Source organism: Pelodiscus sinensis, chromosome 30 (assembly GCF_049634645.1).
Source record: "Pelodiscus sinensis isolate JC-2024 chromosome 30, ASM4963464v1, whole genome shotgun sequence".
NCBI classification, from domain to species: Eukaryota; Metazoa; Chordata; order Testudines; family Trionychidae; genus Pelodiscus; species Pelodiscus sinensis.
In genome coordinates, this window is record NC_134740.1 from 7,154,909 (window position 1) to 7,224,569 (window position 69,661).

General features: G+C 55.1%; 2 protein-coding genes across 2 annotated transcripts; both read right to left on the bottom strand.

Moving 5' to 3' along the window:
- Positions 1-11,116: 11,116 nt before the first annotated feature.
- LOC142821256 (sialoadhesin-like) lies at positions 11,117-27,054 on the bottom strand. The gene is made up of 10 exons (XM_075912095.1): positions 26,775-27,054; positions 26,626-26,664; positions 23,755-24,051; positions 22,496-22,798; positions 20,284-20,705; positions 17,769-18,102; positions 14,794-15,123; positions 14,178-14,285; positions 12,532-12,653; positions 11,117-11,795 (listed from the first exon to the last, which is right to left on the bottom strand). The coding sequence occupies exons 1-10, from the start codon at positions 26,803-26,805 to the stop codon at positions 11,646-11,648; spliced, it is 2,136 nt and encodes a 711-aa protein (XP_075768210.1). The 5' UTR covers positions 26,806-27,054; the 3' UTR covers positions 11,117-11,645.
- A 5,040-nt stretch (positions 27,055-32,094) lies between these two features.
- Positions 32,095-50,292, bottom strand: LOC142821257 (alpha-1B-glycoprotein-like). The gene is made up of 6 exons (XM_075912096.1): positions 50,262-50,292; positions 48,235-48,531; positions 46,980-47,282; positions 39,232-39,537; positions 33,402-33,743; positions 32,095-33,066 (listed from the first exon to the last, which is right to left on the bottom strand). Exons 1-6 carry the CDS (start codon positions 50,290-50,292, stop codon positions 32,972-32,974), a joined length of 1,374 nt encoding a protein of 457 aa, XP_075768211.1. The 3' UTR covers positions 32,095-32,971.
- Between the last annotated feature and the right edge of the window lie 19,369 nt (positions 50,293-69,661).

The following is a 69,661-nucleotide window of genomic DNA, read 5'->3' on the forward strand; positions in this document are numbered from 1 at the left end:
CCCCCGCGTGTGACCAATGACCCAGTCCCCAGTGTCTCCTCACTGTGGAAAACCCCCTTCCCCCTGTTAGCGCAGGCGCGGCTCTGCCCTGTCACTGTGTCTCCGGCGCAGCACTAGGGGGCGCTGTTTGCAGCTGTCAGCGCGCGGAGCTGCAGCGAGACCTGGGTCCTGGCGGTGTCTGCAGAGACCGTGACTCCGACCTGTAGCACGTGCGCCCCGCCCGTTCCAGCCCCTTCCCCGCGGGCTGCCGGACCCAGTCCCAGGCGGCGCTGGCGTGGAACCGAGTCTCCGGAGATGCTGCAAGTGAGTGTCAGGGACTCTCCGGGCTTCGCCCCTCCCGGGCCCGTTTCCCGCAGTTGCACGTGGGAGAGGGCACCTGGGAGGAAACACGGAAATGACGGGGGGAGTCAGGCCCTGTCCTCTGGGATCAGGGGACATGTGAAAATGAAACACCCTAAAACGGGCCAAAGGGACTGAGGCACCCAACTGCCACTGAATTGCATTGGGATAGGAGCACCTCATGCCCTTAGGCTATCTGGGACATCTCCTCTTCTACAGGCAGTGCAACAGGGATCCCTCCAGTCACATCCCCAATAGCCACGTACTGAAGGGGCCTCCAGCACGAAGAGGAAAATCAGCAGCAGGTTCATCTTCAGTGAAGGTGCAAACTGTGCCCAGCAGCCAGGCCCGGGCAGATCTGTGCCAGGGGGGAAACTGAGGCTCCTACAACCAGGGTCTGGTATTAAAAGGGGAACCCGTCGGGCGGGGATTTTCACATGGGTTTCCCAGAATGAATGGGAAAGGGGCCAGGGTGTGAGCTGAGTCTGCACAAGGGGATCCCAGCCTGGGTGTAGCCAGACAGACCGCCCCCTCATCTCATCCATCTTATTTGCCTCTCTGAGGTTCCTGAAGCATACAGGGCAGAGAAGGAGCAGTAAAATCAGCATAGTCTATGCTGGCTCATCTGATCCTGAGAAGCTGAAAACATAGATATGAGGAGAGAGAGAGCGATTAAGGCAATCAGCATAGCCTTTGTGTCTCAGCAGTTGAAGACTTGGGTGTAACACACGCACACACTGCCCTGACCATCGGCTGACACTGGGACGCGACCTCCCCGACAGGGGAGGAGAATGGGAATCCCCTCAAAGATCCGCAGCCTTAGTAGTCTCCGGGCGCTGGGAAATCCCCCTCCTGTGGGTGCTTCGGCTCTGCCCCGTGTCACTGCCCGCAAAGCCCCTGAGACATTTAGTGCCTCGCATGTCTGCATGGGAACCGTTTCCCCTTTTCAGGCCAGGCCCTGCGTTGCTCCGTGTCACTGTGGGACTCTTTGGCGCAGTAATAGGTGGCGGTGTCTGCAGCTGTCAGGGAGCGGAGCTGCAGCAAGACCTGGTTCCTGGCTGTGTTCTCAGAGATGGTGACCCGGCCCTGGAGAGACTGGGCGTTGCTTGTGCTCCTGTCATATGGATGCACCCGCTCCAGCCCTGTCCCGGGGAGTTTCCAGATTCAGTGCCAGTGGCATATCCAGCACTGATGGAGAACCCGGTGTGACGTAGTGGGGGGGAACTTGCTAACCCCCACTGGCTGCCATGGGTACTGCCATGGGTACTCATGTCATTATGCAAAGAGGGGCTCTCAACCGGTTTGACCAGCCACCCCCAAGGGAGAGGAACAAAGGAAGGTGGGATGCTGCCCCTGGCTGGGGGGCAGGGCTGGAAGAGAGAGAGAGAGTTAGTTCCTGGCTGGAAAGCAGGGGAGAAGGAACTGGGGAGGGGGGCCCTGAGGCCTCTTAGCCCCCAGTTCCTGTAACCAGATTACATCTGTGCTGTGCTGTATCCTGGAGAAGCAATAAACCACCCTCAATTCCACTGGCTGGTGCAGTCTGTTTGTGCCATTTCGGGGTGCAGGAGACGGGGGAACCCCAACGCGCTGTCACACCCGGACACAGCGCAGCTCAGGGTGAGGGTCTCTCCGGACTTCACCACGCCAGGGCCAGACTGGACCAACCGCACCTGAGCGAGAGCTCCTGGGGAAGGTGAAACAAAGCGACAAAAGATTTAGCCACCGAACGTCTCTCTGTGTGTCCCTGACTCCCCCGCTGCCCGCCGACACTCCCAGCTGAGGGCAGAGAGCAAGGAAAGGAGAAGCAGCAGAAAATCCTTTTTCATTTCCCATTGAGAGACTCTCTCCAGCAGGGAGGGCCGGGCCGGGCTGTGTCTGGGCGGAGACTGAGGCTCCTAGAACCGGGGTCTGGTACTTAACCAGGAACCTCCAGGCAGGAATCTGCATGCGGCTGCCGCAGGGAGGGGATGAGAGAGGCCGGGGCTGAGCGCTCAGTACGGGGCGATGCCCCCTCGGGGTCACGTCTCCCCTGTACACCCCAGACAGGCCGGGCGCTCAGCGCAGCGCACACGTAGGAGGGAACATTTCTCCTCTGGGCAGATTCGGTGGGAATTGTAGCTCCAGGCCTGGGGGTTCAAAGAGGCTCCTGGATCCCGCGGACGGTCAATTCGATCCTGGCTTGGAAAGTCCTGGACGATGCAAAGGGTCCCGGGTCGTCTGGACGGTGCCGCAGTAGCGGGACTGTGAGACCAGGGCTCTCTCATACGGCCCGGGGGAGGCTGCCGGCTCCTAGGCGCCCCCTGCCGAGTCCCAGCGCCCGCCGCAGGCTGCAGAGCGGCTCTGCCTGGCTCTGGTGCACCCGCTGGTCAGTGCCGGGGCAGGAAGGGCCCTGAGCGGCCAGAGGGCGAGTGGGGAGAGCAGCCCCCATGCACGCTGGGAAGGCAGAACCGGGGGGGGGGGGAGCCGATCTGTGGGGGGTAAAGCCGGGCACTGGGCTGCAGGGAGCTCTGGCAGAGGGGGCGGAGGAACCAGGCAGGGAAGAGAAAAGAGCGGCGGGCTAAAGGTAGGGGAAGGCAGGGACACTGGGAGAAAGGAGCCGAGTTGGGCCCAGAACCCCTGGGGGCAGAGCGGGGCTCTGTAGCTGGAGCCAGACATGGGAAGGAGCCGAGCTGGTCACAGGGTTGCTGGGGTGGGGGAGGGGGCAGAGAAGAGAAGGAGGGTGGGACGGGCACCTCAGGCAGGTGGGGGTGGGGCTGTGAGCGACCAGACACCAGAGTCTCCTCTCACAGAGGGGTGACGCTCGGGGTTTCTCTGGGTAGGGGGAGGAGAAGCTTGTGGCTTCCCCCAGGGCCCACTGATGTGTTGCCCGGGGGGGGGGGGCGGAATACCTGTGGGGGTATCAGGTGAGCATCTGTGTTCGTAGGGCGGCACCAGGAGTTGGGAACCTGACGCGCGGTTAGACTCACAGTGACACCAGGGCTGGGGGAGTTTTGAAGGATGGTCCAGAGCGTCAGTGCCCGGTGCCCAGCTAGAAAGTGTTTAACCTCCAGCGGCCCGGGCGGCTCCATTGCTTTTCCTGTTTCTCCCCTCACCCTGCAGCTGAGGGGGACGTGGGGATGTCGGGTCCCCGCTAGGAGGCACTTCGGGAAATCCAGAGTCTAGTTACTGCACCTCGAGCAACCGATCCGCACGTCTGGCTCTTCCGAGCTGCGCGTTTTTACCTCCGAGTCTGAGCCTGGCCGCACCGAAACGTGAATAGTCGGGAAGCCCCGGGGTTCATGGACACAGGGTCATGGATGGATCATGGATGTAGAGACCTGGGGCCTAGTGAGAGGGATTCTGTTTACACTGCGGTCATAGATCCCGTTGCTGCGCCTGGCGCGGGATTCCCTGTGGAAGTGCTGCCCCCGCGCGGCGCAGGGGAGCGATTCTGCCGCTTGAGTTTTTGTATCAGCCTGTCGGGATTCCCCTCGCTGTGTGTCTCGCACAGTAATAGCGGGCGGTGTCCTCGGGCTTCAGGCCGGTCATTTGCAGGTGCAGCAGGTTGTTGGAGTTATCTGTGGAGATGGTGAATCGCCCTTTGACCGCGTCGCTGTAGTATATGTTCGAGCTGTAAATATAGGCGACCCAATCCAGCCCCTTCCCGGGAGCCTGCCGGACCCAGCCCATGTAGTAGCTGCTGATGGTGAAGCCGGAGGCTTTGCAGGAGAGGCGCAGAGAGTCTCCGGGCTTCTTCACATCCCCTCCGGACTCCACCAAGGTGATCTGGGACCGGGCACCTGGGAACACAGACAAGTTATCAATATTGGTCTCCACGCAAGAGGAATTTAATATTCTTCTGCCGTCAGTCAGAGGAAGAAGATACCTTCCCAAGCCGCTACAGCGACACAGAGAAGGAGCAAAAATTTCATGTTTCCTGGCTCTGGAGCGGAAAGTTCTCCGGGCACTTCGAATTGTCCCTGCGGGTGCAGCCTGGGCAGAGCGAGGGGCAGATTTAAACAGGACGCTGACTCCCTCATTTGCATACCCCGCTGCTTATAAGAGCCCCGCCCTGCTCCTGCCAAGGATGAGCTTGTCTCGCCCTAGGGCTCCGGATGCAGGAGTCAGAACGACCGGGCCCAGGTGTCTGTGTAGCGCCGGTCACAGGGCGCTGGGACCCTCCTGACACTTTCGGAACCTGGGGGGGATGAACCCGCCAGTGGCTGTGTTTCCTCACACAGGGATTGAGAGACTGGCCATTGTCATGTGTCATGGGAGCCAATGGCCTGGCTCCCAAAGCCCTTTTGGGAGAGCATCGATCTATGTACGGGCAGGGGGTTCCTCTCTGGGCTGGTCCGTCCCTTTGGAGCAACAGGGCCGCCTGCCGATAAACACGCGGCACTTTCCCTACAGGAGATTTTACTAGATACAGGGGAGTGATTCCCGTGGCTTGTGCACCTGCCTCTGACCTGCCCGGGGGCAGGGAGCTGAAGAGCTGTGGGGCTCTCCCGGGGACTGCGCTGCACTTGCTAGAGAGCCCCGCAACTCTGCCCATGGGCTCTGGAGGCTTCTCTCCTACAGGGAGTACCGGGTACTCAGGACTCAGCCCTGCCACTCCCAGCTTGGGCCGCAGCGTTCATGGCTTGGAGGGGGTGGGGGGAACCAGGGAGCCTTCAGCAGGATGTATATGTTCTGGCGATTCAGGGTACCACCACAGATAAGGGATGCTAGGACTTCAGGGGCGCTGTGGATGGATTACGGCTACAGCCTGGAGAGGTGCTGGAAACTCAGGGGGTTGCAGCGGGTTCGGGGCTTCAAGCTGGGGGCCGCTGGGAATTCAGCCAGGGATCAATTTTCAGGCTCGGAGCTGGTGTCAGGATTTGGGGCACCGCTGTCTGAAAGAACTGAAATCTCTCCCGGTTGAGGAACCCTGCTTTAAGGTGCACGTGGGGTGGGGTGACACAAACCTCTAACTCACCCCCGCACCCTAACCCGTCTATCACACACAGGCTGCCTCTTCTGCTAGTGGCTAGCTGCCTGAGCGCGCCCCCTGCTGGCACCACCTGCAGCATTCCCCTGAATTTATCCCTCCCCGTCTCTCACACAGTAGCAGCGGGCTCTAAGTTCCCCCGATCCCTTTCCTACTGCGCTCAGTGAGTTTGATGCGGTGAGTGGCGGAGGCCGCTGACCCGTGTCTGGCCGCTCACCCAGACCGGGATGCTTCCCAGCTGTTCCCCTAACTCCATTGTGCCCCTCACTCTTGAGCCGCAAGAGGCCGTTACAGGGGGAACCCTTGGACCCGATAGATTTTCTAAGGTACAAACTGGGAGACTTTTGATCTCTCCTGACTGGCTGCGGACAGACTGGAGCGGGGCTCTTGGCTTTAGCGGCCTCCCAGCCCGGCTACTCTGTTGTAAATTCCCTGCCCTAAGGAAGCGACCAAGGTTCCCACCTGAGCTCAAGCCCAATCCCTGAGACTAAGAGCCCCACACTCGGGAGGATCCGTGTTTGCTGCACTTCTCCCTCCCCCGGAACCTGCCAAACCCCTGGCAAGGCAGAATCACTCCTGGGGAACCAGCCAGAACTACCTAGCCAGATGCCCTGAACTGCAGATTCCTAAGCACGTGTTCTTGCAGTGAGAGGGGGACATGGAAATGAGGTGACCTCTCCACACAGGAAGCAAAGGCGGTGCCGGAGCGGGATTTGAACCCAAGGCCACACAGATACATAGTAGAAAAGAGGGGACCACAGAGAAAAAGAAACGAGGGTTTCACACGCACACGTGTTGACATGTGAGCTCTTGCCACACAGAAAGAGAGCAGCCTCCGTTTACTTTAAATCTTCTCAGCTCTCCCCTTCTTGTGGAGGCAAGAGCTGGGATCCCCTTTTCCCCAGCATCGAATTACCTCATTTCTCTGGACTGTGTTTGGACTTGAGGAAATGACCTGGCTCCTGGCTGCCCCTGTTGCTCAGCCAAAGGCCCTGGCTCAAGAGCAAGGCCTCAGGCTGTCAATGACCCATCAGCCTTCTATGACTCTCCCTCCAAATGGAGCCCGGCTCATTGCAAAGTGTAAGGGCTCCCATTGTCCACAGTCCTGCTTTAGCGTCCCCTGGGGATGGGGGCGGGCACAGAGTCACACATATTCCCCTCCCCCTTCCCCTGCCAAAGGCTCCTGCCTCCAGCCCTCTGACCCCAAGGCCACGGAGAACAGTGGGAGACAGTTTCTCGGAATGAGCCCCCAACACCCGCTCCCTTGAGCCATGGGATGCTCCTCAGGGACATGCGGTCACTTCATCCCTTTATAACAGGCGACCATGCAAATGGGGAGAAGGGATCTGATTTAAATCTCTCCCTCTGCTTGCCCAGACTGCAGCCGCAGGGACAATCCGCAGCCCTCTGTGTCTGCACAGTGACCAGCCGGTCCCCGGAGAACATTGCCCGCCCGCACCAGGGACAATGGGACTTTGGCTCTGTTTGGTGTTTATTCCAGGCGCTTTGAAAGGTATCTGCATCTTTTAAATGCACTGTCTACGTGTGTGTGTGTGGGGGGGGGGGGGGGGGGGGGGTTGGGAAGGGGGGTTTATTGTGTCATTGCTCTCAATGACATTTTTAAATGCGTTTTAACTCCCAGGTGCCCGGTCCCAGGAGCTGGTGGAATTCGGAGGGGCTGAGAAAAAGGCCGGAGACTTTCTGCGCCTCTTCTGCAAAGCCTCCGGGTTCAACTTCGGGTCCTCTGGAATGAGCTGGATGCGGCAGGCTCCCGGGAAGGGGCTGGAGTGGGTGGCGCACCTCTACTGGGATAGATGGGACAGAGCTATTTACGCGGACCGAGTGAAGGGCCGATTCACCACCTCCAGGGAGCCTTCCGCGAGCCTGCTGTACCTGCCAATGACCGGCCTGGAGCCGGAAGACACTGGCCGGTATCACTGCGCGCGAGGCAGACAGTCACCACGGTGCGGGGAAGCCGGGCTGAGCTCGGACAAAAACCTGCCGGCGCTGACTCAGAAACGCTCCGCTAGGGGGCGCTGCGGTTCTACAGCTCGCAGTGGGGAGACAGGGAGCCTGAAATCTCCGGGCCTCGTCACAATCGCCAGGTTCCTTCTTTCCCGCATTAGGCACCCGGGCAGGTGCCGCGGGCCGGCCGGGCTGGTGAGGGAACCGGGCTCTGCCTGGCCCTGCCTGGGCAGCTCTGCCCCAGCCTCCCTGATGAGCGGGCAGCCGGGAGCTCATTAGTGACCCCGGGGCTGAGCTAGGAGCTGGGACTCTGGGGGCAGCGAGCGCTCGTGCAGCAGGGCGGGGCGGGGGGCTCAGAAACAGGAGGCAATGTCGGAGTCTCTGTGAAGCGAGTGGCCATAGGGGGCAGCGAGGGGAGGTGTAAAGCGGATTGTGTGAGTGGAGAGGGCGTGTTGGGGTTTCCCTGTCTCCTGCACCCCCGTAATGGCAGGGACAGACTGCACCAGCCGGTGGAATAGAGGAAGTTTATTGCCTCTCCGGGATACAGCACAGATGTAATCTGATTACAGGATAGGCCTAGGATGCCTCAGCCCCCCTTGAGATTGCGGAGCCTGGGCCCCTAAATCCCAGCTGGTTGCTGTGACGTAGTGGGGGTACTTGCTGGGCTGTGGTGACCTCTGCTGTCTGGAGCAAGACCCAGCAGGGAAAACCTCACTATGCACAGGTGACGCCAAACCTGTTGAACCAGACACCCCCATGGAGAGGAACGAAGGAAGGGGGAATGCTGCCCTGGCTGGGAGGCAGGGCTGGAAGAGTGGGAGTTAGTTGCTGTCTGGGAGCATGGAGGAGACAGCCTAGGGAAAGGGGCTGGAGTTTAGGGGCCCAGTCTCCCCCCATCTCAAGGGGGCCTGAGGCATCCTAGCCCAGCTCTGTGACCAGACTACATCTGTGCTGTGTGGTATCCCGGAGAGGCAATAAACTTCCTCTATTCCACCGGCTGGTGCAGTCTGTTTGTGCCATTTCGGGGTACAGGAGACGGGGGAACCCCAACGCACCATCACAGTTGCCTAGGCTGCTTCCTCCATGATTCCAGCCAGAAACCTAAATACTTCACCTCCAGCCCTGCCCCCTGCCAGGGCTCCACTCCCTTTCTTCCCATTGTTCTGCTCCCTGGGAGATAACTCATCAGACAGGTTCGAAGCCCCCTTGAAAAATGACTCATCCCCTGCCCTGCTGGGCCCTGCTGCAGACAGCAGCCAGTGGAGGTCACTCCCAACTCACTGCCCAGCATAGCAACCAGCAAGGTACCCCCCACTACACACAGTGTCACACCCCCTCACTGACATGTGTAACTGAAGGGAAAGGGACACAAGGATCAGAGCAATCAGCAGCCAATGGGAACTTGGATTCCCCAGTACCTGCAGAGGTGCAGGTAAATATAGCCCAGTGGTGTGGGGGCCCAACCAGGGTTAATTCAGGTGCACCATGTGAGGCCCAGAGGCTGGTATTGGCCCACACCTACCTCAGCCTTAGCCCCCACAGGCCATTTTTTTCCAGTTACCTGCTTCCACATAGAGCACTGAGTCACAGAGGTGATCTGGAGAAGGTTTCCCTAAATCTTATAGAAAGTCAAAAGTATTTAAGGTCCTAAACTCTAACATCACTCTTGAAAAATGGGGCATAACTTCCTGAGTCACTTAGTGGTTCCAAAATGTTCTTTGTCATTGTTGAAAATGGGATTTATGGCATTAGATGCTTTTAAGAAGTTTACCTTCGATTTGTGTATCAACAGCTTTAGAACAGGGGTGGGCAATAATTTTTGATGGGGACCATTCCAAGATTTTGGGAAGTGGTTGAGGGCCACACTCTTCCATGATATTAATGGAGGCGATGTGGGGTGTGGGATGCAGGTTGGGTGTAAAGGGCAGCTTGGGGAAAGGGAATGGGGTGCAGGAGGAAGACTGGAGTTTGGGAGGAGTTTGGATGAAGGAAGCAGTTTTGACCTAGTGCAGGGGACTGGAGTGCAGGGATTTGGGATGTGATCTATAGTAGGTGAGATTGTGATCTGGAGCAGATCTGGGAGATGGTAACAGGGGGCCAGAGGGTTTGGGGATGTTGAGTTCAGCAGGGGTGGGGGTAGCAGAAGGTTGGGGCAGGGAAAGGCTGGGGTTCCAGAAGCAGGCAGTGGCCGGGAGACTTACCATCCAGAAGCCAAACTAGCCTGCCTGCCTGCTGAGCTAAGGCTTATGTAATCCACACACCAAGGCTATGTCTACACTGGTGCGATCTTGCACCAGAAGTATGCAAATGAAGCTAAGCGTGGAATATCGCCGAGCCTCATTTGCATATCTAATGAGCAGCCATTTTGCAGAAGAGGCTCTTGCGCCAGAAGGAGCTCTCTACACTGCCCCTTCTTGTGCAAGAGGGATTTGGGAGCACAACCAGCTCCTGCTCTTCCCCCCACCTTCTACGCCCCGCCGCCTCGCTCTTGTCTATGCCGGCCGGTGGCATGCCCCTGCTTGCCATGCGTGCTGGCTGCTCCTCTTGGGGTCCCGAGGTCTGCTGCTTTTGGCCCCGGATCTACCATGCCTGTGCCCTCCATGCCCTGCTTGCCACTCACAGAAGTGGCTGCAGCGCCACTGGGGCTGCCCGTCTCTGCCGCAGGCAAGCGGGCGCCAGTGCAGGGAGCGGTTTCTCTGTCACAAGCAGGTATAGAAATGTAGTCTTTCGAACTTGCAAATGAAGCCCAGGATTTAAATATCCCGGGCTTTATTTGCATATTCCTGGGCGCTGCCATTTTTAAATGCCCCGAAGTTCGAACTACCTGCCCGTGGCTACCTGCCCTCATTGCAGGAGGAGTAACAGTAGTTCAAATTAGGATCTTTATTCGAACTACCTAGTCTGTGCCTCGTGTAGCCGCAGGCATGGAGTTCGGACTAAGGGGGATTTAAAAATGATGGCGCCCGGGAACATCCAAATAAAGCCCGGGATATTTAAATCCTGGGCTTCATTTGCAAGTTCGAAAGACTACATTAGCCACCCTAGTTCGAACTAGGGTGGCAGTGTAGACATACCCTAAGGTGCCACAGGACTTCTCCTTATTAGCCCATTTTCTGTAAGCATGACTTTTGGATCTCCCTCTCCAATCTATCAATTTGGTTTTGGTAATTGTGATTTTATTAAAATTAAATGAGTAAACTAGTAGGAAATTTATTTCACTAACTACAAATTTTCTGTTTTCATTTTTTTAAAAATTTTAAACAGTAAAAAAAAAACATTGGAAAGTGCAAACATATGTAAAAGCCAACAAAAAAAGGGGGCGGCCAAAAATGTTTTTGCTTGGGGTGGCAAAAAACCTAGAGCTGGCCCTGCTTGGAAGGCTGCATATGGCCTGCAGGCTATATTTTGCCCTGGCCTGCTCTAGGCAGACTCAGGCAGCAGCCCTGGGGATCTCTTGTTTCAGTTTAGAATCTATGGCTCTTCTGAGTTGAAACAACCAAGATCCATTTTTTTCTTGTCAGGGATTTGTATTTCCTTCCCCCAGAGATCAGGAGGATGGGACCAGTTCACATGCAAGTCTCCAGTTCATGGATCAGGGGATCCAAAGAACAAAGTGTTGTGTCCTCTGATGTTCACAATTGTTTGTCTGATATCTAGAGGCCTTCTTACATTGGGCAGAAAATCGCCCCTCCCATTGTAAACTCATATTTCACTCTTGGTCATGCTTCTGTGTTCCATTTTAGAAGAAATACTTAAATATCACCTGATAACAAGGGGTATGCACATCATCAGTGAGATTAATGCAGACAACAACATATAAGCATTTCGTAGAGTCTAAACATTAAAAATATTTGTGTAAATTTAATATTTATATTAAGAAACATTAAAAACATTCATATAAGTCTAATGCCAATATTGAGCAAAACACCCAAGTGACTTAGCCTGGTCTCCAGTTATGAGGTTGGTTCTTAGCTAACACCAGCAGCTGAAGCAAGAGCTGGCATCAAACGTGACAGCAGCACACCAGCCATACTGTGTTTCTTAGCTGCCAGGTCGCTTGATCCACACAAACTCACAAACCCACTCTCCTGTGTCTAAATCTGGCCAGTCTTCCAAATACCTTCAGAATGTATTTCCAGCTACATGGGCAACCCTTTCCACACAGCCCAGACACATCACACAGTGATATTCATGGCCACAAGTTTTTCCATGATCTCTGATAAGATGCTGGCTGGCTAAATATTCTGACAGCAGAAACTTGGGTGAGCCCTTTGGTACATGCCATACAAGGACTGCAGGGGTGTAACAGGTTCAGCATGTGAATTGTTAAGGGGGAGGAGAAGATGCAGAGGAACAGAGAGGGATTCCCCTCTTATTTAGCTGTTTTCTGGGTGTGGGTTGTCACCACCTCACTGTACAGCACATGTTCATGTTCAGCAGGCTTGGCTTTGTTTTTCAACTGGGTGGTGTGGGCCTGTGAAGCTGACAGAGCTAAGAGTGCGTAGGTGACTTCTGAGCCCTGCTGGGAGAGGAAAGAGAAATGAGGAGGAGGAGGGGTGCATGGATGCTACAGCTGAGAAAGAGGCTATGGCATTCTTGAGGGTATGAACAGGAAGAGACCTGGGAGATAATCGTCCCTGTCTATGCTGCACTGGTGAGGCCACAGTTGGAGTGTGTCTCCAGTTCTGTGCATCACACATTAAGGAACATGTAGAGAAATTTGGGAGGGTCCAGAGCAGAGACAACACGTCTGAGAGGGAACATGAATCCAACCTTATGAAGAGGATGGTGACCAACTGTTCCCCATGCCCACTGAAGTTCGGACAAGGACTACTGGGTGTAATCTGTGGCAAGGGAGGTTTAGCTTCGGTATTAAGAAAAATATTCTACCTCTAAGGGAAGTTAAACTGTGGAACAGGTGACCAGGGGATGTTGGGAAATCTCTGTCATAAAGCAAACACCCATTAGGCTGGTCCAGGTTTAAGTAATTCTACCACAGCACAGGAGGCCAGAACTGATGGCCTCTTGTAAGTCCCTTCTCAGCCCTACAGTTCTGTGATTGGGTGGCAGTTTGGAGAAAGGGATGGACAATTCCCAGCCCTTCCTTCTGCATCATCAAACTCTGTGCAGTGTCGCCTAGTGACAGTTTTCTGATGGCCACACCCTAGAGAGGCAGAGATATCTGAGACCTGGGCAAAAGATTCAAAGAGGTTGGATTCTGATGGTTCTTTAACTTAGCCTCAGTGTATTCATGTTACCTGTTCCATCTGCTCTGCTCCAGGACCTGTGCCGTTTGATCCTTTGCTATCATGGCCCGGATCCAGGTTCCTGGTCTGTTCTGCAGGCTCAGACCTTTCAGTGCTTTTCAGAGTCTTTGGAACTAAAACAGAACCAGGGAAGAGCAGAGCTGTGATGGGGACAAACCCTGAGGAAATGCCCAGCTACAGAGCATGACCTTGAGTAAACTCAGCCCATCTCTCCACTTGCCAGGCCAGAGATTGATTCTCTAGCATTCAGTTTAGCAGGTCTAGTTAAGATCCACTAAATGGAATGCTGAGAGAGGCTCCGGTTGACACCAATTCTCCTTGCAGTCGCAAGGACTAAGGGAAGCCAATGGAAGCATTTGCTTGGCTTAAGGTAAGTCAACTCCAGCCACATATTTTACGTAGCTGGAGTTGTGCACCTTACGCCGATCTCCCTGGTCTAATGTAGAACTTTGTGCCCAGAGTTGCTCTGCATTTGTTTAAATACGTATTTTTAGCATCCCCGAGGCATGGAGACTTCTGTGAGCTTTGAATTGTTTTACCCTCACTTCACTCTAAGCACAACCAAAAGCCTTAGTGGTGACATCAATTGAAATCATTCGTCTGAAATCAAACTTCAGCTGAGTGGGTTATTTGACATCAGATGTTGATAAAGCTGAATTTGCACCAATATATGTTTAATAACCTATCAGTGTCCTTTTAGAACTCTGTCTTCCTACTCTCATTCAAAGTTAAATGCCTCACGTGCCCTGCATATTTTGGACAAGATAATTTACCAGGTGTTTTCTGGGTCCTTCAGGCAGGGAGCTGGTGGTGATGTGGTGGTTGCAGGAATCAGGGCATGGATGTGGGGATGCAGGGAATGAGACTGGGGTGTGGGGGTACAAGAGTGAAGACTGGAGGTGAGGATGGGCTCAGGACAGGGTGACCCATCTGGCAGGGATTTCTCCCCTCCCCCCCATCACCAGGGGCCTTCTGGCTCCCCTTCTCCAGTCTCACTGGATAACAGGAGCCTTCTATCTCTGACACAAACCCCCAGTTGCCAGGGGCCCTCTGCCTGCACACAGGCTTCCCTCCCCCAGCACTGAGAGAGGGCCAGGGGGAAAGGGCTTTGAGGCAGGTGGATACTTACTCATTCTGGTGGTAGGCAAAGTGGCAGAGCTCCAGTCCTACTGGACACTCTCTGGGAAGTGCAGCTGGCCCCAGTGGCCACTCTGCATATAGCTCTCACCTGTGGACTCACTGCCCCCAGTGGCCACTCTCAGTATTGCATCCCTCCTCTCTTCCCTCGCTTTCCATGTTCTGGATAACAGTCCCATTCCTGGCACTTCCCTTTGTCTTCTACACCCAAACCCTGACCTTGCTGTAAAGTTAGGATAAGAGGAAGCTGCATATCAAATGTAGTGGTTTTACCTCTTACCATTTAGGTGGAGTTCATGAAAAAAGAGATTCACAAACTGACAGGCAGGCATTCGTAAAATATAGGGATCAATTTGGTTTCCATACCTGCACCATAGTAGGATTCTTTGTGGTTGTTAATATTTTAAACTCTTTACACTGATCCTTACAGAACAGTTTCTGACTAGACCAGATCTCAGGTGCAGGTGGGAGATCTCAGCCTCTCGTTCCTTTTCACCCACCTCTGTTCTTCCTATGGCAGTAGCAGATCAGAGCAGCCAGGGCTACAATCAGAAGCAAGATGCCACCAGTTATCAGCAGAATATCACGGGTTTGGGGGGAGGCTGTCCCTGGTGCAAAGGAAAGAGAAGGGAGGGCAAATGAGAACAGACAGGCAGCTTTGATAGAAGGTGTGAGGCCACAGAGGAATCTGCCCTGGCAACAAATTTCCTGTCATAACACCTCACTATGTTGGCTGCTCCTCTTTTGAAATGAGGAAGGATGGTCCAGTGTTTATGGGAGTGGTCTTTGATATTGGCTGTGGGGGAGGATCGACTCCCTGATATACCACAAATTGACTGTGGGACTTGTTTCTTCTTTGTCTCATTTCACCACCTCTAAAATGGGCACCGAGAGGCTAAACGCATTAACAACACTGTGAGGGGCCCAGATCCTAGGCCACTGAAGTTTCATAGTTAGAAAAGTCATAGGGGGACATCGGGGTTTTCTTTCCACTTTGTTTTCTGTCACAAGTGAAATCTCTCATCCCATCCAATGTTCTTTTCCCAGAGCAGCACCTGGATCTCCTCCAGTGGGAGCAGCACAGGGAGCTGGATTAAGACATTAGGGAAGACTCACCTGTCACAGTCACATTCACAGCCTGGCTCCTGGGGGATGGGATCCACCTCCCACTCACGTTCTCCTCGTACCCACAGGTGAATTTCCCGGTATTGTTCAGACTGGCCCATGGGATGCAGAGCACAGAGACGTTCATAGAGCTGGTGCTGCTCTCTGTGGTGCTGATCTCAGACTCAGTTTCCCCAGGAACAAATTTGATTCCATCCTTGTAGAAGTGAAACCTCCACTCGACGAGATCCCTGGGGGCCGTGCAGGTGATGAGCAGGGGGAGCCCTTCGCTCACTGCTCCAGATGGGGGATCCGTGGTTAGCGAAGGCTGGGGAAGGGAATCTATGGGAATAACCAAGGGGGGTTCAGTAGAGAGAGGTCATGGAGCTGAAGTGGGGATGGTGCCCAGAATTCAATATAATCAGAACTGATCTGTGCTCTCCTCAGAAATTCTGGTTTACTTCAGGACCCCACAGAAATAAGCGAGAACTGGGCCAGAGGCTGAGGGTGGCTTCCTTCAGATACAAAGTGGGGCTGGGATTTCTCGTCAGAAGGTGGAAAGGGTTACCAGGACGTGATTTGGTTTCTGCTAATCCCTGAACCTATGGAACCCTCTGTAGACAGGGAGGGCCTTGGGAGTATGGAGATCCAGCCCCTCTGGCCAGACTGGCCTAGATCCAACATTCCCAGAGGACAGAGGCACAAGGCAGCCATGTTCTTGCCCATATTGAGAGGCCATCTGTTGCGCAACTATCTGAAGGGCATCCATGTTGGAAACCAGGAAGACATATTGGCTAGAGGTGTCATTGGCTGTGCTGATGTACATAGAGGATACAGAGGGGCAGCTGTGTTCGTCTGTGTCACCAGAAACACGGCAGGAGTTCTCAAACTTTGTGATACCGCGACCCCCCTCTAAGTTGCTGCAACCCCCCTCTAAGTTGCTTGTGACCCCCTCGGGGGGTCGGGACCCACAGTTTGAGAACCCCTATCTTACGGAGTAACAAATGTAGCTGCGCATAAGATTTCTGCGCAAGTGGCCTGTGATGACGCGTTGGGGTTTTCCCGTCTCCTGTACCCCCGTAGTGGCACAAACAGACTCCACCAGCCAGTAGAATAGAGGAAGCCTATCGCTTCTCCAGGATACAGCACAGCAGAGATGTGGGCTAGGAAATGGGGCTAGGATGCCTCAGCCCCTCTTGAGATGGGGGAGACTGGGCCCCTAAATTCCAGCCCCTTTCCCTAGTCTGTCTCCTCCATGCTCCCAGTCAGAAACTAACTTACTTCCAGCCCTGCCCCCCAGCCAGGGGTGGCATTCCACCTTCCTTTGTTTCTCTCCCTGGGGGGTAGCTGGTCGGACAGGTTGAGAGACCCTTTCTGCATAATGACTCACCCCTGGCCCTTCTGTGCTGTGCTACAGACAGCAGCCAGTGGAGGTCACCCACAGCCCACTGCCCAGCATAGCAACCAGCAAGGTACCCCCACTACGTCACAAGGCCATGCACACTAAGACCCAAATGAATGTGTTGATCTTTAAGGTGCCGCAGGACCTGTATAGCAGCCATGTTCTTGGGTGGGTGTATGTTTGGGATAGTGCAGAGGCTGGGGGCCCAGCTGAGGAGAGACAGGGGGTACTGAGAGCATGGCTGGGGCTGCAGCTGGATAGGGATGGAGAAAGGGCCTCCCCATGGATGACCCACATGTCTCACCACCTCCACATGGAAATACTCTCTCACCCAATACTGGTGAGAAGAAGGACTCAGTTTGGCTGGGCTCTGTCACCCAGACTCCAATCTACAGTGCATGTAGTGCAGGCTTGGCTCTCTGCTGTCATTTGTGCTGAAAAGTCAGGTGCCCTGCCTGGAGACCCCACTGAAGGTCTGGTTCCTTCTCTGACTGAAGAACCCATAGCCCACCCTCTCCTCACCCCAGGGAGCTAAGCACTCAGGATGACCAGCTTCACTGTTACATTGGTGGGTCCAGGGGGCCCAGTGAGATGACAGGAAGCTGGTGGAGGGTCATAGAGGAGGTGGGGAGGGAATCATGAGAAAGTCTCTGACACACAGACACACAAACACCCAGAATCCCCCTACTCCATGCCACGCCACCCAGGCTGATGGATACTGGCTTTTTAGAGCTTCGATCTCTCCAACACCAACAGGTGCATGGCCTAGAGCCCTGTGTGGTTTGCACATTCAGGGTTAGAGGAAAGCATCCCTGGCTGAGCCACAGCTGAGATGCTCCTTCCACCTGCTTTGTCACACTGGGATCCTGCAGCTTTGTGACCCCCAGAGCAGCCCAGCGTGTGAGGGGAACAGGCTCTCCAGGGTGGTTAATGGGGAGATCAGGACTCAGGAAAAGGGACCAGGATGGGATCAGGATTAGATACAAAAGAGAGTAGGAATTAGATACAGAAGAAGGGTCAAAGCTGGCAGAGCTCTGGAAAGCCCTGGGAGGTGAGGGGCAGATGGTAGCAGATCAAACTCATTTCAAGAATCAGAAAGACCCTGCACCTCTGTACCTCAGCCCTGCCCTGTGTAGGAGACAGAGGTTTGGCCAATAGGAGACAGAGGATTATTGCTTGATGTCCATACGGAGGTGATGGGGGAATGGGCAAGATGCCATTGACTGCTCTGTCTCCTGAAGATTGTCATATAGGAAATGGCAGGGATGGAGGCAATGAAATGATCTAAGCACAGAGGTGCCACCTCACTGATCAGCTGGGAGCATCTCCTTGCAATTGGGGTGTCCAACCCCCCATGGCTTGACAGAGAGCAGAGATGTTCCTGATGGCCGGGAGCCCCAGATCTCCAGCAAAGCACTGATGAACCTCCAGGTGAAGCCAAGGACCTAGGGAGCAACACTGACCAGAGACAGGGATTGAAATTGCCCTGCCCTGGACCTGAGAAACTGGGCAGTGTCACGCTGGTACATGGAGCAGAAAGACCCTGGGGCTGTTTGTTGGTCCTGTGGCAGACAGGGGCACTTACCAATCACTGTGATGAAGATGGGTTGAGTCCTCTCCGATGGGATCTCTCGCCCAGACTCTATCTTCCAGTAATCACAGCTGTATGCTCCAGCTTGTGACTCAGACACATTCGAGAGCAGAAGGGAGGTGCTGACATGGAACCAAGATTTGAGGAGCTCTCCAGAATCAATTCTCTGCCCATCTCTAAAAAAACGGATCCCGGACTGGGTGGAAAAGCTGCTAGCTGAGCACGTCAGGTTCACAGATTCACCGCGTAGGAGGATGCGATGTGGTGGGATCACAGTGAGCTTGGGGGGTAACGGTTGGGCTGGAAGAGGGAAGGAGGAAGCAGAGAACTCTCTTTACAAGCAGCACTCCACTCATATAAATAGTGACCCTCTCCCCCTCAGCCAGTCCCACCCACAGCTTCTCCCAGTCTCCCCTTTGTTCCTCCCAGGCCTCTGCACAGCTCTGGGGCCCCATCCAAATCTCTGCAGCTGCATCATCAGATGTTGCCAGGGTGGATGCACTGAGAAGTGGACAAGTGAACGGGGACCCAGCACAGGGAGGGTCCTTGGGAGGGGCAGGACTAGAAGGCAGGGCCAGGAGGGAATGAGGGTCTCTGGTGCTCTCTCTTCAGCCCTGTAAGGGACAGATGGAACAGCCCTTTAATGATCCTGGCAGGTGAGGCCCCTAGGATGGCCAGTCAAGTCACCCAGGGCTTGGGGTCACATGACTGGTGGGCACACACTGCTGAAGCCAGGAAATGACCTGGCTGAGCAGCTGTGACATCCTGCTGCTGCGAGGGATCCTGCTCCTTGCTAGGCTCCTGAGATCAGTATCCAGCATGTTCCTTCCCCACTCCCAGCCTGTGCCTGCCCCGTTCCTCCCTTGTTCCCAGGTCTGGCCCCGCCCTCACCATCATGCCAGGCTGCCTCCATCCTGGCTCCCAGCCCCCAGAGTACGGCACAGGCTGTGCAATCACTGGTGATTTTCCAGCCAGCACTGGGTGTGTTTTCTGAAAGATCTGCCCTGTGCCAAGCAGGGTTCATTCAGGGCTCTGCCCTGTGCTCTGTGGGGTCAGAGCAGATGATTACTCAGCCCTTATGGCCTCAGAATCGATGTTTCTGTGACATTGACACATGTTACAGACCTGGTCTGAAATGTGGGTTTCAGTCAAACACCCCAGCTGTTCAAATCCTGCTATACTTTCAACCAGCTTCTTTGGCTTGCCTTGGACACCAACCCATTCTCGTTTCAGCATTGTTAAATGGAGGAGGGGTGGACCCGCTGCCCATTCCTGCCCTAGATGCCCCCAGGCAGCCCTGGTGTCTCCTCAGGCCCATGTTGCTGGACTGCCAGCTTGGGAGTGAGTCTGGCCAGAGCTGCCTGGGCTCCCCCTGCCTGCCCACAGTATGGTGCTGTCCAAGGTACCGCTGCTCCCCTGGCTCCCCCTGCCTGCCCTATCACGGTGCTGTCCAAGGTACTGCTGATCCCTGGCTCTCCCTACCTGCCCCCAGCGTGGTGCTGTCCAAGCTACCTCTGTGTAGGGGAGCCTCGACAGCCCTGCCTTGATGAGAAATGGTGATATCCGCCTTTTCCACAGTGAGGCTCCCTAAAAGCAAGTTTCTTGCACAAAAGCAGGCAGGAAAGGTTTGGAACCCAGAAACTGTGAGAGGAAGGAATGTTTTGAATAACAATGCAAATTAAGCATAGTACGCGAGACAGCTTCAAGAACACAGGACAAGCAACCTTGCACTGGTAGTTCAGTTTCTGATAAGCAAAAATTACAGCTGCAGCCATAAAACTGTCAACTACACATGGGCTGTGTCTAGACTGGCAAGTTTTTCCACAAAATCATCTGCTTTTGCGGAAAAACTTGCCAGCTGCCTACATTGGCCGCTTGAATTTCTGCAAGAACACTGACGATCTCATGTAAGATTGTCAGTGTTCTTGCGGAAATACTGTGCTGCTCCCGTTCGGACAAAAGCCCTCTTGCGCAAATAGGGCCGGTGTAGACAGCACAGTACTGTTTTGCACAAAAAAGCCCCGATTGCTAAAATGGCGATCAGGGCTTTTTTGCGCAAAACCGCGTCTAGATTGGCACAGAAGCTTTTCTGCAAAAAGTGCTTTTGTGGAAAAGCCTCAGTGCCAATCTAGACACGCGCTTCCGAAAATGCTTTTAACGGAAAACTTTTCCATTAAAAGCATTTCTGGAAAATCATGCCAGTGTAGAAGTAGCCATACAGTTTTGGCCACACCCCAATTTCCAAGGTACCACTGCTAGCAGTAAGCTCCATCCCTCTCCCTCCAGGGCTTGAGATTGTCTGAGTGTCTCTTGGCCAACCATCTTTTTATGTTGCCCAACAGGGCTCTGATTGGATGACTCTAGCCTGCTTCTCATTGGCTCCCTGCCTCAGCCCTCATTCCTTATGTGGGGTTAAGTTTTAACCCCTTATTTGCCAGTGCAGGACAATCACCCTGTCACACTGTCATTCAGCAGACAGGGGCGTGTGCGCATGCAGGTATGTTTGTACCAGTGGAAGTGACCAGTCTTGCTCTGTCAGTGCAACATCCATCTCATCAGCTGCAGGTGCCAGATTCCCACAGGAAATGTGTCTCCATAGCACAAAGGCACCAAGGGAAACTAGGACAGCCCAGCACTCGCCTCTCACACTGATGGAGACAGGGGGACTCTCCACAGACTGGATCTCTCGTCCGGACAGATGTATCCAGTACTGGCAGGTGTACGACCCGGAGTCCCATGACCACAGTGTTAAGTTCATGACATCGGAATAGCTGCTGCCAGATGGGAAGATCCTTTCCCCGTTCTTGGAGAATTGAAATTTTGTAATTGCCACATCACCACTGGGAAGAGAACACGTGAGCTGAACAGACTCCTCAGAGAGGTAGAGCTGGTGCAAGGGGCTCTGGGAGAGGGTGGGAGCTGCTGGGGGGCCTGGAAAAGACAATGTGTAAGATTTCAAAGCTGAAAGGACTCAGTGAGCTGAGAGAGAAAGATGAAGGGCAGGAGGCTGTTACTACCTAAGTGGAGGACGAGGGGGATTCCCACAGAGAAATAAATGCCCCCCTGAAACCTCACTGCCCCCAGTCAGGTGTCTCTCTGTGGTGCTGTATTACACGGCCTTCCAAAGGTCACAGGTTTCATCTGGAGGCACCTGGGGTGAGCGGGGTTCAGGGAGAGGGACAGGGCTACAGAAGAGTCTGGACACCAGGGCTGTGTCTACACTAACCACTTATTCCGGAAAATCAGCCGCTTTTCCAGAATAACTTGCCAGCTGTCTACACTGGCCCCTTGAATTTCCAGAAAAGCACTGACGATCTACTGTAAGAAATCAGCCGCTTTTCTGGAAATACTATGCTGCTCCCGTTCGGGCAAAAGTCCTTTTTCCGGAAAACTGTTCCAGAAAAGGGCCAGTGTAGACAGCACAGTAGTGTTTTCCACAAAAAACCCTCTATTGCAAAAATGACGATCGGGGCTTTTTTGCAGAAAAGTGCGTCTACATTGGCACGGACGCTTTTCCGGAAAAAGTGCTTTTCTGGAAAAGCATCCTGCCAATGTAGATGCACTTTTTCTGGAAAAACTTATCACAGAAAACTGTTCTGTTTTAAGCATTTCCGGAAAATCATGCCAGTGTAGACCTAGCCCAGGAGTCAGGTACAGAAGAAGGGGCCCAGCCAGCAGGGATCTCTGGAGGGATCTGGGAGCAGGGGCAGATGTTTCAAAGCTAAATTCATCTCAGGGGGAGTGGAGTTTCCATGGGAAATGCCCTGCACCCCTGTGCCTCACTGTGCCCACGTTACCAGCAGCAACCTCAATCCCCCTGATTCCAACACTTTCTGGGGAAAGTGTGTGTGTGTGTGGGGGGGGGGGGAATGTTGTTACAAATGGGTTAAACCCAACACACCCATTCCCATCAGGATATTCACCCCCACAGTCCCAATCCATGGACAGAGGCAGAAAATTGGGGAGAACCTGTCAGTTGACCACCAGACTATGGCGCCTGCTCCTGGGCACTACCCCTCAGCAGCACCTAAACGCTGGATTCCTCCCCTCCCAGGGAGCCCAATTACCCCACAGCTCACCTTGCCTCTGTGATTCACAGCCACCCTTCACCAAGCCTCTTCCATCAAGGCAAATAGCACTGGCCACTCAGCATCAGCAAGGGGCGTTGGACCTGCAACCAATTCCTACCCTAGATGCCCCATTGCAGCCCTGGTATCTCCTCAGTCCCATGTCGCTGGGCCCCCAGCCTGGGAGTGGGTCAGGTCAGGTCGGGTCGGGTCGGGTCGGGTCGGGTCAGGCCAGAGCTCTCCTGGCTCCTCCTGCCTGCCCCCTGCTAGCAGCCACCTGCATCCCTCTCTCACCAGGGCTAAGAGAGACTGGGTGTCCCCTGGCCAGCCACCTTTTTATGCTGCCCAGCAAGGCTCTGATTGGCTGACTCTCTCCTGCTTGTGATTGGCTCCCTGACCCAGCCCTTTCCCTTTATATGGAAGCTATGTTTTAACCCCTTATTTGCCAGTGCAGGACCACCACACTGTCAGACGTTCATTCACCAGATGTGTGTGCATGTGCACACGCACACGCATCTTTGTACCTAGGGACGTGAGCACCCTGCTCTGTCTGTGCAACTCTCATCTCATGGGCTACAAGTCCTGGATTCCATGCAGGGAATGCGTCTCTAACAAAAACCAACCAAGGGAAGCTGGGGACAGCCCAGCACTCACGTGTCACAGTGATGGTAACAGGGGGACTCTCCAGCGATTGGATCTCTCGTCCCAGCGGGTGTATCCAGTACCGGCAGGAGTATGACCCGGAGTCCCCGGGCTTCAATTTTAAGTTCCTGACATCAGAGTAGCTGCTGCCCAGTGGGACAACAGGTAGGAAGATCCTTTTCCCCCCCTTGGAAAATTGAAATCTTGTAACTGCCTCATTACCAGTGGGAGGAGAACATGCTAGCTGCACGAATTCCCCTGAGAGGTACAGCTGGTGCGGGGGGCTCAGGGCGAAGGTGGGAGCTGCTGGGGGGTCTGAAAAAGACAACGGGTCAGATTCCAGTGCAGGAGAAGAGACACAGAGAGCCGAGAGGCTGAGATGCAGAAGAGGAGGCTGTTACTGCCTAGATGGAGCTAGAGTGTTTCTTAAACTCTGTGCCATGGCCTCTTTTAACGTTTTTCCCCCTGCCCCCAGTGGAGATGGAAGCTCAGCTGGGACAGCACATGCAGAAATTAAAGGGCCCATGACCATTTCTTTTTTCTTTTTTTCCCCCTCAACAATTTTCCTTTAGTGTTTCACATAAAAATGATTGTTTGGTGTTCCATGGTCTTTAAAAGTTTAAGAAACACTGAGCTAGAGAGATTCCCATAGAAAAATAAATGCCCTGCTGAAATCCCAGTGCACCCCGCCCCCCCCCCCCCGCCCAATGTCTCACCTTGCCCCTATATCACACAGCCCTCCAAAGGTTCCCTGGTGGGATAACTGGGTGGGCAGGGTTAAGGGAGAGGGGAAGGGTGTGGAAGGGTTTGGAAACCAGGGTCGGGGTTAGATACAGAAGAAGGGGCCCACCCAGCAGGGGTTTCTCTGGGGATTCCATCCCTGCTTTGAGAGAAGAGTTTGTATCCACTGCTGCTTTCACCCCAGGGGTAGCTTCTGCTCCTCTCATACATGTGACCCGTAGGGGGTGCTGACATATTTGTGCCACCAGGGTCTGGCGTAACAGGATAGACACCAATCCCTGTTTTGACAGAAATCAGATTGTGCTCCTCCGGCAATGCCCACCCAGGACCCCAGCGCTGTGAGCTCTCCACAGCAGTGCCCTGGCAATGCCCAGTCGATGCTGAGCAGCTGGGAGCCCCACTCCCACCATAGACTCTCTGAGATGCAGGGAGGGAGGCTGGGCAGACAGAGGGTGAAGGTGGGGTGCTGGGGTGGGTTTCAGGTCCCCAAAGACTCCTCCCATCCAACGGCAGGGAAACCAGGGGCTCACCTCTCACAGTGATGGAGACTGAGCTGCTGTTCCCAGAGGAGATCTCTCCATTGGATTCCCATCTCCAATATGCACAGGTGTAGGACCCAGCCCTTCCCTTCTCAGCGATGAGTTCCAGCCGGGCCCCTGCATTTGGGTGTGGGACTATGCTGGGCTCCTGCAGTTCATTTTGAAGGAAGAATCTGTATCCTGAGACCAATCCATTTGAAGGAGCTGAACAGGTGAGGTGAACCTGATCCCCTGGGAGATAGACTCGGTAGCTGCGGTCCAGAGATAGGCTGGGGGCCGGCAGGGGATCTGGAACAGAGACACGGGGTCAGTGGGCAGGGAGATGCCAGGATGGAATGAGGAGAAGGGAGAAGGGGTAAAAGATCTGTCCTGGGCAGACAGGAACACAAACCAGCCTCACTCCTTGCCTTGCCCCCACTCCCACACACCATGGCAAATAAACCTCATTCCGGGCCCTTTTCCGAGATCCCAGGCCAGAAGGGCCCATTGTGCTCATGGAGTCCAACCCGTGTGTCACCCAGCCCCTGGGATTGCCCTGGATGGTCCCTCTGTCACCCAGGGCAGATCCCTGGGAAGCTCATTGAGGCTTCATTCAGAAATCATCAGCGCTGGAGAATCCACCCCAGAGTTTTGGGAAGTGTCCCCCTGCTTAATTCCCCCACCGTGAAAATGCCTCCTATTTCCAGCCTGAGTTTGTCTGGCCACAGCTCCCGGGCACTGGGTTGTGTTTGCAACTGAGCTGTTGATTAATCCCCAGATAGGAGCTTCTAGACAGAGATCACGCCCCCCCAACCCTTCTCTGTGTTGTTAAACAGCTCCTGGACTGTCTTTCTCTAAGAAGGACCCGCTGTGGCGGCGCGTCGGGGTTTCCCCGACTCCTGCACCCCCATAGTGGCACGAACAGATTCCACCAGCCAGTAGAATAGAGGGAGTTTATTGCTTCTCCAGGATACAGCACAGCACAGATGTAATCTGGTTACAGGGCAGGCCTAGGATGCCTCAGCTCCCCTTGAGATGGGGGAGACTGGGCCCCTAAATTCCAGCCCCTTCCCTAGGCTGCCTCCTCCATGATTCCAGACAGAAACTAAAACTCTCTTCCAACCCTGCCCCTCCATCCCGAGCTGCACTCCACCTCCCTTCCTTTGTCTTTCTCCCTGGAAGCCAGCTCGTGGGACAGGTTGGGAGCCCCTTGCATAATGACTCATCCCCTGTCCTGCTGGACCATGCTACAAACAGCTGCCAGTGGAGGTCACACACAGACCACTGCCCAGCATAGCAACCAGCAAGGTACCCCACACTACATCACACCCGCCCTCCGTCTCACTGGACAAATTCCAGCTCCCTCCCTCTGTGCAACTTCACTCCCATCTCACAGCCTGCTCCCTGCACCCCTGAACTACACTAACCCTCAGTCAGCTGCTCCCCATCCCATAGAGGCAGGAGATGGCAGGGTGATGGAGGGGACCCAGACTGTGCCACGGGGCAATTCAGGGACAAGGGCAGGAGCTCTGCAGATGTCCACATAGGGCAGCAAGGATCGTCCATGTGACTCGGAACCACCAGATCCCCTCTCTCTCCATCCAGAGGAAGCGGGTGAGCTCATTTGTGGAGGGTGGAAGGGCCCTTCCTCCACTTGGGACCCCCAACATCCCAACACTCTCCATTCAGGGGGAATGTGGGGTGCAAACAGAGGGGCAGGGATGTTGTTGAAAATGGATCGATCCCAACAGCCCCATTTCCATCAGGACAGTCACCCACAGTCTCCATCCAGGGGCAGAGGGATAAGCGGGTAAGAGAATCTGTCATGTGACCATCAGCCCTGCCCAGCAGTAGCTAGAAGGCGCTGACTAGAAATGAGGAAGCTCTGGCAGATGTGAGGGAGTAAAGGGGGGAATTCTTCTGCCCATCACTGTTCCTCTGGAGCCTCTGCAGAATCTGCTTTTACTGCCCTGCTGCATGCAGCTCAGTCACTATCCCTGTCCCTGTCCTTGAGCCCTCTGATCTGAGAGCTGGGGCAGAGAGCTCCACATGGGTGGGTGTGACGTAGTGCGGGTACCTGGCTGGTTTCTATACTGCTGGCTCTGGGGTAACCCCCACTGATGCCGTGGGTACCACGACCCAGCAAAACAGGATAAGTCACTATGCAAAGGGACCTCTCAACCGGTATGGCCAGACACCCCCCATGGAGAGGAACAAAGGAAGGTGGAATGCTGCCCTGGCTGGGGGGCAGGGATGGAAGAGTGTTGGTTAGTTGCTGTCTGGGAGCATGGAGGAGACAGCCTAGGGAAAGGGGCTGGAGTTTAGGGGCCCAGTCTCCCCCATCTCAAGGGGGCCTGAGGCATCCTAGCCCAGCTCTGTGACCAGATTACATCTGTGCTGTGCTGTATCCTGGGGAGGCAATAAACTTCCTCTATTCCACCGGCTGGTGCAGTCTGTTTGTGCCATTTCGGGGTGCAGGAGACGGGGGACCCCCAACATGCCATCACAGTGGGCCCTGCCTAGGGGTCAGTGTCATGTGGAAGTGGGAGCTCAGTCTCCATGGCCCCTCCCACCCTCACTCTCTCTGTTGAGGCTGCAAATGAGGGGCTGGGTAGTGCCCAAGATGATGGGGGCAGCCTCTCCCCTATGATCTGGGCTGGGACCCACCAAACAGACCCTCCCAGCAGGTATCAGATGGAGTCGCTCTTCCACCCCTCTGGATGTCAGGGGAAGTCATGGGAACATCAGGGTATGATCCCCCCTTCCTTGCAATTCCCAACACCATGGTGTGAGAGGATCAAGATCCCAGCCCCACTGACAGAACCCCTCTCCCCTCCCCCACCCCACTGCCAGCATCTCAGGGAGGCCAAGAGACATTGTTACCTGCGGGGGACACCGGCCTGGGGAGACTCTGGAGAGAGGCTGGAAGAGAAGAGCAGAGGAGGTGAGAGATCTGGGGATGCAGAACTGGGAGGGGGAGTCTGCAGACAGATAGACACAGACACACAGAGGGCTAGAGGCCAAGCACTCACCCAGCAGAGGCAGAAGGCGAGTTAGCTCCATGCTGAGCCGGTCACTCTGGGCTGGGAGCTGGGTTCTCGGCTCAGCAGGGGAAGTCACAGCTTCAGGCGTGGCCACCACTCAGCTCGGGCTGGAGACACACTGGTGTGTGGGGCACAGAGTGTGGGGGGAGGGAGCTGCCCATTTCCTGAACTTGACAGTCGGGCATGGGGAGGGTTTCCTGTCGCCAAACACTGACCCCCTCTGCTGGGACTGACCCCGCTGTGGGGAGCGGGAGCTGGAGGCAGGGCCAGGCCCAGAGGGAGATGGAATCTGGCTGAGGAAGGGCTGAGGGGGAGGGGCATCCCAGCCGAGATGAGGCCGTGCGGAGAAGCTCTCCTGTCTCTTTGTTTTTCCCCAGAGGGGAGAGTCTTTACACTGAGGGGGCTGCAGCCGTGAGTCCCTGCTCCCCCACCAGCTAGACCCTGCCCAGGTGTAATTTCCATGTCTCTGGAGGGAAAGAATCCGACATTTTCTGATCATTGTGAAACTTCCCCTTAGTCACCAGCTGGGCCGTTGCTGTGGTTTTGGCTTCCTGTTCCGTGGTCTGAGCGCTGTGAATTTCAACCCCTCCCGTCAGGCACAGATTCCCATTTGCCCCGTGACCAAGGTTTAATTTCTCTCTCCCTGAACTGCCCCTGAACTCCGTGCATGGAATGGGGATGGTTCCCCCCCCCCATCCTGTATGGAATTGTCTTATGGACACTGTCATGATTATGAGGTTAGCCAGCAGCCTGGCGATTAAGGGGTTAACACACCTAGCCAGGTGGAGTGACCAATAGGAATGTAGGTGGGACTTTCAAACTGGGACAAAGGAATTTGGGTTTTTTCCTTTCTCCCCTTTTGTCTCTCTGGGAGAGTTCTCCTCAGCTACAGAGAGGGGCAAGCATGTCTCTCTCTCTCTCTCTCCAAGACACCAGTCTCCATTTTCTGTAAGTAGGGTAAAGTTTAGGTAGTTTCATTATGTTTTATTGTTTTAAAGGTTGGGTATGGGATCTGAGATCTGGCACTGCTTAAAAGATGTTTTGGCTTTTCTTTGTAACTAAGTTCTAGGCCTATGGAGTTTCTCCATGAGTATATTTTGTTACCTTCCTGTCTAGTCATTATACTTGCAACAGGAATATTGTTGTAATAATAAAAGTTCTTTCTTTTCTTTTTATTAACCTGGCAGTGGTTAATTGTGTGCCTTGATTTTTATTTTAGGGGTGAGATTTCCCAAATGATCTTTCCCCTGATTTCTTTATCAACATTTGGGTGGTGGCAGCGGAAGTTTTATTCCCAAGATCTAGGTTTTTAAGATTTTGGGGGAAGTTTTATACCAAAGCCTGGTAGATAAGGCTTTGGGGTACACTTGCTGGCCCCCACTTCTGCATTTATCATGCCAGAGTGGGGAAGGAGCCATGACAAACACGAATTTGCATAAATCAAAGATGCTTTGGACCCAACACCCCATGTAACCGATTAGTTTGACTGTCACACTCGGCTGGATCTCTATCTCTTATTCTGGTGCGTGTCTCACTCCTGTGAGTGAGGTTAGCGACACGGAGTGTGGAATGGTTTCTGGTTTTAAATGTGCACAGGGAAGCCATCCCCCATCACAGTCTTTTCCAAACTGTGCAGCCAGTGCACAGCCGTGTGGTGGGACATTCTTGCCCTGCCCTGGACTTTGAGATGGAGCTGCTCTTCCTACAGGAGATCTCGTGAGGGGATTCTCGTCTCCAGCACCTGCCTTCTCAACTGTGCGCTCCAGCCAGGCTCTTGCCTTGGGGGTGGGGCCTTGTTGCCCTTTCTGTGAGAAGACTCTGTAACCCGAAAACTGCACGAATCAAGTAGCCAAGCTCCTGGCGCAGATTCACCCTCCGCACAGCTGAACAAATTCCTGGCCCCCCACATTTGTGCAACTTCACAGCCCCATCCCCCAGCTTATTCCCCTCAGATAACCCCATTCAGAGTCCCAATCGGCTGCTCCCCCGCCCATGGGTGGAGGAGAAAGGAGGGTGGGTGGGATCCAGACTGTGGTGAGGTGCAACTCGGGGTCAAGGGCAAGAGCCTAGGAGACAATTTGCCTTCTCCAGAGGGGACTGGGGCATCAGAAGTGGCCCTGGGGCTGGAAGGTCCTAAATGTGTCTCAGGAATCCTCTAATCCCCACTCTGCCCATGCAGGGGCAGCAGGGGAGGGCAAGGGGCGTGTGGGAGATTCCTTCATTCTCCTGGGACTCCCCTGGCTGGGGCTGGGGAAGTGGGTGGAAAGGGGGGGAAGGGTTGTTAATACAAATGGTTCAACCCAAAGACCACCATACCCATCAGGGTATTCACCCTCCATTCTCCATGGGGGGGAGGGGGAGGGGGTAGAAATGGAGCTGGGGTAGAACCCATGAGCCCAATCTCAGACCTGCCCATCAGGAACTAAAAGGCCCTGAAAGCTGGAAAGAGAGATGAGGGAGTCTGGCCGGACAGTTTAATATTTGTAAGTTTAGTATGTTGTTAAATAAAACAATTGTTGTTACAGCTCTTCCTGTTTGACTTGACTGATGCACGGTGATATACAGATACAGTGCAGGTGTGTCCCAATAGGCAGGATTCAGTCCTGGTCTCACACTTACAGTCCCCATGGGCACTACCCAGTCTGTACGTCCGTCTGTCCCTCTCTCTCTGTCTCTCGTATTTCCTAGACCCCAAAGTCAGAAGGGACTGTTGTGAATTGGAGTCCAACCTCCTGTGCCCCCAGGTCCTATGAAATCCCTGAACTGGCCCCTCTGTGACCTAGAGCGGGTCTCTTAGAAACACATTCAGGCTTGATTCAGAAATCACCAGCGCTGGAGAATCCACCACAGCCCCTGGTGTCCCTGTGGTTAATTCTCCTCAGTGTTACACTCTGGGCCTGGTTTCCTGTCTGAATTGGTCTAACGCCAGCTCCCGAGCACTGGGTTATGTTTAAAGCTTCTCCACCCTCTCCCCTCCCCTCCACTCACTGAGCCAGAACCTCTGGTCTCCCCCAGCAGAGCGCAGAGTTGGGGTGAGAAACGCCCCCAGCAGAGTAAGGCAGACACTGATAACAGCCCCGCTTGTGGAGGGTCAGCTACAGGGATGTGACAGCACCCAGGGCACAGGCCCAATGGGACCAAACCCCACATCGGCCCATCTCACTCTGCCTAGGGCAGCTCCTGGGACGTTCGTCCCACTGACACTGGGCCCTGCGGCTCCGGTTCACGTTCTGCCGGAGCGAAATCACAGGAAACCGAAAGTAAAACGCGAGCCGGGGCCAAGGCAAACAGAAGGACGAGGTTATTGAGTAACAAATGTGCGGGTGACGGGTTAGGGCGTGCCCGGCTTGCATTACAGCTGGTGACAGACTTTGCCCCGCCCTGGACAATGGGAGGGGGCTTGACTCCGAATCGGCAGGAAAGGGCAGAGCCTTAGTTTGGAGGGGTAGGGCTAGCAGCAGCCAGTCTTCAGTCCCACTCAGACCATGCTGCACCTCCCCCAGCCAGACCTCAGCGCTGCCCTGATGCGGCTCTACTGACGGCTTAAAGCATCCATAGACCGGTGTCAGACCACAAATTGTTGGCTGCTGGATCACGGTGACTGCTGGAAATTTTGCCCGTCTGTGGTGCTGGGGCTGAGGTGGCAGCAGGAGGAGCAGAGCAGGAAGCGTCTCCCGCCTTCCGCTCCTACTCAGCTATGATGGCATCCTGGCCCTGCATCCTCGCTTGGGGAGGGGAAGGAGGAGGGATCACGCACACCGCCCACTGGAAATAATAACCATGCGCCCTACAGGAGGCAGCCCCAATCTGGGGAGTGCTGGTCTGGGGTGGTGTCAAAGAGCAAAGGGGTGTTGGGAGGGGGCATGGTGGGGTCATGGAGCAAAAGGGTGTTGGCAGGAGCTGTAGAAGTCAGAGGTTAAAGGGTCAAAGGGCATGGGTGTGGCGGTGGGGGGGTCTGTAACGTAGTGTGGGTACCTTGCTGGTAGCTAGGCTCGGGCTGTGGGTGACTCCCACTGGCTGCTGTCTGTACCACAGCCCAGCTGAGTAGCTGATGGGACAGGGAGGTTACCTGTTCTACCAGTTACCTCCCTGGGAGAGGAACAAAGCAAGGTGGAACGCCCCTGGCTGGGGGGCAGGGCTGGAAGGGACGGTTAGTTAGTTTCTGTCTGGGATCATGGAGGAGACAGCCTAGGGAAGGAGCTGGGATTTAGGGGCCCAGTCTCCCCCATCTCAAGGGGGACTGAGGCATCCTAGGCCTGCCCTGGAACCAGATTACATCTGTGCTGTGCTGTATCCTGGAGAAGCAATAGACTCCCTCTGTTCTACTGGCTGGCGGAGTCTGTTCGTGCCACTACGGGGGTGCAGGAGATGGGGCAACCCCAACATGCCATCACGGGGTCAAAGGGTATTAAACACTGGGGAACAAGGGGCTGGGTTGGGGCTAGTTAGACTGGCAACATGTTATTTCCATATTCATTATTTGCATAATCAATATGCAAATATAATGTTACTGGTCCACCAAATGTTTGTGAATGGGTTTGCTGGTCCACAGTATAAATAAGAATGGAAATCACCAGTTTAAAGAGCTCAGAGCCCATTAACCCTGGGGCAGTGCCCCCCGGCCTCTTCCCCACCTCCCCAGTGGTCCTGCCCAGCATCAACCATCAAAAACTTCAGCACAGTCTGTCTAAACCTCGGCAGGCCCCGCCCACCTGATGGCAGGTTCTATGGCATGATGAGTTCAGCAAGAGAGTGAGAAATGTGAAGTCCCGATGCGCTGCACCAGCCTTCCCCTGAGGCACAGAGTCCCCTGGATGGTCCTCTTCATCAGTGGGGGACACAGTCAACTAAGCATTTTGTTCTGTGATGTGCCACAATCGTCTGTCTGGTGTCTCTGGGCCTCGTGCTGCTGGGCAGGAAAAAGCCCCTTCTGGTACAAATGCATATTGCACACTTGGTCCCACTTCCCACCAGTCTGGGAGTGTTTATAGCGACAGAGCAAACACTGAACTATCCCATTAAACACGGGGCACTGCCAGTATCCGCGAGATTAACGCAGGCAGCAACTTGCAAGTGTTTCCCAGCACCTAGCTGCTAAATACTGTCTTTGACGTTGAATCGCTTTGTAGAGTAAAAGGAACGTAACCCATGAGCTGGTCTATTTCCAGGTAGGAGCGTGTCTGTTCTTACCTCTTACCCACAGACTGGGAAGCAGCTAGCATCAGACATGCTGGTTGTGCACAGGCCATGCTATTTGATCCATGCAGATGTGCAAACCCACATCCCTTTGTCCAGTGTTGGGTTTTTTATTAAGCACCTCCAGAATATAGATCCAGCATCTCTACATACGTGCCTGTGTACACGCCATACGTATGTCACACAGGGATCGTCATAGCCGGGGTCATCAGCTTTCCATGAACCCTGACAAGACACTGGTGTGATGAAGCAGGAGATCTCAGGGGTTTCTGAAGGGTTGGCAGGCAGAGGAGAGACCCCCAGTGTCCCTGGGTGTTACTGTTTTCATCAGGAGGTTTGTTGTTCAGTGGTCAGCACAGAACTGGGGATTCCAGCCACGAGCCTGGAGAACAGAGACCCCGGTGACTGGTGACCTGCTGGTAGGGAGGCCCAGCTCGGGTGGCACAGCCATTTCTGGCCAGTGGGAGGACAATGGGCTCTGGGGAGGACCCCAGTGACCTGCCCAGCTGGTTCCAGCCTGGGGGAAACAAAGGGCAGAAGAGAGGAAAGGCAGAGAAGAGAGGAGGCCAGGTGACCCTGTTTAGCTGGACCAAAGACAAAGGACAGGGGAGAGGCTTCTGGGGGCAATATCAGAGACTACGGTGGGAGGAGAAGGGGACATCTGGATGAGGCAGAGAGAGCAGGCAGAGCATCCCAGCTGCAGGGGAGACCGAGGCATGCTGGGTTTAGGGAGGCCAGACCTACAGGCCTGAGCGTTCCTATGCTGGTTTCAGATGCACAAAAACCCCTCCAGTTTTATTCTGGCTAAGTCATGCCAGTGTAGAGATCAAGGTGCAGATACCTGGGTGTCCCGGCCCTGAGGATCCAGAGCAGGTGGACTCCCAGACAGGGACCACGGTGAGAGACAGGTGTGCTGGAGGATCACCTTGTGGGGCGACTCCAAGCCACAGAAGGAAGGGCCCTTCCCAGAAGAATCCAGTCACATTTGTTTACAAGCAGCAGTGGGAGAGGAAGATGATGAGGCCATTGATGATGAAGAAGGAGCCACCCACGGCCAGCTCCCGGGCCCAGAGGAAGCTGGGAGCTGCAGAGAGAGAGAAGCATGGTGGAACCAGGAGCTAAGTGTCACTGCTGAGAACGATGGGTGTGATGTCTGTGTATCCCTGCCTCCTGAACTCATGGCAAACTCCCCCAGGGCTCACAAGCCGTCAAGCTGAGACGTGAATCTCACACCAGCCCGTCTCTCTCACACTGATTCTTCCCCACACTTTGTCTGTCCCTCTCCTCTCTGCATGTCCCCCAGCCCACGTGTGCCCTGTCCTGGCCTCACTGGTCCATCAATAGAGCTGGGTAAGAACGTGTGGGAGTGAAGAGGGTGATTTTCTCTAAGGAGACATTAGCGCCCAAGAGCCACCTCACCTGACACTGTGATGTTCCCAGGGATGGTCACAGCCTGGCTCCTGGGGGACGGGATCCACTTCCCACTCACGTTCTCCTCGTACCCACAGGTGAATTCCCCGGTGTTGTTCAGACTGGCCCATGGGATGTGGAGCACGGAGACCTTCACAGAGCTGGTGCTGGGCCCCGTGGTGTTGATCTCAGATGCTGCTTCACCAGGAACAAACTTGACATTGTCTTTGTAGAAGTGAAACCTCCTCTCGCCGTCATCCCAGGGGGCCGTGCAGGTGAGGAGCAGGGAAAATCCGTCCGTCACCACTCCAGATGGGGGATCCATGCTCAGGGAGGGCTGGGGAAGGGTATCTGTGGGCATTAAAAAGGGTAGGGTGTGACAAAGTGGGGACTGTGCTCCTTCTGTTTGCTTTGTTACCTTGTGTGTGATTCCCACTGTCCTGCGCTGCTCTGTTGTACCCACGTTTCCCCGGGCACTGCACTGGTGCCTGGCTGGGGATGGGAATGTTGGGTGTGGCTCTCACTGAGGGAGGCTGCCCCAGGCTTCCCCATTGTAGCACATACCAACAATAGCCCAGGCTGTCTGGTAACCTGAGCCTAGGTGGGGGGTGCAACCAGGTGACACCTTGCCTGGAATCTAAGCAAAGGAGGGGGTGGGGCTGCCTAAAGGGCTGAGAGCAGTTGCTGGGTGTGTGAGCTCTCTGGGCCGGGGAAGGATGCAAGAAGGGGGCCAGGGCAGTGGCTCTGGGCCCCCCCTCCCGCCATGGTGGATTGCACTGACTGCTCCTGGTCCCTGTGTTAGCAAGTGTGAGCTACGCTGTGTGGCTGCCAATGAATAACCCTTCTGTTCCACGTGCCGGATGAGAGTCAGTCTGGCTGTGGAGGGGGGTGCAGGGCCCAGGGACTCTCCCACACTCTGTGACAGTGAGGTCAGTAGGGACAGAGCCTGGGAGGGGATGTGGAGATTTTGCCCAGAATTTAATATACTCGGAACTGACCTGTGCTCTCTCTCCAGAGTCCTTTGTTTCACTCCAGGAAGGGGATCCCTGCAGAAATGAGTGCGAGCTGGGCCGGGAGCTGAGGGTGGCTCCCTTCGGATGCAAAGTGGGGCTGGGATTTCTCGTCAGCGGGTGGACAGGGTTTCCAGGGCATGACTCGGTTTATGCTAATCCCTGAACCTGTGGTATTGACGGAGCCCTCTGCAGACAGGGAGGGGCATGGGAGTCTGATTGTTATGTTGTGGGGAGTATCACAGCATAGGAAGAAATCAGTGGAAAGGCAGAGAGCTGGAGTAGCTGCAAGTGTCCATTTTACTGCATAGCACAGAACTAACTAGAAGAAGCCCAAACCAGCTGGGCTGACCCCAGTGGCCTAACTCGGTTACTATAACAACAAGATCTACATCTACAACCCAATACACAACACTAGTGATCTGTCCTCCCTAGTGCTGGGTGGCCCTGCTGGGATCCAACGTTCCCAGAGGGCGGAGGCAGAAGTCAGCCATATTGGGTGCCCTGGTCTCTGTCTGTTGGGCAGCTATGGTCTTGGCCATGTTGAGTGGCCTTGTGTGGTGCTCCTCTCCGAAGGGTGTCCATGTTGGACACGAGGCAGCCATATTGGCTAACGGTGTCCTTGGCTGTGCTGGAGGGTACAGAGGGTAGACATGCTGGTCTGTGTCACCAGAAAACAAAGGAATCCTCTTACGGAAGAACAAATGTAACTGGGCATAAGATCTGTGGGCAAAAGGCCATGCACACTGAGCCCCAAATGAATGGGTTGATTTTTAGGTGACACAGGGCCCCTCAGGGTATGTCTATACTACAAAGTTAATTCGAACTAACAGCCGTTAGTTCGAATTAACTTTCATAGGCACTACACATGCGCTTAATTCGAACTAGATAAACCTCATTCCACGAGGACTAAGCCTAGTTTGAATTAAGTAGTTCGAATTAAGGGCTGTGTAGTCACTTAATTCGAACTAGTGGGAGGCTAGCCCTCCCCAGCTTGCCCTGGTGGCCACTCTGGGCACCACCAGGGAAACTTGTCTGCTCCCCTCCTGGCCCCGGAGCCCTTAAAGGGGCACGGGCTTGCTACGGTGCCCGTGCCAGGTGCAAGCCTGCCAGCACCCAGCCAGCAGACCCTGCACCTGGCACAGCACGAGCCAGCCACCCGCTGCCACCCAGCCCTCTGCCTCTTTCCAGGACCAGGCTGGTGACTCCCAGGAGCCTGCCCGGGTCGCAAGAGGCGGGCGCCTGACTGGTCTAGTGCAGAGATTTTGGACCTCATTGAGGTTTGGGGGGAGGCCTCCAACATCCACGACCTCCGCACTAGGCACAGGAATGCAGCCGTCTAGGGCAGGATAGCTGCCAGCCTGGCCACCAAAGGCCACATGCAAACCCAGGAGCAGGTTTGCAGGAAAAACAAGTTGGTCCAGTGAGACACCCGACCCTGAGACCTGAGCTTAGAACATAAGAACATAAGAACGGCCGTATTGGGTCAGACCAAAGGTCCATTAGCCCAGTAGCCTGTCTGCTGACAGCGGCCAACACCAGGTACCCCGGAGGGTATGGACCGAAGAAAATGACCAAGCCATTTGTCTCGTGCCATCCATCTCCAGCCTTCCACAAACAGAGGCCAGGGACACCATCCGTACCCCCTGGCTAATAGCACTCCATGGACCCAACCTCCATGACTTTATCTAACTTCTCTTTAAACTCTGTTCTAGTTCTAGCCTTCACAGCCTCCTGTGGGAAGGAGTTCCACAGGTTGACTATTTGCTTTGTGAAGAAGAACTTTCTTGTATTAGTTTGAAGCCTGCTACCCATTCATTTCATTTGGGGTGTGTCTAGACTACAGGGTTTTGTCGACAAAAGTGGACTTTTGTCGACAAATCTATACCTGCGTCCACACTGCTTTTGAGTTATGTCAACATAATGTCGACAAATCTCAGCAGTTTTGTTGACGTATGTAAACCTCATTCTACGAGGAATAACGCTTTTTATCGACAGAGTTCTGTCAATAGAAGGCATTATCGCATCTACACTGTCCTTTGTGTCCACACTGTTATGTCGACGCTCTTTGTCGACAGAAGCTTTGTCGACAGTATCTGTTGACAAAACTTCTGGCGACAAAACCCTGTAGTCTAGACATACCCTTGGTGTCCTCTAGTCCTTATATTATGGGAACTAATGAAGAACTTTTCTTTATTCACCCTCTCCTCACCACTCATGCTTTTATAGACCTCTATCATATCCCCCCTCAGTCTCCTCTTTTCTAAGCTGAAAAGTCCCAGTCTCTTTAGCCTCTCCTCATATGGGACCTGTTCCAAATCCCTAATCATTTTAGTTGCCCTTTTTGGAACCCTTTCCAAGGCCAAAACGTCTTTTCTGAGGTGAGGAGACCACATCTGTACACAGTATTGAAGATATGGTGTACCATAGTTTTATACATCCCCTCTTCCCCTGGCTTCCCCCTTCCAGCTCCCTCCTCCCAGGTTTCCCCCTCGCCTCTACCACCCTCTCTCTTCCCCTCTCCCACCTCCTTTTCCCAGTCTCCCCAGAGGTTCATCCCCCCCTTCCACCCCCAGTTTTGTTAAATAAAGAGAGTTTTTATTTTTGACCACACATGTCCTTTTTTACATCAGGAAGGGGGGCTAGGGAGGGGTAAGTGGAAGGAGGTGAGGGAAGAATGGGGTACGAGCCCCCCATGGGGAGGACTGGGGTGGCTCTGTGGGCTCCTCGGGGTGGAAGCTCTCCTGCAGGGCCTCCTGGATCCTGTCAGCCCCCGATGGACACCCCCCACCCCCGGATGGCAGCCTGCCCAAGTGCAGCCGGGCTGATGGCCGAGTGCTGTGATGTGCCAAGTGAGGGCACTCAGGGCACTCCAAGCCAGGACTGCTTTGCTGTCCCTCATCGAGGTAGACAGGCAAGCGGGGAACCCTGAGAACTGTCTGTCCGGGGTGGGGGTCGGGTCCCTTTAAGCACAGCCCTCGGCTAGCCCGAGGCAGCAGCTCCATGCTCTAAGTCCTAACCTGATGCCCTGCCGGCACTGCTTCCGGCCAGCCTTAACCTCGGTTCAGGGGCCACTCAATGTGGACATGCTAGTTTGAATTAGCAAAATACTAATTTGAACTCGTTTTTAGGTCTAGATGCACTAGTTTGAATTAGCTTAGTTCGAATTAACTAATTTGAATTAAGTTAGTTCAGGTTAATGCTGTAGTGTAGACATACCCTCTCTGTCTATATAGCAGCCTTGTTCTCAGTCAGGTGGGTGTTTGGGATAGGGAGGAGGCTGGGGGCCTGGCTGGGGAAAGTCAGGGGACACTGGGAGCATGGCTGGGGCTGCAGCTGGATAGGGATGGAGAAAGGGCCTCCCCACTGAAGACCCACACGTCTCACCACCCCCAGGTGGAAATAGAGTCTCACTCAACACTGACCCCAGGACAGGAGGGCTCAGTTTGGACAGGCTCTGTCACCCAGTCTCCAATACCCGGTGCAGACAGTGTAGGCTTGGCTGTTTGCTGTCAGTGGTGCTGCCCTGGATGGAGACCCCACTGAAGGTCTGGTCCTTTCCCTGACTGAAGAACCCATATCCCAAGAGCTAAGCACCCCAAGAAGATCAGCTTCACTGGTACACTGATGGTCCCAGGGGGCCCAGTGAGAGGATGGCGAACTGGTGGAGGGTCAGAGAGGAGAGGGGACTGGTGAGAAAGTCTGTGACACACACACACACAATCCACCCCAATACCCCACCCCGCCCAGGCTGATGGATACTTGCTGGCTCTCTGGAGTGTGGATCTCTGATGTACAGACACGTGCATGGCCTGGAGCCCTTTTTGCTTTGCACATTCAGGGTTAGAGGGAGCAGCCCCAGGCAATCGCAGCTGAGACGCTCAATCCACCTCCTTAGTCACGCTGCAGACGTGTGACCCCCGGAGCAGCCCAATGTGAGGGGACCAGGCTCTCCTAGACAGTAACTAGGGAGATCAGGACTCAGGAAGAGGGACGGGGTTTGGGATCAAGAGTAGATAAAGAAAGAGAGTTGGCATTAGATACAGAAGGGTCACAGCTGGCAGGTGGAAAGCCCTGGGAGATGAGGGGCAGATGGCTTTGGGGGGGGGATAGCTCAGTGGTTTGAGCACTAGCTTGTTAAACCAAGGGTTGTGAGTTCAATACTTGCAGAGACCATTTGGGACAAAAAATTTTCAGGGATAGTACTTGGTCCTGCTCTGAAGGCAGGGACTGGACTTGGCTTGATGACCATTCAAGGTCCCTTCCAGTTCTAGGAGATAAGCAATCTCCATTAATTTAAGTTAATCAAACTCATTTCAAGTATTAGAAGGGGACTTTTCCATAGGAAAAACCCTGCACCTCTGTACCTCAGCCCTGCCCTGTGCGCACATTGGCCAGTAGGAGACACGGCCTTATTGCTCGATGTCGGTACGGAGCTGATGGGGGAATGGGCAAGATTCCATTAACTGCCCTGTCTCCAGAAGATTGCCATATAGGAAGTGGCAGGGCTGGAGGCAATGAAATGACCTATCCACAGAGGTGCCACCTCGCTGATCAGCTGGGAGCATCTCCCTGTAGTTGGGGTGCCCAACCCCCCATGGCTTGACAGAGAGCAGAGATGTTCCTGGGGGCCGGGAGCCCCAGATCTCCAGCAAAGCACTGATGAACCTCCAGGTGGAGCCATGGACCCAGGGAGCAACACTGACCAGAGACAGGGACTGAAATTGCCGTGACCTGGACCTGAGAAACTGGGCAGTGTCACAGCTGGGACATGGAGCAGAGAGACCCTGGGGCTGTTTGTTGGTCCTGTGGCAGACAGGGGCACTTACCAATCACTGTGATGGAGATGGGTTGAGTTCTCTTCGATGGGATCTCTCGCCCAGACTCTATCTTCCAGTAATCACAGCTGTATGCTCCGGCTTCTGACTCAGACACATTCAAGAGCAGAAGGAAAGTGCTGACATGGGACCAAGATTCGTGGAGCTTTCTGGAGTCAATTATCTGCCCACCCTTAAAAAACCGGATCCCGGATTGGGTGGAAGCTCTGAGAACTGAGCATGTCAGGTTCACAGATTCGCCGTGTAGGAGGCTGCCGTGTGGTGGGCTCACAGTGAGTTTGGGGACCAACGGCCGGGCTGGAAGGAGGAGGGAGGAAGCAGAGAAGTCTCTTTACAAGCAGTGCCCCCATTCGTGTAAATAGTGACCCCCTCCCCCTCAGCCAGTCCCACCCAGAGCTTCTCCCAGCCTCCCCTTTGTTCTTCCCAGGCCTTTGCACAGCTCTGGGGACACCTTCCAAATATCAGCAGCTGCATCATTGGAGGCTGCCAGGGTGGATGTATCCAGACCCGGACAGGAGAACACGGACCCAGCGTAAGAAGCGGAGGCTCTTTGGGTGGAGCAGGACTAGAAGGCAGGGCCGGGAGGGAACCAGGGTCTCTGATGTTCTCTCCTCAGGCCTGTAAGACCCATAGGATGGTCCGTTCAAACACACAGGGTTTGGGGTCACATGACTGGTGGGCACACACTGCTGAAGCCAGGAAATGACCCGGCTGGGACCTGGCTGAGCAGCTGTGACGTCCTGCTGCTGTGAGGAACCCTGCTCCTTGCCAGGCTCCTGCAGTCAGTATCCAGCCTCTTCCTGCCCCACTCCCAGCCTGTGCCTGCCCCGCTCCTCCCTTGTTCCACGTCTGGCCCCGCTGTCACCATCAGGCCAGGCTGCCTCCATCCTGACTCCTAGAACCCAGAGCAGGTGTGACGGCGCGTTGGGGGTTCCCCGTCTCCTGCACCCCGAAATGGCACAAACAGACTGCACCAGCCAGTGGAATTGAGGGGGGTTTATTGCTCCTCCAGCACAGCGCAGCACAGATGTAATCTGGTCACAGTAACTGGGCTAGGATGCCTCAGGCCCCCTTGAGATGGGGGAGACTGGGCCCCTAAACTCCAGCCCCTTCCCCTAGGCTCTCCTCCATGCCCTCCGACAGCCAGCAACCAACTCACTCACTTCCAGCCCTGCCCCCCAGCCAAGGCAGCATTCCACCTTCCTTTGTTCCTCTCCATGGGGGTGTCTGGCCACTGGTTTGCATAGTGACTCATCCTGTTTGGCTGGGTCGTGGTCCCCACGGCAGCCAGTGGGGGTTACCCCAGAGCCAGCAGCATAGAAACCAGCCAGGTACCCCCACTACGTCACAGTTCTCCCCCCTCCGAGAGCGAACTGAGCAGGGTCACTCCGCTCGTGACCTAGGGAAGTTCGGGTCCTCTGCGTGGGAACCCGCCCTGGGGACATGGGTGCTCCCCTTGACTCGGGCCGGCCATGGCGAGGCCCCACATGAATTGGCTTCCCTCTGTCCACTCGCCGCCCCGCTCCAGGGCGACTGGCACAGGCCTGTCCTCGGGGGTCACACCCACCCTTCCACTGGCCTTGATCTCTGGCCAGGGTCTCTCGGGCCGGGGCCATGAGCCCAGCGAGCCTTCTCTGGACAGCCAGGGCGGCTTCCACCCCCGATGCTCCATCCAGGGAGGACTTCCCCTCCCATAACTCTCTCAGCAAGCCCAGAGGGTCCTCTATCTGGGGTAGAGACCCCCAAGCCGCTTTCCTCCTGTCTTGGGCCTTCCCGCCCCTCTGGCAGGAGTCACAGGACCGGCAGTACCGCTGCACGGCTGTAAAGATTCCCGGCCAATAGAAGTGCTGGAGCAGCTTCAGCCGGGTGCTCCGGATCCCCCGGTGGCCCCCAACGGGGGAATCGTGGGCCAAATACAGCAGCTTGAGGCGATACTTTCGGGGGACGACCAGCTGCCGCTCTACCCTCCATGCCCTCGCCTTCCTGGGGGGGAGCCACTCACGGAACAGGAGCCCACGCTCCCGCAGGAATCTCTCCTGGCCACCTCTCCCCCGGGGCTGAGCTGCATGGAGGCCAGCCTGGTCCCTCAGCCTCTGCAAGGAGGGGTCTGCCTGCACCTCAGCCTGGAATTCAGCTGCTGAGGCAGGGATCGGGACCTGTCCCCCACCTCTGCCTAGGTCCGGAGTCCCAGCCTGGCTGGACCCCGTGTCCACTGGGATGGGACCCTGAGGACGCTGCCAGGAGTCCTTCCCTGGACCCACGTTGTCAGCCCCCTGCTGGCTCTGGCTCCAGGTAGTGACTAGAGCCCGCTGGGATTCATGGGGCCACTCCTCTAGGTCATTCCCCATCAGCACCTCGGTGGGCAAGTGCGGGTGCACCCCCACTTCCTTGAGGCCTTCCTTCGCCCCCCATTTCAGATGCACCCTGGCTACAGGCACCTTAAACGGGGACCCATCTATGCCCTTCAGGGTCAGCTGCGCGTGGGGTAGTATCCGCTCCGGGGCCACTATGTCGGATCGGGCCAGAGTCACCTCCGCCCCCGTGTCCCAGAAGCCCGTCACCTTCCTACCATCCACCTCCAGGGGTATGAGGCACTCGCTCCGCAGGGGCCGTCCTGCCCCCACCCGGTACACGGAGAAATCCGCCTCCTGAGAATCAGACCTCCCAGGGGAGGTGCACTGAGCATCCTTCCCCTCTCTCTGAGCTGAGGTTTGCCTGCCAGCCCCTGCCTCTGGGGCCGCCTGCCCTTCCTCCCGCCCCAGCCAGTTAACCCTGGAAAGTCCCCGGTCCTGGGACCTGGTGCACTGAGCCCTCTTGTGGCCTTTTTGCCCACAGCGATGGCAAGTTAGGCTTTGGGCTGTCTCTGTCCCGGCCCTGGCTGGTTCTCTGGGGCACAGATGACCTGTTCCTTGGTCTCGCCCCGTAGTTGACTCCCTCCGTCGCTCAGCCGAGATCCGGTCTCTGCGCGGTTCCCTCTCTCTCCGGGACTCCCGTTCACACCCAGACCGGCTCTCCGTGAACTCATCCGCCAGTCTCCCGGCCTCCTGGGGGTTCTCTGGTCTCCGGTCCTTGAGCCACAGCCTCAGTTTGGGTGGGCACGCTTCATAGAACTGCTCCATCATGACCAGCTTGAGCAGCTCCTCTGCGGTCTGGGCTCCGACTCCAGACACCCACTTGCGGCAGTATTGCGCCAGGCGGGAGGCCAGGTCCACATAGGTCTCCCGTGGCCCTTTCTGTACCCCCCGGAACTTCTTCCTGTACATCTCGGGGGTCAACCCCAACTTGTGCAGCAGGGCCTCCTTGACTCGGTTGTAATCCCCTGGCTGTAGGTCCTCCAGCTGACTGAGCACTCCGGCCGCCTCCTGGCTCAGTGCGGGGATGAGCTCCTGCAGCCAGTCAGCCGGGGGGACCCGTTGCAGTCCACAGGCCCTCTCAAAGGCACTGAGGAACCCGTCTATGTCACCCATGTCCTTCAATTGGGCCACCACGGGCCTCTCCAAGCATCTGGCAGTCCTGGGACCCTGGGGCCCCTCCGCACTTGGCGCAGCCGGTGCCCCGCCGGTTCTCCGCTCTGCCATGGCCAGCTCATGCTGCCGCTGCCTCTCTCGATCTTGGCGCTCCTTCTCTCGATCTTGGCGCTCCCTCTCTCGGTCCTCTACTTCCAATTCCCTGATCCGCAGCTGGATCTCCAGGCGCCGCAGCTCCGCTGGGCTGGCCCCTGCCCTAGATGGGCTACGGCTTGCAGGCCTCCCGGGAGACGCTGTCTCATCTCTCCGTTGGGTTCCAGCGCTCCTCCCCCTCTCTGAGCCTGACACACTCTCAGGGGGGGTCTGGCTGCTTCCCCTGGGGACAAGATCCTGGCCCTGTGGCTGGTCATTATCTTCCAGCTGGGCAATCAGCTGGGCCTTGGTTGCTTTCTGCACAGGCAAGCCCCTCTCTCTGCATAGCCCCACCAGCTCTGCCTTCAAGAGTCGGGCGTAGGCCATCTGCCCGCTGGGCCCCTCGGTGCAGACTCACCAGTCTAGTGCTGCAGCGTCCCACGATCCCCAGGAACCGCTTCGCTCTGTCTCCAGCACGCCTGGCTCCAGGGCTCTTGCTTCTACTGCGCCTTGTCGCTTGCCGCTGGAAGCTCCATCCACGGGGTGCAGTGCATCCCACTTCTGACACCAGTGTGACGGCGCGTTGGGGGTTCCCCGTCTCCTGCACCCCGAAATGGCACAAACAGACTGCACCAGCCAGTGGAATTGAGGGGGGTTTATTGCTCCTCCAGCACAGCGCAGCACAGATGTAATCTGGTCACAGTAACTGGGCTAGGATGCCTCAGGCCCCCTTGAGATGGGGGAGACTGGGCCCCTAAACTCCAGCCCCTTCCCCTAGGCTCTCCTCCATGCCCTCCGACAGCCAGCAACCAACTCACTCACTTCCAGCCCTGCCCCCCAGCCAAGGCAGCATTCCACCTTCCTTTGTTCCTCTCCATGGGGGTGTCTGGCCACTGGTTTGCATAGTGACTCATCCTGTTTGGCTGGGTCGTGGTCCCCACGGCAGCCAGTGGGGGTTACCCCAGAGCCAGCAGCATAGAAACCAGCCAGGTACCCCCACTACGTCACAGCAGGGCCCAGGGCTGCTTCAACACTGGTGATTTTCCAGCCAGCACTGGGTGTGTTTTCTGAAAGATCTGCCCTGTGCCCAGCAGGGTTCACTCAGGGCTGTGCCCTGGGCTCTGTGGGGTCCGGGCAGATGATCACTCAGCCCTTCAGGACTCAGAGCTGATGTTTCTGTGACAGTAACACCCCAGCTGATAAATCCTGATATGCATTAAAGCAGATTCTTTGGCTTGCCTTGGACACCAGCCCATCCCCATCTCAGCACTGGCCCCTTCCTGACCTAGATGACCCCATGCAGCCCTGGTATCTCCTCAGGCCCATGTTGCTGGGCTGCCAGCCTGGGAGTGAGTCAGGCCCGAGATGCCTTGGCTACTCCTGCCTACCCCCAGAATGGCACAGTCCAAGATACTTCTACTCCCCTGGCCCCCCTGCCTGCCTCCAGTACAGTGCTGTCCAAGGTAGTGACATGTAGGGGAGCCTGGACAGCCCTGCCTTGAGGATAAATGGTGACGTCAGCCTTTTCCACAGGGCATGTCCCTAAAAGGAAGTCTGGTGCACACAAGCACACAGGCAGGTTTGGGAGGGAGAAACTGTGAGAGGAAGGAATGTTTTGAATAAAAATGCAGATTAAAAATGGTGGGTGAGACCACATCAAGAACACAGGACAAGCAGCCGTGTGCTGGCACTTCTACTTCTGATCAGCAACAATTACAGATGCAGCCATAAAACTGTCACCTGCACATATAGTTTAGGCAACACCCCAATGTCCAAGGCACCACTGCTAGCAGACAGCTCCATCCCTCTCCCTCCAGGGCTTGAGAGCGGCTGAGTGTCCCTGGGCCAACCACCTTTTTATGTTGCCCAGCAGGGCTCTGATTGGCTGACTCTAGCCTGCTTCTCATTGGCTCCCTGCCTCAGCCCTCATTCCTTATGTGAGGTTATGTTTTAACCCCTTATGTGCCAGTGCAGGACAATCACCCTGTCACACTGTCATTCAGCAGACAGGGGCGTGTGCGCGTGCAGGTATGATTGTACCAGTGGAAGTGACCAGCCTTGCTCTGTCAGTGCAACATCCATCTCATCAGCTGCGGGTGCCAGATTCCCACAGGAAATGTGTCTCCATAGCACAAAGGCACCTGGGGAAACTAGGACAGCCCAGCACTCGCCTCTCACACTGATGGAGACAGGGGGACTCTCCACAGACTGGATCTCCTGTCCAGACAGATGTATCCAGTACTGGCAGGTGTACGACCCGGAATCCCATGACCACAATGTTAAGTTCATGACATCAGAGTAGCTGCTGCCAGGTGGGAAGATCCTTTCCCCATTCTTGGAGAATTGAAAATTTATAATTCTCTCATCACCATTGGGAGGAGAACACGTGAGCTGAACAGACTCCCCAGAGAGGTCGAGCTGGTGCAAGGGGCTCTGGGAGAGGGTGGGAGCTGCTGGGGGATCTGGAAAAGACAACGGGTCAGATTTCAAAGCTGAAGGGATTCAGGGTGTGAGAGGAGGAGATGAAGGGCAGGAGGCTGTTACTGCCTAAGTGGAGGAAGAGGGGGATTCCCACAGAGAAATAAATGCCCTCCTGAAACCTCACTGCCCCCAGTCAGGTGTCTCTCTGAGATGCTGTATTACACGGCCTTCCAAAGGGCACAGGTTTCATCTGGAGGCACCTGGGTGAGCAGGGTTCAGGGAGAGGGACAGGGCTGCGGAAGAGTCTGGACACCAGGGGTCAGTCAGGTACAGAAGAAGGGGCCCAGCCAGCAGGGATCTCTGGAGGGATCTGGGAGCAGGGCAGATGTTACCAGGCTAAATTCATCTCAGGGGGAGTGGAGTTTCCATGGGAAATGCCCTGCACCCCTGTGCCTCACTGTGCCCACGTTACCGAGGATCAACCTCAATCCCCCTGATTCCAAAACACCCATTCCCATCAGGATATTCACCCCCACGGTCCCAATCCATGGACAGAGGCAAAAAATTGGAGAGAACCCATCAGTTGACCACCAGACCAGGATGCCTGTTCTGCAGGGTATTACCCCTCAGCGGCACCTCCATGCTGGATTCCTCCCCTCCCAGGGAGCCCAATTACCCCACAGCCCACCTTACCTCTGTGACTCACAGCCGCTCTTCACCAAGCCCCTTCCATCAAGGCAAATAGCACTGGGCACTCAGCATCGGCATGGGGGTTGGACCTACTGCTCATTCCTGCCCTATATGTCCCGATACAGCCCGGCTACGTCTACACTGGCATGAATTTCCGAAAATGCTTTTAACAGAAAAGTTTTCCGTTAAAAGCATTTTCGGAAAAGCACGTCTAGATTGGCAGGACGCTTTTCTACAAAAGCGCTTTTTGAGGAAAAGCGTCCGTGGCCAATCTAGACGCGGTTTTCCGCAAAAAAGCCCAGATGGCCTTTTTCGCGATCGGGGCTTTTTTGCGGAAAACAGTACTGTGCTGTCTACACTGGACCTTTTGCACAAAAGTCTTTCGGAAAAAGACTTTTGCCCAAACGGGAGCAGCATAGTATTTCCAGAAAAGCACTGATGATTTTACATGAGATCGTCAGTGCTTTTGCGGAAATTCAAGCGGCCAGTGTAGGCAGCTGGCAAGTTTTTCCGCAAAAGCAGATGATTTTGCAGAAAAACTTTCCAGTCTAGACACAGCCCCCTTGTATCTCCTCAGGCCCATGTTGTTGGGCCCCCACCCTGGGAGTGGGTCAGGCCAGAGCTCCTCTGGCTCCTCCTGCCTGCCCCCCTGCTAGCAGCCAGCTGCGTCCCTGTCTCACCAGGACTAAGAGAGTCCCCTGGCCAGCCACCTTTTTATGCTGCCCAGCAGGGCTCTGATTGGCTGACTCTATCCTGTTTGTGATTGGCTCCCTGCCCCAGCCCTTTCCCCTTATATGGGGTTATGTTTTAACCCCTGATGTGCCAGTGCATAACATCGACACTGTCAGACTTTCATTCACCAGATGTGTGTGTGTGCGCGCACACGTATGTTTATACCCAGGGACGTGAGCACCCTGCTCTGTTTGTGTAACACTCATCTCATGGGCTACAAGTCCTGGATTCCACGCAGAGAATTCATCTCTGTAGCAAAAACCAACCCAGGGAATCTGGGGACAGTCCAGCACTTACCTGTCAGAGTGATGAGAACTGGGGGACTCTCCAGCGATTGGATCTCCCTCCCGGGCGGGTGTATCCAGTACCGGCAGGTGTACGACCCGGAGTCCCCAGGCTTCAATTTTAAGTTCCTGACACCAGAGTAGCTGTTGCCGGGTGGGACAAAAGGTAGGAAGATCCTTTTCTCCTCCTTGGAAAATTGAAATCTTGTAACTGCCTCATTGCCACTGGGAGGAGAACATGTTAGCTGCACGGATTCCCCTGAGAGGTACAGCTGGTGCGGGGGGCTCAGGGCGAAGGTGGGAGCTGCTGGGGGGTCTGGAAAAGACAACGGGTCAGATTCCAGTGCAGGAGAAGAGACACAGAGAGCTGAGAGGCAGAGATGCAGAAGAGGAGGCTGTTTCTGCCTTAATGGAGCTAGAGTGTTTCTTAAACTCTGTGCCATGGCCTCTTTTAATTTTTTCCCCCTTCCGCCTGTGGAGACAGAAGCTCAGCTGGGACAGCACATGTGGAAATTAAAGGGGCCACGACCTTTTCTTTTTTCTTTTTTTCTCCCTCAACAATGTTCCTTCGGTGTTTCCCATAAAAAAATGATTGTTTGGTTTTCCATGGTCTTAAAACGTTTAAGGAACACTGAGCTAGAGAGATTCCCACAGAAAAATAAATATCCCCCTGAAATCCCATGGCACCCCCTCCTCCCCCGTCCAGTGTCTCACCTTGCCCCTATATCACGCGACCCTCCCAAGATTCCCTGGTGGGGTACCTGGGTGGGCAGGGCTAAGGGAGAAGTGAAGGGTGCAGAAGGGTTTGGAAACCAGGGTCGGGGTTAGATACAGAAGAAGGGCCCACCCAGCAGGGGTCTCTCTGGGGATTCCATCCCTGCTTTGAGAGAAGAGTTTGTATCCACTGCTGCTTTCACCCCAGGGGTAGCTCCTGCCCCTCTCATACATGTGACCCGTAGGGGGTGCTGACATAGTTGTGCCACCAGAGTCTGGCGTAACAGGATAGACACCAATCCCTGTTTTGACAGAAATCAGAGTGTGCCCCCCTGGCAATGCCCACCCAGGACCCCAGCGCTGTGAGCTCTCCACAGCAGTGCCCTGGCAATGCCCAGTCGATGCTGAGCAGCTGGGAGCCCCACTCCCACCATGGACTCTCTGAGATGCAGGGAGGGAGGCTGGGCAGACAGAGGGTGAAGGTGAGGTGCTGGGGTGGGTTTCAGGTCCCCAAAGACTCCTCCCATCCAACGGCAGGGAAACCAGGGGCTCACCTCTCACAGTGATGGAGATGGAATTGCTGTTCCCAGAGGAGATCTCTCCACTGGATTCCTGTCTCCAATATGCACAGGTGTAGGCCCCAGCCCTCCCTTTCTGAGCTATGAGTGCCAGCTGGGCCCCTCCATTTGGATGTGGGATAGTGCTGGGCTCCTGCAGTTCATTTAGAAGAAAGAATCTGTATCCGGTGACCCATTGATTCGCAGGAGCTGAACAGGTGAGGGTAACCTGCTCCCCTGGGAGATAGATTTGGGAGCTGCGGTCCAGAGAGAGGCTGGGGGCCGGCAGGGGATCTGGAACAGAGACACAGGGTCAGTGGGGAAGGAGATGCCAGGATGAGATGAGAAGGCAGAAGGGACAAGAGATGAGTCCTGGGCAGACAGGAACACAAACCAGCCTCACTCATTGCCCTGCTCCCACCCCCACACACCATGGCAAGTAAACCTCAGCCCCCTCATTCCGGGCCCTTTTCCGAGATCCCAGGCCAGAAGGGCCCATTGTGCTCATGGAGTCCAACCCGTGTGTCACCCAGCCCCTGGGATTGCCCTGGATGGTTCCTCTGTCACCCAGAGCAGATCCCTGGGAAGCACATTGAGGCTTCATTCAGAAATTGTCAGTGCTGGAGAATCCACCTCAGAGCTTTGGGAAGTGTCCCCTTCATTAATTCCCCCACCGTGAAAATGCCCCCTATTTCCAGCCCGAGTTTGTCTGGCTCCAGCTCCCAGGCACTGGGTCGTGTTTGCAACTGAGCTGTTGATTGTTCCCTAGATAGGAGTTTCTAGACAGAGACCACGTCCCCCCGACCCTTCCCTGTGTCATATGGCTGGACAAATTCCAGCTCCCTCCCTCTGTGCAACTTCACTCCCATCTCACAGCCTGCTCCCTGCACCCCGATCTCCACTAACCCTCAGTCAGCTGCTCCCCATCCCATAGAGGCAGGAGATGGCCGGGTGCCATGGGGCAATTCAGGGACAAGGGCAGGGGCTCTGCAGTTGTCCACGTAGGGCAGCAAGGATCGTCCACGTGACTTGGAACCAGCAGTTCCCCTCGCTCTCCATCCAGAGGAAGCGGGTGAGCTCATTTGTGGGGGGTGGAAGGGCCCTTCCTCCACTTGGGACCCCCAACATCCCAACACTCTCCATTCAGGGGGAATGTGGGGTGCCAACAGAGGGGCAGGGATGTTGTTGAAATGGATCGATCCCAACACCCCCATTTCCATCAGGACAGTCACCCACAGTCTCCATCCAGGGGCAGAGGGATAAGAGGGTGGGAGGATCTGTCATGTGACCATCAGCCCTGCCCAGCAGTAGGTAGAAGGCGCTGACTAGAAATGAGGAAGCTCTGGCGGATGTGGTGGAGGGAAGGGGGAGTTTTTCCACCCAGCACCTTTCTTCTGCGGTCTCTGCAGAACCTGCTTTTACTGCCCTGCTGCATGGGGCTGGGCCCTCAGCCCTCTGATCTGAGAGCTGGGGCAGAGAGCTCCACATGGGTGGGCCCTGCCCAGGGGTCAGTGTTATGGGGAGGTGGGAGCTCAGTCTCCATGGCCCGCCCAGATCTCTCTCTCTCTGCTGAGGCTGCGAATGAGGAGCTGGGCAGTGCCCATGGGGATGGGGGCATCCTCTCCCCTGTGACCTGGGCTGGGACCCACCAAACAGACCCTCCCAGCAGGCATCAGATGGAGTCGCTCTTCCACCCCTCTGGATATCAGGGGAAGTCATGGGGACATCAGGGGATGATCCCCCCTTCCTTGCAATTCCCAACACCATGGTGTGAGAGGATCAGGATCCCAGCCCTGCTGACAGAACCCCTCCCCGCTCCCCCACTCTACCGCCAGCATCTCAGGGAGGCCAGGAGATGTCGTTACCTGCGGGGGACACCGGTCTGGGGAGACTCTGGAGAGAGGCTGGAAGAGAAGAGCAGAGAGGGGGTGAGGGATCTGGGGATGCAGCGCTGGGAGAGGGGACTCTCCAGGCAGGCAGACAGACACAGATGGGCTGTGGGGGGGCTGAGGCCAAGCACTCACCCAGCAGAGGCAGAAGGCGAGTTAGCTCCATGCTGAGCCGGTCACTCTGGGCTGGGAGCTGGGTTCTCGGCTCAGCAGGGGACGTCACAGCTTCAGGCGTGGCCACCACTCAGCTCGGGCTGGAGACACACTGGTGTGTGGGGCACAGAGTGCAGGGGGAGGGGAGCTGCTCATTTCCTGGGCTTGACAATGAGGAGTGGGGAGAGTTTCCAGTCCCCAGACACCGACCTCATGTAATGGGACTGATCCCACTCTGGGGAGCTGGAGCTGGGCCAGGCTGAGGAAGAGCTGGTGGGGGGAGAAAGGGGGCAGCCCGGCTGAGATGGGGCTGTGGGGAGAAGCTCTCCCATCTCTTTGTTTATCCCCACAGGGGAGAGTCTTTAAACTGAAGGGGCTGCAGCCGTCAATCCCCACTTCCCCACTCAGCCAGACCCTGCCCCTGGGCTCACACCTTCCTACCCAGGTGTCAATTTCACATCTCTGGAGGGAAAGAATCCGACATTTTCTGATCGTTGTGAGGGAGCCACTTAGTCACCAGCATATTGCATGCTTGGAGCGGCCAGTCTTCAGTGTCACACGGACCATGCTGCCCCTCCCCCAGCCACCCCTCAGTGCTGCCCGGATGCGGCTCTGCTGGTGGTGTAAAGCAGCGGTTCCCAACCACCGGGTCATGGACCAATGCCAGACCACAAACTGGAGGCTGCCGGGCCGCAGGGTTTGCTGCAGATTTTACCCGGCTGTGGTGCTGGGGCTGAGGAGCCAGCAGGAGGAGGCAGAACAGAAAGTGCCTCCCTCCTCCCCGCTCCTACCCAGTTACGATGGCAGCCTGGCCCTGCATCCTCGCTTGGGGAGGGGAAGGAGGGATCACGCGCACCGCCCACTGGAAATAACGACCATGCGCCCTAGAGGTGGCAGCCCCACTCTGGGGAGTGCTGGTCTGGGGTGGTGTCAAAGGGCAAAGGGGTGTCAGGAGGGGGCATGGTGGGGTCATGGAGCAAGAGGGTGTTGGCAGGGGGTCACCACATTGGGCTGTGTCTCTGAAAGCAAGGAGGCACCTTCAGCAACCATAGACACTAACAAATGTCTCTAGGCATAAGCTTTTGTGGGCTAGAGGCCAAGAGACGTTTCCATGGGAAATTCCCTGCACCTCTGAAACCCAACCCTATTCATGCCTATATGTTATCCAGCAGGAGGCAGGGGATTATCCCTCTATGGCATATTGGAGGGGCCAGGGGAATGATTAAGATGCCATTGCCTGATCCATCTCCTTATGATCCTCATGTATGAAGCGGCAGGGCTGGAGGCTGAGAGTGGGCATTGAAACGATCTAACCACAGCAGTGCCCTCTAACTGACCAACTTACTGATCAGTACGCACTGTCCTGCTGTCAGGTCTGACATCAGGGCCTCACAGAGACCAGAAATAGGGGATATCTGGGGTTTGCTTAACTAAGTGTCCCCCAGTTTTCCAATGTTATTTCTGACTGGGAGTCCCTGGTCTGCACAGTAGCACCGAGGAGCCCCCCAAAGGATCCAGAGGAACCAGAGACCCAGGGAGTGACACCAGCCAGAGACCAGGATTGAAACTGACCCAGGCACATGAGCTGGACCTGAGCAACTGGTTTGTATCGCACCTGGTGCATGGAGCAGAGAGACCCTGCCATGGGGCCAGCAAATAGCAGCAGATGGGGCATTCTCACCAGTCAGTGCTACGGAGAAGGGCTGGCTCCTCTCCTATGGGATCTCTCGCCCAGACTCTGTCCTCCAGTAACCACAGCGGTATGCTCTGGCCTGTGACTCAGACACAGCTGAGAGTAGGAGGGAGGCACTGAGACTGCACCCAGGCCAGTGGGGCTCTCCGGAGTCCATGCTCTGGCCATCCCTGAAGAACTGGGTGGGAACACTGGGGGCTGAGCGCGTCAGGGTGACAGATTCACCATGTAGGAGGATGTGGCAGGGTGAGCTCAGAGAGAGTTTGGGGGCAGACAGCCAGGCTGGGAGGAGGAGGGAGGCAGCAGAGAAGTCTCTTCCGTACAGTGTTTCTTAAACACTGGTGTGCCACGGAGAACAACAGAGTTCAGAATGGCCACCTGTAAAGGGGTAGGCGACCCTTTTTTTTCTCACACATTTTTTTTTCTCGACAAGAAAGCCTTGGCATTCCTTATACAAAATATTGTTTCGGGTTCCTCGGTCTTAAAAAGTTTAAGAAACGCTGCTTCAGAAGCAGTGTCCCACCCCGGCTCCTCAGCCAGTCCGTCCCAGAGCATCTGCCAGCCTCCCCTTTGCTCCTCACAGCCCCAAATCCTCTCCGCAGTGTGGAGAGACTTTCCAAAAGTCATAAGCTGCATCACTGGAGGCTGCCAGTGGATGCACTGAGACATGTACAGGTGAATGGAGACCCAGCATAAGGAGCTGGGTGGGGCAGGTGTAGAAGGTATGACCAGGAGGGAACCAGGCTCTATGAGGGACAAATAAAGCAGCCCCTCAGTTATCCTGGGAAGTCAGGCCCCTTAGTACGGCCTATCAGGCCACACAAAATATGGGGTCACATGACTGGTGGGCACACACCACTGAAGCCAGGATATGACCATCTGTGACCCAGATGAGCAGCTGAGATGACCTGCTGCTGTGAGACACCCTGCTCCTTTCCTGGCTCCCTCAATAGTCATTCAGCCTGTTCCTGCCCTGCTCCTCCCTTGTTCCTAGTTCTGGCCCTGCTCTGACCATCAGGCAAGACTGCCCCCAGCCTGACTCCCAGCTCCCAGAGTGGGGCAGAGGGATGCACCGTCATGGGTGATGTTTCAGCCAGTGCTGGATGTATTTTCTGTAAGATCTGCCCTGTCCCAAGCAGGGTTCAAGCTCACCCGTCACTACAATGGAGACGGGTCAGCTCCTTTCCGATGGGATCTCTTGCCCAGACTCTCTCTTCCAGTAACCGCAGCTGTACGCAATAGTCTGAGATCCGGACGCCCCTGACAGCTGGGTGAAGTAGGTGTAATGCTTCCGAGGTGAGATGAAGTTCCTGAAGTGGATTTCATGGCCATCCCTGAGGTACCAGACCCCAGACATAGCAGGGACACCAGCAGCTGAGCACGTCAGGGACACAGTTTCTCTGGAGATGTAGACAGGCTGTGACGTAGTGGGGGTACTTGCTGGGCTGTGGCCAGACACCCCCCATGGAGAGGAACAAAGGAAGGTGGAATGCGGCCCTGACTGGGGGGGCAGGGCTGCAAGGGAATTTAGTTAGTTGGTTGGTGGCTGTCTGTGAGGATGGATGAGACAGCCTAGGGAGAGGAGCTGGAGTTTTAGGGGCCGAGTCTCCCCCATCTCAAGGGGGCCTGAGGCATCCTAGCCCAGTTCCTGTAACCAGATTACATCTGTGCTGCGCTGTGCTGGAGGAGCAATAACCCACCCTCAATTCCACTGGCTGGTACAGTCTGTTCATGCCATTTCGGGGTGCAGGAGACGGGGGGACCCCCAACGCGCCGTCACACAGGCTGCCGTGGGACCAGGGTGAGCTGGGGGACCGGGAGCGGGGCTGGAAAGACAGGGTGGGACTGGCTGTCATTCAGCAGACTGGTGCTGTCAGGATCCCATTGGGACTCAGTGATGTGGTGCCCCCAGCTGATCACTCCAGGAATTAGCTCAGTCCCACCTCAGTGCCCTCTCCTAGCCATGTCTCCCAGTGCCCCTGCCTTCTCCCTTCTCCACATTGTGTCAGGCCCTGTGTCCTGCCAGACCAAAGTGTCCATGCTCCTGGGCACTGCCCCACAGCAGCACCTACGCTCCAGGCTTCTCCCCTCCCAGGGAGTCCAGTGACCCCACAACCGCACGTGCCTCAGTGACCCAGATACAGAGGAAGGGGCACACTGGGCAGGGTGCAAAGAGAGGGTGAGGGGTGTTGTTGTTAATGGATCCATCCCAGCATCCCCATTCCCACCTGGACACTCACCCCACAGTCCCTGTCCGGGGCAGAGGCCCAAGAGGGGGGATAACGCATCCCCTGACCAACAGCCCTGCCCAGCAGTAGCTAGAAGGCCCTGCCCAGAGATGAGGAAGCTCTGGCAGATGTGGAGAAGAGAGGAGGGAATTTTACCACCCACCCGAGCTGGGGCAGAGAGACCCCCCTTCACACTCACCCCCACACTGATGGGCCCTGCCGGGGGGTTCAGGACGCTCAGTCTCCATGGCCCCTCCAGCCCTCGCTTCCTCTGCTGGGACTGCCAGTGAGAGGCTCGGGGTGGGGGAAACTTCTCCCTTATGGCCTTGGGTGGGACCCACCAAAGAGGCCCTCGAAGCAGGCACCAGATGCCCCCCTCCTGTGTCAGGGGAGGACATGGGGGCACCAAGGGACAATCCCCCCTCCCTGTAAATCCAAACACCACAGGTGAGAGGAGCAGAATCCCAGCCCTGCTGCCAGAGCCCTTCTCCTCTCCCCCACCCCACCCTGAGCCTGTCAGTGAAGCCCACGCCCGCAGAGGACACCAGCTTGGGAGGCTCTGGAGCGAGGCTGGAAGAGAAGAGAAGAGCAGAGAGGGGGTGAGAGCTCTGGGGATGCAGAGGGGGAAGTGGGGCAGGGAGGAGGAGTCTCCAGACAGACACGCAGAGGGGCTGGGAGCAGACGGGGGCACTTACCCAGCAGAGGCAGAAGGAGAGCGAGCTCCATGCTGAGCCGGTGTTGTTGGGCTGGGAGCTGGGTTCTCAGCTCAGCAGAGGCAGTTCCAGCCTCAGGCGGGGCCACCACCCAGCTCAGGGGCTGGAGAGACACTGGGGTGTTGTGCACAGGGTGTGGGCTGGGGAGCTGCCCATTTCCCAGGCCTGACACTGGTGGGTGAGGACAGAGCATGAGATGACAGCTCGGGGGTGAGGGAAGAGTCATCTTATGGAAACAAGCCTCAGAGGAGAGACACTGACTCACACCCACTGGGCATCTGGCCCAGGGACTGGGGTCTATTGACACCAACTGGGGCCCTCGCTCATTCGCCCTGCAGACTTGGGAACTGCCCTGGGCCTGCGGGGCCTGCAGGTGTCTGTGAAAGTAACTCCCAGAGACTCTGCTGTGGCGCAGGCACCTTAGCACAGCAGGAGAGTAATGGGGCAGGGGAGGGTTTCCGGGCCCCAAACCCTGACCCTGTGGGATGGAGCTGACCCTGCACCAGAGAACATGAGCTGGGGGCCTGGCTAGGCCCAGCTGGAGATGGAGCCCAGCTGGGGAAGGGCTGGGGGTGGGGAGCAGAAAGGGAGGCAGCCCCGATGACATGGGAAGACTTCGGCTTTTGCAGCTCCCACGAGGCAAGGGGAGGAAACACAAATAAGGAATCAAGGTCACCCCCTGTAAAATAAGCATTAGACGTCGTAATGTCGGTGTTACAGCTTAGAAAAGGAGCATCCCAGGGCAGCCAGGGGCGAGACAGGCTGTGGGAGGGGCCACAGTAGTGAGGATGAGGAAGGGGATGGTGATGAAGAAGATCAGGGCTGACATCCAGGTTGCTCTGGGGTGAGTGTGGGTGTCGCAATGCACTTTCTGTATCGGCTCCGAATTCTCGCTCTTTCCCTTGCTGAGCCCGTGTGCACAGCGGGAAATAGACGATTTCTCTGCAAACAGAAAGGAGTTGCTAGGGTGGGAGTGTCGGGTCTGTGCTCATCAGGGCTCCCAATGACAAAAGAATTGAAATCAGAGTGTCACTGGGCCTGATCTTGGCACAAGGACCTGTCAGCCCTCAGAGGAATCTGTGGGAATCTTTGGCTCAGATGAGAAATTTGACAGCTGAGCAGGGACCCAAAGGCAGGTGCAGCAGTAACCTCCCTCCCCGGGATAGGAAACTCCCTTTCTGTAAAACCTAAATCCAACCCCTCAAGCTGAATTTGGTGCCTGTCAGATACACTCACTAACTCGCCGGGGACTTCCTCTTTCCCCCTCCCTCTGTGGTTCCTCTTTCCGCCTCCATGATGCTCTTACACTTGTTTTCTTAGCCAGGAAGGGAGGGGTGAACCCCTGGGAGGAGAGCAGTTGCACAAACACACACCAAAGGACTGTCCCATGGAGGGGGGTTCACCCACTGACTGCACAGAGACAGGAGCGAGCGCGAGGCCTGTGGATCTCCAGCCGCCGCAGCTCTGCTGGGGTGACTCCTGCCCCAGACGAACTATGGTTTGCAGGGCTTTGCTGGGAAGCTGTCCCATCTCTCCAGCAGGCTCCAGTGTTCCACCCCCTCTCAGAGCCTGAGACCCTCCGGGGGGGGTGGGGGGATGGCTGCTCCCCATGGGGACAGGGTCCCAGCCCCATGACTAGTCATTTTCTTCCAGCCGGGCAATCCGCTGGGCCTTGGTTGCATTCCACATAGCAAGCCCCACTCTCTGCATAGCCTCATCAGCTCTGCCTTCAGGAGTCGGGCATAGGCCATCGCCCCGCCTGTTGACTCGGTTTGGACTCACCAGTCTAGTGATGCAGCACCCCATGATTCCCAGGAACTGCTTTGCTCTGTCTCCAGCACGCCTGGCTCTAAGGCCCTTCCTTCTACTGCACCTTTGCACTCACTGCTGGAATCTCCATCCATGGGGAGCAGTGCATCCCACTCCTGATACCACTGTGGTAGCGTGTCGGGGTTTCCTTGCCTCCTGCACCCCTGTAATGGCATGAACAGACTCCACCAGCCAGTAGAACAGAGGGAGCTTATTGCTTCTCCAGGATACAGCACAGCACAGATGTAATCTGGTTACAGGGCAGGCCTAGGATGCCTCAGCCCCCCTTGAGATGGGGGAGATTGGGCCCTTAAATCCAAGTCCCCTTGCTTAGGCTGTTTCCTCCATGATTCCAGCCAGAAACTCCCACTCCCTCCTTGTCCTGCCCCCCAGCCAGGTGTTGGTCTCCATCTTCCCTCATTTGTCTCTCCCTGGGAGGCTGATCCTGGGTGTCTGGGTTAATACATATTTGGGAGAATTAGTGAGAATCTCCCATCACAGCACAGGGGGACCCCGGGTCACAGAGAAGAGGGCACCCCCTCTACGCCAGACCCCATATAGACCCAAACTGCACCACAGGCCACAAATAAATAGATAAATATGTCTGCCCACAGATGGCATGTCGAGTAGCCCTGTGTTAGACCATTCATATACTGATGATGTACAATGCCTTCCTCTCCCACCCACCCCTTGCCCAAATTGTATGTCCGGGTAAGAGCTATCTGTCTTCCAGACATTTTCATCGAGGAAGGAAATTAAAGTTATCCAACATAACCTGCACATTCTCTCACTCTTAATCGGCCCATCCTTATCTTTCTGTAATCACTGTTTATCTTTCAAACCCAGAACTGAATAACATCAGATGCCTGCAACAGATTAACAGTCCTGTTCAACGTTCCCGAAGGACTGCTGTTGCAACTCAAAAGGCTTTAACTATTTATTTATATAAATAAAAAATGTTTCTTTATGTTCAAATACACAAAATCAATGTACCCTTCCTCCCTTTACAAAGTACTTCCTTTAAAAAGGAAATCAGTCCATTTATCCTTCTCCAGTAACTGACCACTATGGTGAGTCTCTGTATTGCACAGAGGATATTGTTTTCTTTTTGTTTGACTTTTGTTATTTAACTCAAAGACACTTGTGTGATAGTTTCTGATAAAGGCTCTATAGTTTTAACAAATTTCTTCATCTTCTCCCTAACCAGACTCAGAAATGGTGAACAATTCCTGCAAGTGTCACGAGTCAGTTTTTGCTACAAAGAACACTGGCATGAATATGGCAGAATATGAAGCACCTGTTGTGTTACAGTAAGTGAACTAGCTGAGAACATTTCTCTGCTCACGTTTGGTCACATTTAAACATCCCCAAAGCACAGGGGAGAAGCCTGTGTGCAACACTGATTAGCCTGCCCCAGTTTTCCTCTCCCCAAATGCCACAACATGTGAATGAAAATACACAGGCCATAGCAACAATGAATATGTATTTCTTTCCCCCCCCCCTCTCCCATTTACATAGAACAGACCTCTGTGTGTCCCAGCGCATTTCACACGGACAGCTGTCCCTTGCCTCTGTCTGGCCAGAGTAAGTCCATTTACTCGCTGGTTAAACTGGGAACTGAATCTCTGATCTCTAGTGGCTGAGTCTGCAGACACGAACGTGTGGGGTGGGATGGGATGGTCACAAGTCCAGGTGTCAGAGACGACGGATGAACTCTGCTCCCTGGCACAGCACGTGGGCAGCCTTGGCTATTGCTGCGAGGAGCGGCGGCGAGCTGGTTCTTCGCCCCTCAGACTCAGGGGTCATCCAGGTGGGGCAGGGTTTCCAGCTGCCCTCTCTCTTCGCTTCCTCCACCCCGCGCAGCCACCCCATGCACCTGCGCACCAGCTCCTGGTCCACGACTCCCGGCGCCGGATCCTCCTCGTTGTCGGAGCGGTTCTGATTGTTCAGCAGCGAGATCTTCATTAAAGAGGTCAGGTCCAGGCCGGCCCTGCTCTGGGAGCCTGGCAGGATCCCGGTGCTGCCGAAAGGATTCATCCACCACCACTGGTTCTCCAAGTGGTGGCGCAGCAGCAGCCAGGTCGCCTTGGCTGTGAGTTTGATTGTGTACTGTGTCGCGGGGACTGCAGCCTCCCGCTCTGGCCTCGCCGCCGCACCTGGGTTCCTGAGGGAGTGGCCGCGGGTACGGGTCGGGCTCAACCTCCATGGCTGTTGTTGCTGCTGTTGCTTCTGATGGGGGGGGGCAGAGGAAGGAGTTGGGCAAGGGGACGGTCCCTGCCTGGGGCATCCCCCATGGATTCCATTCCCTGGGTGGTGGTGCTGGATTCTTAGGAGCCACCTGCTTCTTAGGCTGCACGTGGGTGGTGGTGGGGGGGGGGGGCCAGCAGCCACAGCAGCAGGAGGCTGGATGCTTGGTAGGGGCATAGTGGTGCCGCATGACCCCTCTGCTCTGCCTGCAGTCTCAGCAGCCAGCTTCGCCCAGGGCAGGCGAACGGATCTTTCTCTGGGCTTGAGATGCGCTCCCATATGAGAGAACAGCTGCAACCAGCGGGGGCTCCGGCTCAATATGTTAGACAGGTGACGGCATCAGGACTGACCCAGAGGAGTGGGTGGGTGTGGGAGCGGAGTGGGTGGCGGGACCATGGAAGCAGTCCTCTGGGAGAACTGCATCATCCCTTGGGAGGGCTGTGATGCCACCACCTGGCAGGGCTGCGACGTCCCCCGTGCCGGAGTTTGAACACCGCTGGAAAAGAGGGGATGGGTTAAAATACTCCAAGGAGAGACAAGTCTGACAGAGCAAGAGATGTCAAAAGATAATCCTGGAAATGTTCACAAGAACAAACTCTGCAGGCAGTCTGAGCAAGGCTGGAGCATTTCCAGCTCTGAAATATTAGAGGGACTTGTAGTTTAGCTGCTAATACTCTGGCACTGACCAGTATTTTCAGCCCCCTAGGGCACATACTACTGCTCTTCTATTGCACTCCTTGGTGCATAGGCGAATTGCTCTTTACCACTACCCGAGAGCTCAGAGTGGCTGCTCCATGTGCCTTTCTCTGGCGCACAGTGGGGGGAGGGGAAGGAGAATCTACATGTATTTTCCAGGCCCCCAGCACAATCTCTCAGCTCCCATTGGCTGGTTTCAGCAAATGTGAGCTGTGAGCTCATGCTTAGGACAAGGGCAGCCAATGGGAAGTAGCCAACTGGAGCTGAATGATTGTCCTGGGGGCAGGGCAGCATGCAAAGATTCTCCCTCTCCTCTGCGCAGAGACGCAGATGGATCAGCTGCTCAGAGCCCTTGTGCTGCTCCCTGCCTGAGAATCCCAGCAGATGGCCATGGGCCAGATTGAAAGGATTGCTGGGCCATATTTTGCCTGTCCCTTGGCTAAGGAATTGCTCCTCTTAATAGATTTAAACATAATAAAATACCAATAAAATTGCCTGCTCCCGCTATTACTAGGATTGCTAGGTGTGCGGTTTTGAACCAGACAGTCCAGTATTTGAGCTGATTGGGAAACAAATTGAGAAGCTATACATGAGAAAATATAAAATGTCTGGTATTTTCTAAATGAGATGTAATGTAGATTGTGATGTAATGTCAAGTGTGTCTGGTATTTTTGTTGAAACCCTCTGGAAACCCTGCCCACACCCCTAGCTATTACACAGCAGAGCCCCACTTGTCATGTCAAATTGGGACCAGGACCAAACCAGATGATCAAAAATTCAGATATTCAGGAGAATAGGGAAGTGTGAGGCTACAGCACCATCTAGTGGCCATGGGAGGGTTGCCCGCTGCTGGCCCTGCCTGCGCTGGTCATTAGGTCAACACGGAAAGCTGCACAATGGAAGGGTGAAAAATGGGGCTCTACTGCACCACGTCATCTGTAAGGACTCCAGATAATAGGGCACCTCATATTATACACTCCTGGCAGTGACACACACACACACACACACACACACACAAGGAGATTGGATCCTCAATCTCCTTAGCCATAGGGCAGATAGTCGGGTATAACAATCCACTCCTGAGAGAATCAGGAACTGCTCAGACCCAACCAATGTAGAGAAGCAGAACAATTCCCCAAGCAGATGATACATTCTGGCTCATTTGCTGGGTCTTAAAGAGAACAAAGTCCTGAGTCCTCTCCCTATCACTATCCCATCCACTCAACAGTGAGACTCTGGCAGGGCAGGAAGCTATGGGAAAAGGGAAACAAAAGACACAAATTCCACTGTTCCCAGTGGTAAGGAACAAAAAGCCTCGGTGGGAAAATAATAGTTCCAGTTGTAGTGTTTCCCCTGTCACGTTACTGAATTTGAGGGAAGCAGCCAGATCGCTGCTGCACCCATAGGTGGGGGTGTTGGCTCCAAAAATGGTATAAAAAGGGGCCACGTAGGGTGTTGAATAGAAGCTTACTGTCTGCTAATCCTAGGTACGCTAGTCATGTGATTGTATAATATCTCTGTGTGTAGTTAGGAATCTGTAATCTGTGTGGATACTGAATATTTCTCTGCTAGTGGTTGAGCACTGGGCAGAGCCCAGCCTATGGACATGCTGATCAGCGAGGCCCTGTGGGACAATGGCACTCAATGGGCCAAGGACACACCTAAAGAATGAGGGCTGACACCTGAGAGCTGCCAGCAAGGAACACTGGGATAGGCCGCTGGCCAGGTGACCTGCTACTTCCAAGAAGGGAGCAGGAAGGATGTATAAAGAGGCCATGTGGTGGACTCTATCTTGGTACTCAGCTCAGCACTTCATCCCAGAGGCAGCAGTGCAGGGATCGAAGGGCCGGAAAGAACTGTGAACCCATCCTGATCCTAGGATGCGCAACAAGGACTTTTAAGCCAACAACTGTAACATCTCAGCTAGAGCCTGCATCGAGAACTGGGAGATTCGATGCATGTAATGTACTATCCTTTAACAACCTTACCCTCATACTTTTCTTTATTCTAGTAATAAACCTTTAGATGTTAGGTGCTAAAGGATTGGCTCAGTGTGATTTGTGGGTAAGATCCAGAGGGTAAATTGACCAGGGATCTGTGGCTGGTTTCTTGGGACCGGACAGAACTTGTTCATGGTAGGTGGGATTGGGTGCTAGGACCCCCCACCTGTGTATAGGCCCGGGGCCATCTGGGACATGGGTATTGCTGAGGTGTTGGAGGGGTTTAGCTCGTGAGGCTTCAGACAGGCAGCTGAAGCGCTCTGTGGGACTGGTTTGTGGCCAGTTTGGAAAGGTCACCAGTCTAGGGGCTGTAAGGAGCCCCAAATTTGAGCAATTCACACTGAGAGGATGCCCTCAGCTGTGCCCAGACTGGCCCGGTCCGTCATACCTCGATGGGAAAATAATAGTACCAATTGTAGTGTTTCCCATAACTTGCATTTCGCTACCACCCGATAGGTCTGGCAGCATCAGCCCCAAATCTATCACAGGCTCTTACCTTCTCCGCAGAGATGTGTCTCTCTTTTCAGAATTGGATTTATAGAAAACTCCAAGAAGATTCCTCTTCGTATTCATGTTCAAGGCCTGAGAGCACTCAAGGTAAAAAGAGCAGGCCTCGAGATGACTCCTGGCTGCAAAGCTATGGGAGTCTAAAAATGCCCCAGCCCCGTATCCTGTCCTACCTGGCCGTTGTCATGGACTCTCTGTGAGTTCACCACCTGTCAACGTCCTTTAACCAATAAGCAGAGACACCAAAAAAGGCCTTGTGATGTCACTGCCACATCCTGTCCTGCCCCTGGCCAGCCCCTCTGCATATTTGAGCCTCTCCCCCCTCCATTACCTCTACTCACTCAATGTTAGTTCTAGGAATCAAGCAGGCTGCACATGGAATCATCAGAGGCTGCTCAGTGCCACATGTACTTTGCAGATTGTAAGGCCAGAAAAGACCAATCATCTGACCCCAGGGTGGACAATAATTTTCACTGTGTGTGGGGGGGGTCACTTCAGAAATTTTGATATGTGGTCACAGGCTGGTTTTGGGCCCCCTGGAAGGTGCAGGGCCTTAGAGCTACAGAGAGAAAGAGAGTTTGGGATGTTACATTTAGATTAACTATGGAATAGTTGATGGGATTTCCATTGGTTATTCAGTTAGTTGATAAGGACTTCCATGTTCTGCCTTGGATATGTACAAATCACATCAAAGAGCCCCTGCTGGGGCCCTTGAACATTTCAAAGGGCTGTGTGGAACCTGGGGCCAGCAGGGAATCCCACTGGCCCCAGGCTTCCTGATGCACTTCCTCCCTGAAATGCACAAGAGCAGCGTTTCCTAACCTGTGTTTCTTAAACTGTGTTCCCCAGCACACCAGTGTGCCACAAGGTAGTTGAAGGTGTGCCTCGGAGAACAGAGTTCAAGATGGCCACCCGTAAAAGGACAATGCCTATTCTCCTGATAAAAGACAAACTGTTTGGCGGGTTTTTTTGTTTTTGATTTTGGTTTTGGGGGTTTTTTTTGCTTAACTTCTTTTCCCTGTCCTTTTGTGTTTGTTTCGTTTGCTCAACAACTTTTCCTTGAGCTTTTTTTCCCCATCAACAAGTTTTCCCTTGGGAATGGCTGCCTTAAAGAGGCAAGCCTCCTTTTTTTGGGTAGGAGGGTTAAAAATCCTTGGTTCCTCAGAAAAAATTGTTGGTGTTCCTCGGTCTTAAACGTTCAAGAAACACTTCACAAGAGCCTCTGCTGAGTATGCCATATGGACTGTCAGGTTAGCTGGGGAGCTCTGAATCTGCCACTGGCCCCAGGCTCCGTGAGGCACTTCCTCTTTGAAATGTACAAGAGTCCCACCCTTGTACATTTCAAAGTTGGCTGCCACTGTGCCCCTGCCCCCTCCCACGGAGCTGGAGTTGGGGGAATGGGCTTTTAAACTGGCTGCCTCCAGCACCTTCTCATCTTTCCTGCCCTGCTGCCTCTGTGAGAGAGGCAGCAAGGGGGAGGGGGGAGTAACTAGTCAACCAGCTTTTGCTCATCAAATAGTGGATAAATTGTTTACATTCCCAGTGAGAGTGTGAAAGACATTTTGTGAGAGACACACCCTGTGTGTGATACAGATTGGCTGTGTCTATACTGGTGTGATCTTGTGCCAGAGCTATGCAAATGAGGCTCAGCATGGAATATTGCTGAGCCTCATTTGCATAACTAATTAGCCACCATTTTTGCAGAAGAGGCTCTTGCGCAAGATGGAGCTGTATACACTGCCCCTTCTTGTGCAAGACAAACCCTCTTGTGCAAAGCTGTTATGCTGATTATTTTCAGGCATAACGGCTTTGCACAAGAGGGTTTTTCTTGCGCAAGAAGGGGCAGCGTAGACAGCTCCATCTTGCGCAAGAGCCTCTTCTGCAAAAATGGTGGCTAATTAGTTATGCAGATGAGGCTTGGCAATATTCCACACTGAACCTCGTTTGCATATATCTGGCACAAGATCGCGCCAATATAGACACAGCCATTGAGTGTATAGCATTTTGTATGTGACAGTTAGTGTGCATGCGTGCACCGGCACGTGGCATAGACTGGGTGGCTCTGTCTACACTGGCATGATTTTTCCGAAAATTCTTTTAACGGAAAAGTTTTCCGTTAAAAACTTTTTCGGAAAAATTGCATCTAGATTGGCAGGATGCTTTTCCAAAAAAGCACTTTTTGTGGAAAAGCGTCCGTGGCCAATCGAGACGCGGTTTTCTGCAAAAAAGTCCCGATCACCATTTTTGTGATCGGGGCTTTTTTGCGGAAAACAGTACTATGCTGTCTACACTGGCCCTTTTGTGCAAAAGTCTTTCAGAAACAGACTTTTGCCCAAACGGGAGCAGCATAGTATTTCCAGAAAAGCACTGATGATTTTACATGAGATCGTAAGTGCTTTTCCGGAAATTCAAGAGGCCAGTGTAGACAGCTGGCAAGTTTTTCCGCAAAATCATCTGATTTTGCGGAAAAACTTGCCAGTCTAGACACAGCTGGTGTGTATGACAGTGACACACAGTGTGTGTATGTGTGCTGGCTAAGTTTCTGAGCAAAGCCTTGCTCTTTTTCTTTAAGGGCCATCTGTTCTGCTGTTATCTCCCTCCTCCCCTAACTCTGCACTTCTGAGTCATGTATCCACACTTCAGGTTAGACCAACTCTGCTGACTGATTGTCACTCTGTAGAGAATGGATACAGGGCAGGGGAATAGACTGACTTCAGCACTCTCCTGCCCTCTACTCATGGAATTTTTGAACTGGAAGAGATCTGGAAGGTTAATCAAATCCAGCTCTCTACATCATCCCTGAGAGATGTCTATCCAACCTGCTCTTAAATATCTCCAATGATGGAGGTTCCACATCCTCCCTAGGCAATTTATACCAGTGTTTACTCAACCCAACAGGAAGTTTTTCCTAATTTCTAATCTAAGCCTCGCTTGCTGCAATTTAAGCCCATTGCTTCTTGTCCTAGTCCCAGAAGTTAAGGAGAATATTTTTTCTCCCTCCTCCTTGTAATACCCTTTTAGGTATTTGAAAGCTATTACCATGACTGATGTATGAGTCATTATATTTTATGAAGGGCAGCCTGTCAAAAATGATGTACATGGGGTCAGTTTACAAAGATGCTGAAAATGCAGATAGGCCACTAGCGGGATTGAAACACACACCCAAGTAAATTAGATTCCTTACACCCCTTAATGTCCAACATGATTTGTGTTCCTTTGAAAAATCTCCCCCAACGTGATCAGATGTTGTAGGGATGGGATCAATAAATAGATACTGTGGGGTGAATAATGTCTATCTCCCTTTGATGACCAAATGGAAAAATCCAAAATACTTTCAAGCTGGGTTGACCCCAAATGGATTTTTTCCCATGGAAAACAAAAGCTACATTTCATTTCAGGATGAACTCAATATTTTGTTGAATCCAACATGAATTTTGGATTTGTTTAATTTTAGGATTGTTTGTGTTTTGTTTTGTTTGTTGGTTTAAATAAATGTAGATATATTTCTAAATGAAACATCATTCTGAAACATAAAACATCTGCTTCAAAAATGTGAAAATCAAATATTTAGATTTTTCTATTTTTGGCCTCTTTTAAAAATCGGAAGTGATTCACTGAATTTGACCCTGATTCATGAACAACTTCTGTCTATCTTACCTGAATTTTTCAGTGCATAAGATATTTCTCCAAAAACACTCAACTCTGTGTTATAAATATGACGAGACCGCTGGGACATCATTGGGTGTCAAATAACTATGTTCATTAATTATAATCTAACCTACATAATCTAGATACATGGCTCCTCTATCAGGGGTCTTCTTCAATAGTAAATAGGCAGTCTCCCTAGAGGGATGGCTCTGAAACTATATAACAGGGACCCTGCATGATCTCTGTTACCATTTCCTCTCCCTTCTAGGAGAGGTCTGAGGTCTGAGTGGGGGATTCCCACCTGCTGTGTCACTGATAGAAAAGGCTTCCGGCCAATAGGGCCTGTGTGACAATGGCCCTGAGTCGGTCGGCTCAGATTAAGGCCCGTGACACCCCCCTGTGTGCAATGTGACGGCGCGTTGGGGGTTCCCCGTCTCCTGCACCCCGAAATGGCACAAACAGACTGCACCAGCCAGTGGAATTGAGGGTGGTTTATTGCTCCTCCAGCACAGCGCAGCACAGATGTAGTCTGGTCACAGGAACTGGGCTAGGATGCCTCAGGCCCCCTTGAGATGGGGGAGACTGGGCCCCTAAACTCCAGCCCCTTCCCCTAGGCTCTCCTCCATGCCCTCCGACAGCCAGCAACCAACTCACTAACTTCCAGCCCTGCCCCCCAACCAAGGCAGCATTCCACCTTCCTTTGTTCCTCTCCATGGGGGGTGTCTGGCCACTGGTTTGCATAGTGACTCATCCTGTTTTGCTGGGTCGTGGTCCCCAAGACAGCCAGTGGGGGTTCCCCCAGAGCCAGCAGCATAGAAACCAGCCAGGTACCCCCACTACGTCACAGTTCTCCCCCCTCCGAGAGCGAACTGAGCAGGGTCACTCCGCTCGTGACCTAGGGAAGTTCGGGTCCTCTGCGTGGGAACCCGCCCTGGGGACATGGGTGCTCCCCTTGACTCGGGCCGGCTGTGGCGAGGCCCCACATGAATTGGCTTCCCTCTGTCCACTCGCTGCCCCGCTCCAGGGCGACTGGCACAGGCCTGTCCTCGGGGGTCACACCCACCCTTCCACTGGCCTTGATCTCTGGCCAGGGTCTCTTGGGCCGGGGCCATGAGCCCAGCGAGCCTTCTCTGGACAGCCAGGGCGGCTTCCATCCCCGATGCTCCATCCAGGGAGGACTTCCCCTCCCATAACTCTCTCAGCCAGCCCAGAGGGTCTATCTGGGGTAGAGACCCCCAAGCCGCTTTCCTCCTGTCTTGGGCCTTCCCGCCCCTCTGGCAGGAGTCACAGGACCGGCAGTACCGCTGCACGGCTGTAAAGATTCCCGGCCAATAGAAGTGCTGGAGCAGCTTCAGCCGGGTGCTCCGGATCCCCCGGTGGCCCCCAACGGGGACGTCGTGGGCCAAATACAGCAGCTCGAGGCGATACTTTCGGGGGACGACCAGCTGCCGCTGGACCCCCCATGCCCTCGCCTTCCTGGGGGGGAGCCACTCACGGAACAGGAGCCCACGCTCCCGCAGGAATCTCTCCTGGCCACCTCTCCCCCGGGGCTGAGCTGCACGGAGGCCAGCCTGGTCCCTCAGCCTCTGCAAGGAGGGGTCTGCCTGCACCTCAGCCTGGAATTCAGCTGCTGAGGCAGGGATCGGGACCTGTCCCCCACCTCTGCCTAGGTCCGGAGTCCCAGCCTGGCTGGACCCCGTGTCCACTGGGATGGGACCCTGAGGACGCTGCCAGGAGTCCTTCCCTGGACCCACGTTGTCAGCCCCCCGCTGGCTCTGGCTCCGGGTAGTGACTAGAGCCCGCTGGGATTCATGGGGCCACTCCTCTAGGTCATTCCCCATCAGCACCTCGGTGGGCAAGTGCGGGTGCACCCCCACTTCCTTGAGGCCTTTCTTCGTCCCCCATTTCAGATGCACCCTGGCTACAGGCACCTTAAACGGGGACCCGTCTATGCCCTTCAGGGTCAGCTGCGCGTGGGGTAGTATCCGCTCCGGGGCCACTATGTCGGATCGGGCCAGAGTCACCTCCGCCCCCGTGTCCCAGAAGCCCGTCACCTTCCTACCATCCACCTCCAGGGGTATGAGGCACTCGCTCCGCAGGGGCCGTCCTGCCCCCACCCGGTACACGGAGAAATCCGCCTCCTGAGAATCAGACCTCCCAGGGGAGGTGCACTGAGCATCCTTCCCCTCTCTCTGAGCTGAGGTTTGCCTGCCAGCCCCTGCCTCTGGGGCAGCCTGCCCTTCCTCCCGCCCCAGCCAGTTAACCCTGGAAAGTCCCCGGTCCTGGGACCTGGTGCACTGAGCCCTCTTGTGGCCTTTTTGCCCACAGCGATGGCAAGTTAGGCTTTGGGCTGTCTCTGTCCAGGCCCTGGCTGGTTCTCTGGGGCGCAGACGACCTGTTCCTTGGTCTCGCCCCGTAGTTGACTCCCTCCGTCGCTCAGCCGAGATCCGGTCTCTGCGCGGTTCCCTCTCTCTCCGGGACTCCCGTTCACACCCGGACCGGCTCTCCGTGAACTCATCTGCCAGTCTCCCGGCCTCCTGGGGGTTCTCTGGTCTCCGGTCCTTGAGCCACAGCCTCAGTTTGGGTGGGCACGCTTCATAGAACTGCTCCATCATGACCAGCTTGAGCAGCTCCTCTGCGGTCTGGGCTCCGACTCCAGACACCCACTTGCGGCAGTATTGCGCCAGGCGGGAGGCCAGGTCCACATAGGTCTCCCGTGGCCCTTTCTGTACCCCCCGGAACTTCTTCCTGTACATCTCGGGGGTCAGCCCAAACTTGTGCAGCAGGGCCTCCTTGACTCGGTTGTAATCCCCTGGCTGTAGGTCCTCCAGCTGACTGAGCACTCCGGCCGCCTCCTGGTTCAGTGCGGGGATGAGCTCCTGCAGCCAGTCAGCTGTGGGGACCCGTTGCAGTCCACAGGCCCTCTCAAAGGCACTGAGGAACCTGTCTATGTCACCCATGTCCTTCAATTGGGCCACCATGAGCCTCTCCAAGCGTCTGGCAGTCCTGGGACCCTGGGGCCCATCCGCACTTGGCGCAGCCGGTGCCCCGCCGGTTCTCCGCTCTGCCATGGCCAGCTCATGCTGCCGCTGCCTCTCTCGATCTTGGCGCTCCCTCTCTCGGTCCTGGCGGTCCTTCTCTCGGTCCTCTACTTCCAATTCCCTGATCCGCAGCTGGATCTCCAGCCGCCGCAGCTCCGCTGGGCTGGCCCCTGCCCTAGATGGGCTACGGCTTGCAGGCCTCCCGGGAGACGCTGTCTCATCTCTCCGTTGGGTTTCAGCGCTCCTCCCCCTCTCTGAGCCTGACACACTCTCAGGCGGGGTCTGGCTGCTTCCCCTGGGGACAAGATCCTGGCCCCGTGGCTGGTCATTATCTTCCAGCTGGGTAATCAGCTGGGCCTTGGTTGCTTTCCGCACAGGCAAGCCCCTCTCTCTGCACAGCCCCACCAGCTCTGTCTTCAAGAGTCGGGCGTAGGCCATCTGCCCGCTGGGCCCCTCGGTGCAGACTCACCAGTCTAGTGCTGCAGCGCCCCACGATTCCCAGGAACCGCTTCGCTCTGTCTCCAGCACGCCTGGCTCCAGGGCTCTTGCTTCTACTGCGCCTTGTCGCTTGCCGCTGGGAGCTTCATCCACGGGGTGCAGTGCATCCCGCTCCTGACACCAGTGTGACGGCGCGTTGGGGGTTCCCCGTCTCCTGCACCCCGAAATGGCACAAACAGACTGCACCAGCCAGTGGAATTGAGGGTGGTTTATTGCTCCTCCAGCACAGCGCAGCACAGATGTAGTCTGGTCACAGGAACTGGGCTAGGATGCCTCAGGCCCCCTTGAGATGGGGGAGACTG

Excerpts from the sequence above, each read along its gene's own strand:
- LOC142821257 (XM_075912096.1), bottom strand. The coding sequence starts at position 50,292 with ATGGAGCTAACTCGCCTTCTGCCTCTGCTGG. Across the intron at positions 48,532-50,261 it reads TCGCCTTCTGCCTCTGCTGG|ATCCCCTGCCGGCCCCCAGC; the intron begins GTGAGTGCTTGG and ends TCTCTGTTCCAG. Across the intron at positions 33,067-33,401 it reads TGGGAACATCACAGTGTCAG|CTCCCAGCTTCCTCTGGGCC; the intron begins GTGAGGTGGCTC and ends CTCTCTCTGCAG.
- LOC142821256 (XM_075912095.1), bottom strand. The coding sequence starts at position 26,805 with ATGGAGCTAACTCGCCTTCTGCCTCTGCTGG. Across the intron at positions 26,665-26,774 it reads TCGCCTTCTGCCTCTGCTGG|CCTCTCTCCAGAGTCTCCCC; the intron begins GTGAGTGCTTGG and ends CTTCTCTTCCAG. Across the intron at positions 12,654-14,177 it reads CTGCCATAGGAAGAACAGAG|TTCCAAAGACTCTGAAAAGC; the intron begins GTGGGTGAAAAG and ends GTTCTGTTTTAG.